The sequence below is a fragment of the Prinia subflava genome, unplaced genomic scaffold (assembly GCF_021018805.1).
Source record: "Prinia subflava isolate CZ2003 ecotype Zambia unplaced genomic scaffold, Cam_Psub_1.2 scaffold_47_NEW, whole genome shotgun sequence".
Classification (NCBI taxonomy): domain Eukaryota; kingdom Metazoa; phylum Chordata; class Aves; order Passeriformes; family Cisticolidae; genus Prinia; species Prinia subflava.
The window spans coordinates 42,681-103,628 of record NW_026961001.1 but is presented as its reverse complement, the minus strand read 5'-3'; the positions used below and the strand labels follow the sequence as shown (position 1 = coordinate 103,628).

Here is a 60,948-nt window from a genome sequence, read left to right as displayed (position 1 = left end):
TGATTTGAGAGGTCCCAGCTGGCTTGAGGCTGACAAATGTTCTGATTTTCAAGAAGGGCAGTAAGGAGGATCCCAGACACTACAGGCCTGTCAATCTCACTCTGATACCAAATAAAATCACAAAAAAAGTTTATTCTGGGAAGTATTGGAAAACACCTGGAGGACGATACAGGCATCAGAGTCAGCACACCTTCATGAGGGGAAGGTCCTGCTTGTGAAAATAGGATAACCCACTTGGTTGATCCAGGAAAGCCAGTAGATGGAATCTTTCTGGATTTCAGCAGAGCTTTTGATACTGTGTCTCTCAGAATGCTTCTGGACAAAGTATCCAGCACACAGCTGGATAAACACATGGTGGGATGGGTGAGCAACTGGCTCACGGGTCAGGCACAAAGGGTGGCAGTGACTGGGGTGACACTACACTGGCAGTGGTTGCCAGTGGGTTCTGCAGGGCTCTACTGTCAGCCCCATGCTCTGCAACATCTTAATTAATGACTTGAACAGAAGACTTGAAGGGATAATCAGTAAATTTACTGATGACACTAAACTGTGACGAGCTCTCGCTTGCCTGGATGGCAGAGAGGCTGTGCAGGGAGACCTCACAAATAGAGATGGGCAATCACCAACTGTGTGGAGTTTAATGAGAGAAGTGTCAGATTCTGCCCCTGGGATGGGGCACCCCTGGCTTGGTGTAGGGATTGGGGAAGGGGAGGCTGGAGAGCAGCTGCATGGAGGGACCTGGGGGTCCTGGCCAAGGGCAAATTGAACATGAGTCAGCAGTGCCCTGGCAGTCCAAAGTGCCACTGTGTCCTGGAAGCAGCAGATCCAGCATCAGCAGCCAGGCCAGGGAGGGTATTGTCACACTCTGCTCTGCACAGGGGTGTTGCCATGAGGTTTTTCCTGGTTTGCCGAGCGTTCATGTTGAAGGAGAGACGTGCAGTCTCTCACGCTCATGAATGTAAACACTGGCCACGTTTTGCTAACTGTCTTTCATTGTTTACATATTTCTAGGTGGGAGGAGAAAGGTGATTGACATTTGGCTTGACCAATGTGGATTGAGAGGTGGAATTCCATCCTCCAATCCATGGGCTTCATAGGAAATGTATAAAACCGGGTTTTTGTAAATAAAGTTGGTCTTCCTGCCCTGCTCTGATGAACCCAGAACTGTGTCCCGAGTCTCATTCTCTGGTCAGGCCCCACGGTGATACAGGGGTGGCTTCACCTTAGGTGACATCACAATATAAAAAATACATAAAGCCATTGCAGAGTGTCCAAAGGAGGTCACAAGGATGGGGAAGGGTCTAGAGGGGCTCTGTGAGGAACAGCTGAGGACACTTAGTTTGTTCAGCTGGAGAAGAGGGGATTCAGGTCAGACCTCATTGTGCTCTTCAACGTCTTCCTGAAGGGCAGTGCAGGGGCCAGCACCAATCTCTTCACTCTCATGAGCAGGGACAGGACTCAAGGAAATGGCTGGAGCTGTCAGGAGAGGGTTAGGTTGGATATCAGGAAAAGTTTTTCACCTAGATGTTGGTTGAACACTGGAACAGGGTCCCCAGGGAAGTGGTCCCAGCCCCAAGTCTGTCTTAGGACAAGAAGCATTTGGACAACGCTCTCAGGCCCATGGTGGAATTGTTGTGGTATTCTGTCCTGGGCAGGAGTTGGACTCAATGATCTTGATGTGTCCCTTCCAACTCAGCACGTTCTGTGTTTCTATGAAATTACTTCAGCATCCAGCACTCAGCTTTCACTCCAGAATAAAGCTGTTCCAGCCTGGTGAACAAAGACATTTCACGCCTCCTAAGTGAAATAAGGTGCACTTCCACAGCACCTACAATATTCCGTAACTTCTCTGAATGAAAGAAAGAAGTAAACTTCATTTAAGTGCCCCTGTAATAATTCCATGATTTTTCTTACTGGCTGCTTGTAAGGGGGGGCATTTACAGGGGTCATTACATTGCTGAGCCAGGGCAGCTCAGCAAGGGCTGTGGCTTGCCCTGGCCATGGGAGGGCAAAGAACAAGATGTGGGTGTGCCCTGTGCCCCTGTCACCCATGGTGGGTGTGGCAGTGACAGGGGACATGTGGCCTGGCCACACCACCAGGGGTGCCAGGGTAAGAGACAAGTGACCATGGAGGTGCCACCATGGGTGTGGTGACACCAGGACACAGGTGGCCATTGAGGTGCCACAGTGGGTATGGTGATGCCAAAGGATGTGTGGCCTTGGAGGTGCCATTGCAGGTGCTGGGATGCTCACAGAGATACCATCACGGGACAAGTGGCCATGGGGTGGCAATGCCAGTAGGCATGGCAGTGTGACAGTGACAGGTCACATGTGAGGCCAGGCCAGGGTGGCTCAGTGCCCCTCCCGTGGGTGGCCTTGCCGGTGCCGAGCCTATTTGGCCAGGTCCTGGTGCCTGTGCCACAGGGCCTGGCCTGCTGCCACCATCAGTGCCAGCCCCGGCACGGGGTCATGTGGGGATGGAGACCCATGGGGAGGGAACAGCCCCTGGAGATAGGGGGAACTGGGCACCCCAGTGGGCTGTGCCAGGCCAGCACCTCCCACCTCACACCCCAAAAGTCATCACCCCCCAAATCATGACACCCAAACCATCCCCATCACCCCCTACCCATCATCATCATCCCAAAAGTCATCACCCCCACCCATCACCACCAAATTTCCCCCACTGCTGACCCCCACTCTCCCCCCCCGTACCTCCCTCACTTGCCCCATCCTGCACCCCCAGCTCTGCCCTGGTGCTGTTGTTGCCCTATCCTCTCCTCCTGCCCATGCAGTGCAGGTACTGCTGCAGGGGTGACCTTGTCCCCTTGTGTGCCTTCGTGTCCCTTTGTGTCCCATGTACCCTTGGGCGCCTTAGAGCGGGCTGAAAAAACCCCTCCGGAACAGCGACCGGCGCTCTGGCCTCAGGGCCACCCCTGTCGCCAGCCCTGTCGCCGTTGGTGTCTAGGTGGCTGTAGGAGCCTTTCCAGCACCAGTTCCCCAGGGACTCCTCGCCCCTTTCGCTCCCTGCCGGGGGTGGCGGCAGTAGCTGTGAGGTAGCTGTAGCTCTTCAGTAGGGCGGGGGGCTCGGGGGGTGCCTAGGAGGCTCCCACCTCCATGGGGGGAGGGGAGTAGAGTCTGGGGGGTTCAGGAGGTGGATTTGGGGGTGGTGGGATAGGGAGAGTAATTTGCGGGGGTCCTGGGCCTGGATTTGGCATTAGTGGGATGGGGGGAGGCATTTTGGGGGGTCAGTGGGGTAGATGGGGGGGCAGTGGGATGGGAGAAGTCACTTTGGAGAGCCCAGGCATTGAATTTGGGAGTGGTTGGATGAGGGAAGTAATTTTGTGAGCTGGAATTGAGGGTGACAGAATGGGGGAGTAATTTTTGGAGGTGCATGGGCTGGACTTGGTGTTGATGGCATGGGGGAGGCATTTTTGGGGCTGGATTTGGCGTTGCGGAGTGGGAGGAAGCATTTTGGGGGTCTCTGGGTGGGTGTGGAGTGGGGTTGGGATGAGGGGAGTCACTCTGGGGAGTCCAAGGGATGGACTTGGGCATGGTGGGGTGAGCATCCCCAACCTGGCATCCCTATCTTAAGGGGTCCCCAATTTTTGGGGCTCCAAATCCCCAGTGTGCCCTTGTCCGTCCAAGGCTCCCATTTTTTGGGGTGCCCACCCTAGGGGTCCCAATTTTTTGGATTCTCCTGCCCATCCAGGGGTTACCAACTTGTGGGGTCCCACCTCCCTGGGAAACCCCTGCCCATCCAGGGGTCCTAAGTTTTTGGGTTCTCCTGCACACCCAGGGGGTCTCCACCCAGTAAGTGCCCATGTCAGCCCCTCGCAGCCCCCACCTCTGCCGGTGCCAGGGGGACAGGTGCCCCGTCACCCCCGTGCCTCTGGCACAGGCGGGACCGGAGGTGTTTCCATAGCGCCCTGGCCGCGTTTCCCCTGCACCCCCCAGCGCACCTTGGGGACCCCCTGATCTCCTCTTTGTCACGCACTCAGTGCAGGGGGTGCAGTGGCACCGCAGGACCCCATTTCTGTGACATCCCCGAGGTGGCACTTGCCGTTTTTGTCACCACCACCCGCCAATTTTTCACCAGCGACCCAAAGCGGGGTGTGGCCCACATCCCACAAGGGGGAGTGACAGCATTTTTGGGGTCCTCCTCGCCACTTCCACGCTCCCGCATCACCCCGACGATGCTGCGAGATCTCACATCCCCCGCGCTTTCCCGGCCGCAGCATCCCCCGAGGGGACTTTTGGGACTGTCCCCGCGTCTCCGCCCGCCGCAGTGCCTCCGCTGCTGCGCCCGCGCTCGGCCCTGGTTCCTGTCACGGCTTCCCCATGTGACCGGGCAGGAGACTCAGTCACGCCCTCACCTCCTCCTTCTCCTCCGCCTCTGCCGCAGGAGGTGATTCTGCTGCTCCCGCTGGGGAAAAGCTGGGGGCACCGCGGGTCACCTCTTGAAGAGATTGTGGGGTTGCGGTGGCTCCTGGAGTCCCTCCGAAATGACAGCTGGAGCTGCCGGGATGCTGCAGGTACCAATTTGGGGAGTGGGCGCTCATTTGGGGGGGGAGGGGCGTTGGGTCTTTAGGGTGGCTTCCGAAGTCCCCTCCCATCACCCCAAAGTCACCCACAGACTGTGCCTCAGTTTCCCTCTTGCTCTGCAGGGACCACTGGGAGCTGATGTCCTGGAATTGGATTTATTTTAGGGTGTTTTGGGGTTGGGACTATGGGGATGGGCTGGTGGGCCAGTGGTGTGGGCCAGATTGTGGCTGGGCTGGTGGTCATCTGGGCTGGGGGCTATCCAGGCTGGGCGGCTGCAGACCAGTGTCCAGCTGGGACGCATTAGACCAACATCTGGTGGACTGGTGTCCAGCTAGACTGGGCTGGAGTCCATCTGGACCAGTGTCCATCCAGAGTGGGATCCATGGCCCTGGTGTCCATCTGAACCAGTGTCCAACCTCTCCTGCCCTCATCCATTCCAGGCTCCCTGGCCGGAACTGCTCCTCACTGCAGAGTGGACAAGACTCACAGTCAGTCCCAAGATGACCCCAAATCCCCTCCCCCCAACCCCGCCAGGCCACCCACCCCTAGCACTGGGGCCACCGGTGTCCCCTGGAAGCCGGGCCAGCTCTGGATCTCCTGGAAGAGGGCATTGCCAGGGCAGTCCGTGCGGCCGAGCTGGCGGTGGCCGCGCAGGGTGAAGTCTGGCCGGACATGGCCAGAGCGGATGGCGCAGGGCAGAAGCTCATCCCGCACCAGGGCTAGCACGTCGGGATCCGGCAGGGTGGCCGTGAAGTCCCCAACTATGCCAATACCGAAGCCTTGGGTGTTGTAGCCCTTGGTGTGGGCACCCACCCAGTGCCATCCCCGGCCCTCATACAGGTATCCGTCTGAGCCCACCACGAAGCTGTGAGAACATGATGGGGACCGTGAGGGGACAGTGGGGGACAGTGGTGGGGACAGTGAGGGGACAGTGATGGGGACAATGTGGGGACAATGTGAGGACAATGGTGGAGGCTATGCGGGCTTATGGGGACAGAAGGAGAAACAGGGATAGGGACTGTGGGAGGACAGGGACGGGGACTGAGAGGGACAGTGATGGGGACTGGAAAGGGACAGGGATGGGGACTGTGGGAGGTTATGAGGACAGCAGTGGAGACCATGAAGGGACAGCGGTGAGGACTGCAGGGGGACAATGATGGGGACTGTGAGGGGACAATGATGAGGACTGCAAGAGGACAGTGGTGAGGACCATGGAGGGGCAGTTATGGGGACCATGAAGGGACAGTGGTAGGGACTGTGGGGGGTAATGATAGGGCCCATGGGGGGACAGTGATGGGGACCGTGAGGGGACAGTGGTGGGGGTCTGTGACGGGATAACAACAGGGACGGCAATGGGACAGTGATGTAGATCATGGAGGGTGACAGGGACCATGGTGGGACAGTGATGGGAACCACAGGGGATTACAATGACCATGGGGGTTGACAGGGACTATAGAGAGACAATGATCATCCCCATTGGGTGTGACCGGAACTAGTGGAGGTGTCAGTGACCACAGGGGCACAATGGCAGGAACCAGGGGAGGTGACAGGGAATGTGGGGGTGACCATGCCCACAGGGGTACAATAACTGGCCCCACAGTGGGTGACAAGGGCTGTGGTGGGTGCCAGCTCCCCAGGGAGTGACAGGGAACATGGTGTGTGACAGGGACTGAAGGAGATGATGGAGACTACAGGGGATGACATGGTCCATAGGAGGTGATGGGAACCAATGGAGGTGACAGTCCTCACAGGGGTACAATGACTGTCCCCATGGGGGGTGCCAGGGGATGTGGCAGGTGCCATCACCCCGGGGAGGTGACAGTGACCTGTAGCCGATGTCATCCCAGCCGCGGGTGTCCTGATGGAAGCGCTGCATGTCCCTCATGGCACGGGCGCAGGCGCCAAAGGTCCAGCAGGGCTGCGCTGGCTCCAGGGTGTGGTGCAGGAACACCGAGCCCAGCGGGGGCTGCAGTGGGGCCGGGGTGCCCCGATAGGGACGGGCACCCCACAGGCAGCGGGGTACAATGGCTGGGCACTCTGTGAGGATGAGGAGGTGGAGGTGTCCCTGAGATCTTGGGGACATGGCAGAGGCCGTGGAGAGACCTGGGGCTTGATAGGGACATGGTAGAGTCTACAGGTGGACAAGGGGCTCTACTGGCCCCTGGTGACATAACAGAGGCCATATGGGGACAAGGAGCTCCTTGGGGCTATGGTAGAGTCCACTAGGGGACAAGGGACTTGACAGGTCCTTGGGTACATGGCAGAGGCCGTGTGGGGACATGAGGCTTGGTGGGGACACAGTAGAGTCCACCAGGGGACAAGGGGCTCCTTGGGGACGTGGTGGTATCCATGTGCAGACAAGGGGCTGGATATGTTCCCTGAGCCACTGGGGACATGGCAGAAGCCATGTGGGGACAAGGGGCTCCTTCAGGACATGGCAGAGGCTATGTGGAGAGAAGGGGCTGGAGTGTCCCTTGAGCCACTGGGGACACGGCAGAGGCCATTTGGGAGCAAGGGGCTTGATGGGTCCTTGGGGACATGGCAGAGGCCATGAGGAGACATGGAAAGTGATAATCCTTGTCTGGGAGGTGACAATGCCCATTTAGGGGATGACAATTCCTGTTTAGGGGTGACAACCCCCATTTGAGGGGTGACAACCTCATTTAGGGGGTGACAAGCCCTGTCTGGGAGGTGACAACCACTGTTTAGGGGGTGACAACTCCGTTTAGGGGTGACAGTAGCCATTTAAGCAGTGACAATCAATATTTGGGAGGTCACAACCCTATCTAGGGTTGTGACCCTAAATGACAACCCCCATTTGTGCAGTGGCAATCCCTGTTTAGGGGGTGACAATCCCTGTCTGGGAAGTGACAACCCCAGTTTGGGAGGTGCCACCCCCATTTCGGAGGTGCCACCCTGCCCGTACCCACATAGCTGTTGCTGAACTCCCGCGCCGCCCTGTGAGCCACGGCCGCCACCTCCTGCGTCCCCACGTCCCTCAGGAGCTCCGGGGTGGGCGACAGCGTCCTCAGCATCCCCAAAACGGCTGCCACCTCTTTCTCCAGCCGTCCCTGTCCAACCAGTGCCCCAAAATCCCGGCGCCGGTAACTGCTGGGGGGTCTCCCTGCTTCCGAGCCATTCCTGGTGCCATAGTAGCCTCGGAGCAGCTCGACCACCGGGAGAGGTCCCTGGGCCAACCGCGTCCCCAGGACCACCCCATCCATAGCCCCGATAGCCACAGGGTCAGGGACAGGGGACGGGGGACCCCTCAAGGTGTAATTTTGGGGGTTTTCCACGTCATCCCAGCAGCCCCCGGGTCCCAGCGCGGTGGCGTTGTTGTCACCTCCTTGCGCCAGGAGGAAGGATGTCCCCAAAGCCTCAGCGATGGTGACAGCCAAGAGAGGATCGGCGGGAGGGTCGAGGGTCGGGAGGGGTCGCCCAAAGCCGCTGGATCTCAGCCCCACCTCGATGCCGGCCAGAAGGGGACCGAGGGCCACCGTGGAACCGTCGGGAGCCAGCACCACCCCCAGCTCCGGTGTCGCCGGGTTGTGGCGGAGGAGCTTGGTCAGGAGCTGCCATTGGCCCGGGGTTAGAGCCGGGGGACGTTCGGGGGTCTCGGGGGGCTCGCCCAGCACCGTCCGGCACCCTGGAGTGCTGCAGACTCCCAGCCCCCTCCCCAAGGCCGCGGCGGTGCCGGGGGAGCCGCCCCGGGCCGGGGACTCGAGGGCATCCAGGATGTCGAGCACCGAGTCCATGTGACGTGGGGGGACAGTTGAGGACACAGCTGGGGACAGGCCTGGGGGAACAGGGGGTGGGGGGTGAGGGGGGTTAAGGGGTGGGAAGGGGGTTGGAGGAGGGGGAGGCACCCAAAAATGTGCCAAAAACAAGGGGAGGGTACCCAAAAGAGGGGGAAAGGACTCAAAATAGGGAGAAGGGACCCAAACCAGGGGAAAATACCCAAACAAGGAGGCAAGGACCAAAAGCAGGGGGAAAGGACCCAAAAGAGGGGAAAAGGACTCAAAAGAGGAGGAAAGGACCTAAAATAAGGGGGTAAGGAACAAAAAAGGGAGAAAAGACACAAGATAAGGAGGAAAGGAACCAAAATAGGGACAAAGAATCCAAACCAGGAGGGGAAAGGAACCAAAATTAGGAAATGGACCCAAAAGAGAGGAGAAGGACCCAAAATCAGAGGACAAAGGGTGTCCTAGGGTGTCGTGGGATGTCCTGGGGTGTCACGGGGTGTCGTGGGATGTCGTGGCATGTCCCTACCTGTCCCGAGGCGGGCGCAGAAGTTCAGAGCCAGGAGCAGCCACGGGAACATCCTGCGGGACACGGCGACACCTTGAGGGACACGGGGACACCCTGTGGGACAGGGGGACACCCTGCAGAACACGGGGACACCCTGCAGGACACGAGGATCTCCTGCAGGACACGGCCCCGGGACCTTGGGGACTTTGGCCCCTCTGGGGGCGGGGGACAGGGACACGCGGGGGAGGGACAGGGACACACGGGGAGGAGGGAACACAGGGAAGGGGACAGAGACACACGGGGAGGAGGGAACACAGGCAAGGGGACAGAGACACATGGGTGAGGGACAGGGACACACAGAAAGGGACAGGGACACACGGGGAGGGACGGGGACACACGGAAAGGGACAGGGACACACGGGGGGAGGGAACACAGGGAAGGAGACAGGAACACACAGGGGAGGGACAGGGACACACGGGGGTGGGACGGGGACACAGGAAAGGGGACAGGGACACATGGAAAGGGACAGGAACACACGGGGGGGATGGGAACACACGAGAAGGAGGGGACACGATGCCATCAGGACACAGATCAATGCTCCACACCTGTGGGGATATTGCCACCATGACACGTCAGCACCTGAAGCCACCAGGAAACGTCAGGGGATGCTGCCACCAGGCTATGTGACTCCCTGGGTGACATTGCCCTTTGTCCTGCCTCCAGCCTGTCCCCAGGGGCAGTTGGGGTCCCTTGTGTGTGGTGGCTCTGGGATACCCTGGTGGCTGTCACCTGCTTCTGGGCCACTTGTCACCAGCTGAACAAGTTCCCTATCCTGCCTGGTGGGTGGTGACGTTCAGCTGGGACACCACAGTGGTGACAATGGGGACATGGTGGCAGGAACTGCATCATGCAGCACTTCGCCATGGCTGAGATGAAGGTGCTGGTGGCACTGACACTGTCCCCACCCATGTCCATGTCCCCGCATGTCTGTGTCCCCATTCATGTCCGTGTCCCTTCATGTCCCCATCCATGACTGTGTTCCCATCCATGTCCATGTCCCACCATGTCCCCACCCATGCCATTGTCCTCTCATCCATGTTCCGCATGTCCCCACCCATCTCCAAGTCTCCCCATGTCCCCTGTCATGGCCAGGTCTGCATCCATTTCCAGGTCCCCCATGTCCCCCCATGTCCCCATCCATGTCATTGTCCCCCACATGTCCTCATCCATGTCTCAGTTCAACATCTTTATTTTTACCCCAGTTTCAGGGGTTTCAAAGAGATGTAGAGAAATGAAAAGAAAATCAAGGCCAAAACAAAAGGATGTACATGTCTGTGCTGGCTGAGCATCCATGCACTTTAGGTGAATGGGAAGAACCTTTTTTGGAAGAGTTTCCACCCCACTGTCTCCAAAATCGTGTGTTTTGCCCCAGTCCTTCCCCATTTGGCTGTGGAGGATGGCTGTGGGCCAGAGAGAATTAAAACGATGGATTTATGTTGGAGAAGACCTCCAAGGCCATGCAGTGTTGCTTGATGCCATCAGAAGGTGCAAAAGGTGAGATTTTTCTGGGGTCAGAAGTCAACAAATCAGCTCTCCACAATAGATTTCTGATGTTGGTCTGTGGATGTGTCCAGGCGCCCACAGTGAGCCGGGAGAATGTGGAGCTCCCCAGCCAGGTGTCTTCCCAACACAGATCACCAGCACCATGGATCACTAGGGCTCTGCCCAATGGGAGTCACTGAGGGTCATCCAAGACCAATCCTCCCATGGGGGATGAAGCTGGAGCAGCACATGAAGCTTTTCTGCACTCAGGGCACTCACAGGGCTTCTGACTCCACTGGTGTTGGATCAAGGCTGAGCTTGCCTGAAGCTCTTGCCACACTCAGGACACTCGTAGGGCCTGTGACATCACAGGGAGCAGGGCTGTGATGTTCTCAAGTGCTGGTGACATCACAAGGAGCAGGGCTGTGATTTGTTTGGTGCCTATGAAATCCCAAGGGCAGTGTCACAGAGGGGGCACCTCTCCATGTCCCCAGCAGGTCATGCTGTCCAGTGCAGCCCGTGCCAGCAGTCACTGTGCACACGGGAGAGGCTGGGCTGGACAGGGGTCAGGGCAGAAACTCTGCCCCCGGGACTGGGCTCTCCCCCTGCCTCTGGAGCCCAGGCCCTGGTGGGAGCACCTTGGGCAGGGCACGGGGTTGCTGCTGGGCCAGGGGGACAGGCCTTGCCCCCTGCCAGCTGCCTGGGCCCCTCTGATGCCTGTCCCACATCCCTGTGCCTCCTGTGCCTGCTGCTCCCCACCACCTTCACTCCCTCCATCAAAGCCCCACTCAACCTCTTCACTGTGACCTCTGGAAAGAAAGAAAGAATGAACAAAAAGAAGTATAGTTGGTTGACCCTGGCTGGATGCTGGGCACCCACCAAAGCTGCTCTCTCACTCCCCTCCAGAGATGGACAGAAGAGAGAAAATAAAATAGAAGGCTTCCTGGGTTGAGATAAGGACTGGGAGAGATCACTCAGCAAATACCATCATGGGCAAAACACATTCAAAATTAGAGACATTAATTGAATTTACTGCTATCAAAATCAGAGCAGGATAGTGAGAAGTAAAATAAAGCTTTAAAAACACCTTCTGCCCATCCCTCCCTCCTTGCCAGCTCAACCTCCTCCCCCAGTGGGTGCAGGGAGACAGGGAATGGGAGTTCTGGTTTGTTCATCACATTTTGTTTCTCTTGCTGCTCAGGGAGAGGAGTCGTTCCCCTGCTGTGCCAGGGGTCCCTCTCAGAGACGCTTCTCCATGAACTTCTCCAGCATAAGTTCATCTCAGGGACAGTTCTTCACAAACTGCTGCAACGTGGGTCACTCCTCCATGGGCTCACAAGTCCTACCAGGACCCTGCTGCAGCATGGGTTCCTCTCCATGGGTTTGCAGGTCCCTGCCAGTTCCCTCCTCCAGCACAGGTTTCTCATGGGGTCACAGCCTGCACTCAGGCAGGCATCCCCCTGCTCTGGCACGGGCTCCTGCAGGCGCTGCAGGTGCATCTCTGCACTCCATGCCCTCCATGGGCTGCAGGGGCCCAGCTGCCTCAGCACGGACTGCACCACACAATCTCAGGAAAATCACCTCCAGCACCTGGAGCATCTTCTGCCCCTCCTCCTGCCCTGCCCTGGGTATGTGCAGAGTTGTTCCTCTCACTTGTTCTCACACTGCTCTTCCCTGGTCACAGTTACAACTACATGATAACCAATTTTCTTAAATCTGTTATCCCAAAGGCATTAGCACCATTTCTAACTGGCCCAGCCTTGGCCAGCAGCCAGTCTATCCTGGAGCTGGCTGGCATTGCTGTTGGTTGGTGGGACATGGACGAGCAGCGGCTTCCAGCAGCCTCTCACAGAAGGCGCTCCTAGAGCCCCTCCCTTACCATGCAAACTTAGTATAAGTATGGTTTTTATTACAATTATTAATTTTATTATTGCTATTGTTGCTATTAATGTTACAGTTATTATTATTACTATTTTTGGGTTTTTTTGACTCTATATTAATAGTGGCTATAGTAGAACTTGAACTAAGTTCTTAATTGCAAATAGAAGTTATAATTTTGGCAGCTGTTTGCCCTGCCCTGCCCTGTGTCACCACTCTGTGTGAAGCTGCCAGGGCTCCCTATTTCCCTGGTTTGGGAAATTCAATGGCATTGCTCACATCAGAAAGAGAGGGCTCATTCCAGTCAAATGTATTGCCTGAGCTCTTCTAGTCCCAGTGTTTGAAGCTTGTTTTCTAATGTTACTGACTTTCTCAGCTTCTGTTAATATTTGTGATTTTGTAACAAAATGTTCTCAGATGTGATTTTGCAAGATTGTGAAATCCGCTTTCTGTTTTACTGTTGGATTTCATAATGGTGTGTCAGGACTGAATACAGCATTTTGGGTGGGAACCCTTCAGTCTGAGACAGATTTGTCTCAGCAGCAGCTGGTTTTGCACATCTAAGCAGAGATAACAAAGATTCCATGGACTGAATATTCTGTCTTGTTGCGGAACCCCCAGTGCTGGGCTCGAGGGAGGTGGGGGTTGTGCCGGGGGTCGGGAATGGCCCGAGCTTCCGGCAAGGGGCCGGCAATGGACATTGCCCCTTTGCTGAGCAGGGGCTTGGGGCCTGGCGGCCGGTGCCCGGTCAGCCCGGGACTCTGCGGGAGCCGGGAACAGCGAGAGAGCCAAACATCAGCACCCCGCCCTTGTTCAGTACCAAGCTGGGCTTGGGGCTGCAGGAGAAAGAGGCGATGGGAAATAGATCCTGAAGGTGAGACAGGGCTTGGGGTCAGGGCAAGGTCCTACCCTGCACACCTGGCTCAGCTGTGACTCTGCCCCGGGAAAGGAGGGGCACATTCCCATCCCCACGGATCCTATCACGAAAATCCCACTCTTGGGATCCCTCATCCGTCTTTGCAGTCCCTCCAACATCTCCAGGCCTCTGGGAAGAGCCCAAAGGGATGGAATTTCTTACCCAAGGGGACCACCAAGCCTCAGTTTGGATCTGCAGTCCCAAATTTTCTCAGTTTCCCTCCCCTTTTCCGCGGGCCGGGTTCCCCCCGCCCCCAGCGGCTAGGAGTAGCCGAGAGCCCCCGCGGTGCCCATCCGGACGTGTCCCGGTTCCATCCTCGCTCCTCCCGCGGGCTGCCAGGGCTTCAGGGAGCGGAGGAGGAAGAGTGGGGATGGTAGAGCAGTGATGAAGTTGCATCGGGAGAAGGGCTGAGGGGATTAAGAGAAGGAGGAGGGGTGGAGGATGAACAGGAAAAGGAGCAGGTGGGAGTGGGAGGAAGACACTCCCGGAACAGAGGAGGAGGAGGAGCAGGAACTGGAAGCGGAGAGGCCACTGTCCAACCCTCATTGTGTCCACAGCCCTCCTGCCCCGTGGGGCATTGTTCCACCTCCATCTCGCAGGTGACTGCGGGGGAGGAGCTCGCCCAGATATCCTGGGGGAGTCCGTGGGAGGCTGTTTTTGGGGAGGGGGGGGTGTAGGGGGAAGAGAGAGGGGGGCTTTTTGGAGCTTGAAGGACTCCAAAACTTAAGCCGCAGATACCCTTGGGGGAGATTTTGGGGGGTTATTGGGAGGCTGTTTTTCGGGGAGGCGGGGGGTAGGAGAGGAGAGAACACTGGGACACAAAAGTATGCAGCCCAGAGAGAGCAGAACCCCAGGGCTCAGCCTGCGGAGGGGGAGCCCCTGGAGCTCCCCACAGCCTGAAGCAGAGTCAGGGGAAATGGGAGCGCTGGGACCCCAAGAGCCCCGACATTGCTAAGTGGGAGTCCAGAGAGGGGAAGCCAGGGAACCCCCAGGGGCTGCAGGGAGCCCCCAGCAGAACAGAGAAGGGGTAGCCCCAGAAGCCCAAGGTTGGAAGAGCAGAGAGGAGGGACCCTAGGGAATCCTGGGATCCCTGACAGCATGAAGAGGGTGGGGACCCCAGAGAGAAGAACCCTCAATTCATGCAGGACTCCCAGAAGTCCAGAGTGGAGAGATCAGAGAGGGCAAACTCCTAGGGAGCTTGTTTTGGGATGATCATGATCCATCCAAGTCTTGTGGAGGCTCAATCTTGGTATTTCTGAGAGTTTTCTCAGCTAAGTCTTGGTGGTCTGGAGGTTTTTGGGCTGAATCTTGGTGGTCTGGAGTTTTTTATGGACATAAGATGTCCAATGACTTCTAAAGATGGGCTTGGGTGGGAGGAATCCCCAACCAAACACTCTCAAACCTTGTTCTTCTCTGGGAAATAGGATTTCCTTTTCTCAAACCTTGGCCAGAGCAAGGAGGAGGAGGCTTCAAGGAAGAGGAAGATGCCCTGGGACACCCAGGCAGGTGAGGAGGAAGTCACTGCCCCTTTCCCCCTCTCCTCTGCTCCATCTCCCAGCCCAGCATTGCCCTAGCTGCAGGACAGTGCTGCTGCCAACGCCATCCTGCTGGACAATAGCATCAATCAGCACTGGATGATCTTGGATGCTCCCATGGCACAGCATGGCTGCTTTTGGGGTGTCAGCACCTGCCCAGAGCTGCGGATGGGGCCTGTGGGGGCAGCTGGGGCCATACTGGTGGTGCTGGGAGCCCCTACAGATGGGAGCCAAGGGAACTTTATTGAGCAGGGAGCATGGGAAGGAGGAGGCAATGGGAAATGTCCAGGAGAGGGAGGAAAAGCGGGGTGGGATTCCCAAAATGAGCTGGAGGGGAGTGGGACCCCCCAGCCAAGATCAAGGGTGGGAGTTGGGGATTCAGGGCACAATGGGAAAGGTGGGGTAGAGGAGGGAAAAGAGAGGACTTTGAACAGATAGCTTTTTGGGACTGCCTAAAAACAGCGGCCAGACAAAATTAAGGGAATAACAAGTGGTTGTATTTATTGAAAGGCCTTTAGGTACAATTCAGGCAGATGAAACCCACCCAGGCCCGTTAGTGGTGGTATGAAAGCTAAAATAAGAACCGTGAATTTTTTCATGGTACAGCAGTCTGTTGCATTTGTGACATGGATCATCTGAATTCCCAAGAGGGAAAAGACTAATGAGGAGTAATAGGAGTCCAGTTTACCCCCATCTTCAAAACCTTATGGGACTGCTGCCCACAGCATGTAAGTATGATCTTTTTGGTGGCAAGTATAGTGGTTAATCTGGTCCTTGCCTTCTTATCTTCTGTGCTGGTTTGAAAGCAAAACCAGTGAGACTCTAAGTCAAAAATACAATTTAATAGGAGAGAGAGAAAAAAAAAAGTAAAATAAAAGCAATAGCACAAAAGACCACTGACATAGTCAGAACACAACCTGACACCCTGTTAGTTAGAGTGGTGGTGGCAGTCCAGATGAAGCGGTCTTGTTGAAGCAGTGATCCTGTAGAAAGGTCTGGTAGCTCTTGTCGTCTGGGAATCCAGTGGGTAAGGCCTCCTGTGCTGTTCCAAATCCCAGATTATATCCAGGTGGGAATGCTTGGCTCCTCCCCCTGGGTGGAGCATCTCACAATGGGCTGAGGTCATTCCATGAGTCGTGCAGTGGGTCCTTGATTGCCCATTAAACAGAGAGAGCTCCTGGAGGGAGTTACCTGTGAGTCAAGGTAACTCATTGTCAAGGCCTTGATGCCCATGAACAGAAGATAGTCCGGGGGTGAGGCAAATGCTGCCTCTCAACAGCTCGTGAAGGTGGTGATAGAATACATACTTCAGGCACATCTTACATTGTAACCTAGGACATAATCCACCCCTTATTCTATTACTATCTACATCCTACCTGAATCAATACATTCTTACAGATACATATATATATATATCCAGAATGAAACCTTACACACAGTTCTCACTCAAAATTAGGTCTCTTTGTGGTACATAATGGGTTTCCCCATCTTTCTGCATTACCCACCAAGTATAACTGGGTCCTCGAGCAAAAACAATCCCACGGATGGGTCTGCCTTTTCCTGAGGTGGAATTAATCCAAACAGTCTTTCCTAAAATACCTTTCATGTGTACCACAGGGACTTTATCTCCATCCACTGTGTGCAAGGGTTCAGACTGGGCAGGACCAGCTCAGTTGATGGAGCCTCAGGTGCTCACCATCGAGGTGGCTTTCGCTAAGTTCATATCCCAGTTCTTGAAGGTCCTCCTGCCAAGTGCCTTCAGGGTAGTCTTCAGTAGTCCATTGCACTGTTCTACTTTCCTGGCAGCTGGTGCATGATAAGGGATGTGATATATCCATTCAATGCCATGTTCTCTGGCCCAAGTGTTTATAAGGCTGTTCTTGAAATGGGTTCCATTGTCTGACTCGATTCTCTCAGGGGTTCCATGTCTCCACAGGACTTGCTTTTCCAGGCTGTCGTAGTTGCGGGGGGAGGTCAATTTTTCTAGGGGAATGTGGGCAGGCCAATCTGTGATCAGCTTTTCTGCTGGCACTTAGATTGGTCACTCAGAGGTTTAGACACGCCTCTGAGGACACAAAGAGTTAAAAGCAAGACTCAGGGAGGTTCGGCTTCTTTTTAGATCCCGGCTTCAGCAGAACAACACCTCCCCTGCTTGGCTTTCAAGGCTGGGTGGGGGAGGGAAACCACGTGGCCGAGCTAGAAGAGAACTATGCAGCCAAGCTGAGGTGAGCTAGATCCCCAGGGAGAAGAGAGTGAACAAGCTTTGAGCTGAGCTGGCTCTTTCTAGGATAGAGGAGTAGAAAACTATGGAAGTGCTTTCTGTGTATGCTCACTTTTTTCCCTCCCCTCCACTCCCCTCTGAGAGAAGATGCCCAGCCACGTGGGAGTTGCTGAGCCTGGGAGTGCCTGAGCTCGCAGCCCTGCCGAGAGCCAGAAACTGTTAACCCTTTCTTGGCAGAAAGAAACTTTTCTTAGACATTGATTCTCATGACTAGTAGTTTCAGAAGAGAGAGAGAAACAGCCTGAGACCGAGATGATAAAGCACGATTAGAAAAAACCCAATAGGCAGGGAATTGAAGAAGAGTAGCTTCTAAGCTAGACTTTTCTTGCATACTGTTAGCCATAGACTGAACTCAAGCCTCTTTTGAACATAAACTGCATTTGGGTTGATTACAGCTGCCTTTGCTTTTGCTACAGTGACTGGCACTTTAAGAGTAGAGCGAGCAGAGAAGAGAGGGAGAGGGTGTGATAGCGCCCTCTGCCCTCAGGGGAGACCTGCTCTTGGAACCTCGGCCCCTGGAGAAAAAGGGGGAGAGCTCGGCATGCAAGGATCTTTAAAAGAGCCCTGTATGCAGCTTCAGCCTATAGACAGCGGTGAGAGCGCTAGATATAAGAAAAAGAGAGTGTCACCCTGGCAGACTTCTCCAGGCGGTGCCACGGGTGACATAGAAACCCATAAAGAGTGAACCTGTGTTTTCTGAAGAGCAGTCTGTGGTGCGAGAGAGACTCCTCTCTCCCTTGATGAATTGAAGATTAGTTTTTTAAAGTAGTGATTGTTTGATTTAAAACCCAAAGGTTTGGTCTATAGAGAGTAATGTGTGGGGGGTAGAAACTGGGAGAAGAAAAGAAATGTTCTGAGAAGTTTTTATTTCTGTCTCTGTGTGTGTTTAAGAGTTTTCTGTCTCTGTTCTTATGTAATGTAATAAAGTTTTAAGTTTTTTTTGTTTTCAAGATTTAAGCCTGCTCTGCTCTGTTCCTGATCACATCCCACAGTAGTTGTTAGAGAAAAAACATATATTCATGGGTGCATTAACATCTGGCCAGTGCTAACCCATGACACAGGCCCAGGATGGTGTTCTGGGCAGCAGCGTGAGGCACGGGGTAGGTTTCCAACCATCCAGTGGTGGCTTCCACCATGGTCAGCACGTAGCGCTTGCCTTGGCAGGTTTGGGAAAGGGTGATGTAGTCAGTTTGCCAGGCTTCCCCATACCTGTGTTTGGACTACCGCCCGCCATACCATAGGGGCTTCACTCGCTTGGCTGTTTGATTGCAATGCAAGTCTCACAGTTGTGGATGACCTGTGAAATGTTGTCTCTTTTGTTTACTTCTCTCAGATCTTGGACAAACTTGTATGTCCTATTTTATTTTTTTTACTGGTAACATGGGAGTATTATGGGGAGACCTGCACAGTTCTAAAGTTCCATCTTTAATTCTTGAATTATTGTCTGCAACCCTTTTCTTGCCTCCAAAGAGAGTGGGTATTGCCATACTCGAATTGGGTAATCTTGGTTAGTTGTTTTAATTACCATAGGGGTTGTGTTTAACTTGCTCCTATTTCCAGGCTTGGCCCAGACTACTTCTTTAATTTGCTTTCCATCTTCTTTTAACTGGAGAAGTTTGGCTACCATTTTGGCCCTTTCTGGCAGCACCCTGATGCCTAACTGTACTTGTAGATTCCTCGCCAGCAAATGACAACTTGCCCCTGGTACAAATTAAATATCTCCCATTCCTATTTTGTTTGTTCTTTCAAATATCACATTTTATAACTAGTGCTTTAAATCCTTCTCCTTTTGCCCCTATTACCTGAATTCTATTTTGGCTTTTCTAGCATCCGTTTGGAATTCTTTCTTCCCTGTATCCACTAAAAATTCAAATTCCTCTTCCTGGGGACCTACTTTTAAGGTTATCAAGGGCTGCTGCTGATATTTCAGCCCTAGGAGACAGAGCCCCTGGCTCCCCTATTTGTCTGTTTCTTGAACTTCTTTGAAAACTTCCAGATCTTTTCTCTCAGTGGGCAGTTTCACCTTAAGTGTCCAATTTCTTTGCAGATAATATGACAGATAATATTATGACAGATTTAGCCTCAGTTATTAAATTCCCCTTTTTCCTTTTTTTGGGCCTCTTTCTCAGTGAGCTCTGTTCACCTTAACCTCTTCTCTGTCCCCCTTGTTCTGGCTTGAATGGGGCCTCACTTCCTTATAGGAGCGGGTCTTTGCACAGTGGTTTTCTTGGGCAATAGCCTGCTGCCATTACTTTAGCTTTTGCCTTTGCTTTCTTCTAATTCCTCTGTACATATACTTTTTAGGCTTCTTTTAACAGGTCATTTAATCTTCTATTTTGCCAATCTTTTAATCTTTCTATTTTTCTTCTTATATCTGGCCAAGCATGAGTGACAAGATTTGCTTTTAACAAAAGTTGTGCAACTTTTGTATCAGTGTTCACTTCTGAGTACTGTCTTATATTTCTCTTTAAACTCTCTAGCCATTTGATTGGAGTCTCTTTCTTTTGTTGTTCAGCAAATGTCTTATGGGCATTCTGACTTTGGGGAGCAGCCTCCCTAATTCCCCTGATGATTAGTGTTCTATACTCTTCCATGTTTTGCCTTCCCCTGGGGTTATTGTGGTCCCACATCAGGTGCTGGTGGCATCTTCTCCTCCCCAGGGAGTCCATTTGCATGTTCCCTCTCCTATATCTGCATCCCTGCTGCTTTGATCATTTGTCTTCCTTCGTATGTAAACAAAAGGTTTAGTATGGATTACATTTTATCTTAAGTATAAATATTGGGCCCCAAATACTGGTCTACTTGTTCTGCTAATCCAATAGGATCTTCTAGTCGACCTTTTAATTATACTTTTTAAATTCCCTCAGGCCGGAGGAATTAAGTGGAACAGTTACAAACTCAATTCCCCCATATGCCCCTCCCAGTGGGACTTCCCGGAGGGGATATAATGATGTTGCTTGATTCTTATTCTTCAGTCTTCCTGCTGGGCTTTTCTTCCCCTGGTATTCTGGTTGGGTCAGTTGGGCTGTAGAGGGGGTGCATTGAGGGCGGGCAGGTACAGAGGAGGGAGACAATCTAAGGGGTCCCAGTGTTTGGTTTGTTATTTTAAAAGTGTTCACTTCCCCTAGAGAGGTTCCCTCCCCTCAGCAAGCAGCATAATCTTTCTCTTCCTGCCTGACTGCTTCTTTAGCATTCACATAAATATTCAAGGCTTGGCACATCCCCTTCTCAAAGAAACCATGCATAGGCCAGAATAAATGATCTGATCTTATCTTCTCTTTAGTCCATGTTATTGTTATAAATGCCAGGACAATTTATTTCCAAATTCAATAATTTGGTTTATTAAAAATTCAAATCACAAAATTTGGAATCAAATCACAGAATTTTAAGCAATAAAAAAACCACACAAACAGCGATATCTACTTGACAGAATTTCTCCCAGGAAAAAGAGAGCCAAGGGTGACCCTGAGACACGGACCCTGGCCGTCTGTGTCTCTAGCTGGGTACACAAATTCACCCGTCCAGAGGCTCAACTTAAATACGCTTTATTTTCCCCCTCGGCAGCACTCTTCCCATTGTTTCTGCTAAGTACCGGCAATTAAGAGTGTTTACACTAAGCCCTGAAAAACTCCCTTGGTCCATTCAAATGCTAATGTCCAGAGTAAGTCCTTGCTTTGAGTAATCTAACCGCCGTAGAAGTGTGTGATGACTTCTCCGCACGTATGCGACCGATCAGAGTAAATCCTGGCTTTTGAGGCAATCTTCGATGCACGTAGGCAGGGGTAGGTTGGTCAGTGTTCATTGTCTCATCAGTGCCTGGTGTTCTCACCTTCTATTTTAAGACCAGGAAGATCAGGAGAGGTGCTTTACAGAAGTCCGTGAAACATGCGGGTTGAGCATATACACATACCTTTATACAATATATTACAGTTTCCAGCTTATAATTATTTATAGAACATGAATTAAATAACCCTATTTTTCACATTATCATGCAATAATGTATCATTTTCATCTAATTTGTAGTCTTTGTGTCAAGGTTATGTTCCCCCTGTGCTAATTTTATTCACAGGGGGCTATTGAGGGGTATATCCATTGATGCTTTCGGACTTCCCCTTCCTCTGAGGGCTTTTTCGTTGCTTGCTTTATGTCACATTTTTATCGGTTTATCCCAGCACCTCCTGCACAACCTTTTTGTTTTTCTTCTTGCTTAGCTTCTACATGAATCTAACTCTACACTCTTCACAGGTATTTTCCCAGTTCTGCTTGGATATAATCCAAATCCAGGGAACCAAATACTGTCTTCCACATACTACTTTGATTATTTCTGCCTCCTGTGACTCAGCCTCTGCTTTCCTCCTTCCCTTTTGTAGCCTTGGGCAATTTACCTCCTAGTGTCCTACAGAGATGAAGAAATCTAATGCCTGATATCTGTCTCTTAATTCTGCCCTACTACACTCCTGGCACCAGACACTTTTACAAGTACCGCTGCCATATCACCTCTTCTGACAGGTTCTTACACTGTCACTATACCCAAGGCCCACAACTCAAACACAAAATTACATTCATACAAACAACACAAAATCTTTATTATAAAATGACAAACACTTCACATTTCTCCTGCTGCTCTGGTCACCTGGAGAACGGAACCATGGATCAGGGCTCCCCACTCACTTTGTACTAATAGTATGTCTCATTCACTCAGCAGTTATACTTGTCAGTTAACACTACACAAGGGACATACACATACACCTTACACGTTTGCACAATAATAAAGTGCCCTTGTTGTTGAATCAGGTACTAATATTCCTTTACAGATGCTTATTCATTACACAATGACCTACCTACCCAAAAATAGTCTTAAATCCCTTTAAAATTTCCCCAGCTCAAATCTTTCTGTTGCCACCTCCACACTAATGAAACAATCCTGGTCATATAACAGCACTTGAGACAAACCTCAAAGCCTTACTACAGAGATTCCATTTTTCCCTCTTATCAAGCAGGCTTAATCCATCTCTTCAGATCTCTCAGGCAGTGTTTCCTACTCAGCAGCATAACACCCCAGATCAGCCCAACCATTCATGCCTCAAAGATATGTTAGCATTTCAGGTTTTCAGCATCTTGCTTTGTTGCAAACCCTGCACCAACTTCTAACTAGATTAATGCTCAGTATAGCCAAGATTCCTGTAGGCAGACATGGGTCAAACTGCAGTACTACCTGGAACAAGGATTTCTGCAGTTGAAAATACAGGCAATTCCTCTCTTTGTTTTTTAATTCCCTGTTTTAACCCCAAAGTAACTAAATCTCCCATATTTCCCCTATTCCGGGCTTCCACTCAGTATACTAAGTATACTCAGCCACTATAATATTGGCTTTTGCATTTATGTATTAGCTTTTACATGTTGTTATTGATTATAAGTATTCAAATATAGCGCAATTTATAACCCATTTTAGATGTTTGCTAGTATAATTTATCATTCTAAGTATGCACTGTATAACCCATAGAAATAGTAGTATGATGAATATATTATATCTATGTATACACCTTATAGTTTATAGAAATAATGGTGTGATGGTGTGATGGATGTATCGCACTGTAGGCCTTAGCAAAACATAAAATGTTAAAATGCCTCTATGAAACTGAGAGAACTGTATAAAGCAATTATGTTGTTTCCCACACCTGCTGACTGACTCTCCAAGTGGTAAGATAACCATGACACAAACCAGAGCATCAGAGGAAAATAAGAGAAGAACTTGTTAACTCCTCGTTATCAGGGAAGTGTGAAACAACAAAATAAAGCCAAAAGAAGGAATAAAATATATTAACCTGATCTGCAGGATGTCATGTAGGTAAATCCGAGTGAAAAACCAAAACAAAAGGAAGTTCCTACAACATCAAAAGCTCCCAAGAATGTTTGAATAATGCACGAAACTTACGAATATGTATGTACCTCAATAAAGTAGCAGTATATCCATAACACTGCCTTAATGTATCTTGGCTGGTAGCCAGGAACACCCCAGTGCTGGACATTGTCCTTTTTTATTCCCTTATTAAACTTTTGAAAATAGTCTAAGAGTGAACTTAACTTTTTCACACCATAGCAGTCTACAGCTTCTTCCAGAGTGCCAGTGGAGGCGCAGGCACCAATCTCTGAGCTCTGTTAACCAAAGGCAAAACCCGATGGAATGAAGCTGTGCCATGGCAGTGTCAAGCTGGAGATCAGGAAAAGATTCTTCCCCCAGAAGGTGATCAGGCACTGAGTGGCTCCCAAGGGAATGGTCATGGTACCAAGGCTGTCAGAGCTCCAGGAGCATTTGGACAACACTTTCAGGCACAAGGTGGGATTATTGGGGTGTCCTGTGCAGGGCCAGTAGTTGGACTTGATGACCCTTGTGCATCCCTTCTAGTTCAGGATATTCCATTATTCATTGAAAATCACTGGAGGAAGTGCCATGTGCTAAACCACCAAGGGTATTTTCTGGTTCCTGGGTGAGACGTAGAGGCCAGCTGCCCGCTTTGCAGTTAGAGGTCCCGATGAGAACATTTTGGGTTTCTATGTTCTGAAAGGTGACATCACCTGGATAGCAGTATGTGGGCCTTCAGTTTACCACTCTTTGTCTGGTAGCATTTATGATCATGTGGGGTCCTACACGGGAGCAATTCCTGAATGACTGACCCTGTGGATGGGACTCACATTGGAGGAGGGAAAGATCTGACTCCTCTTTCTGAGGTGGACCCTGACACCCATTCCTGTCTCCCTGTGCTGCTGGGAGAGAGGAGGGAGAGAATTGGGACTTGGGAAGGAGTAAGGAGTTGGGAAAAGGTGCTTTAGATTTATTTTCCTTCTCATTTTTCCTGCTCTGTTTTTGACTGGGGATAAATCCAACTAGCATTCACCAGTTGAGTCCCTTTTGCCCAGAATCCATGAGGGATCTCTGCCTGCCTTTATCCCAAGTCAGAAGCTTTTCCTTGTATTTTATCCCCATTCAGGGATGGAGACCAGAAGGATGCAACAGATTTGGGGGTCACCAGGAATCCAACCAGGATCACCACATCACACACAGTCATGGGAATGAGCAGAAGTGCCCATTTACTAGGGAATAGAATCCAGAATATGAAGGTTTGGGGTCAGGGAGAAAATCTGATCCATTGGGACATGCACAGTCTCCAGAACACCCAGAGATGGAACAGCCATGATGGAATATTTGGCTCCATGGGATGTCTGGCGTCTTCCGGGATGATCCTGTTCTGTGCCTCTCTTGATGATCTGGACGAGGGGATTGAGGGCCCCCTCAGTAAATTCATAGATAAGACCAAACTGGGTGGAATGGGGATGTGCTGGAGGGCAGGAAGCTGTGCAAAGGGGATGGGACAGGCTGGACCATGGACCATGATTACTGTGCACTGGCATTGAGTTGCCAGTCCTCTTTCCTTCCAGATGACTTCATCAACAACATTACATGCATATTCAGAATTAGTCAATATTTTTACCTTCTTTCCTTTGATCAGTCCTTGACCTTTCTTATTCACAGGGATGCAGGAGAAGTTATTTTTAAAATTTAATTTAGTAAACCATCCTAAACTGTCTCCTCACGTTGCAAAATTCCAATAGATCCTTCTTAGAAGAGTTTGGCAAATAGGAGACTGATGAATCACCCAGTATTGCATTAAGGGCCATTAGCTGCAGACAGAAATTACACGAACTCACTGAGCATGCTCAACAAACAGCACTGAGTTTATTATGGCCGCCTCTTTTATAGGGGGTTTAAATTTCCTGTGTTTAGATAGCTGATTGGTCTGGGTCTTAGTGCTGCCCAGCTCCTTGACCAGTGGTATGTGTGCACTTTAGATTGAACATAATTGGGGGAGGTTCCTGTTTTGAGTTCAAATCTATCCTATCGTTGTTCACCCAGGGGACTTGTTCTACTTCTTTTCTAGAACAAACAAGACTAGCTGAATTAGGTTTATGCTATGGCCAGATTTATCTCGTCCAGCTACAGACCGGCTGTGCTGTGACAACCCAGTGTTTACCTAATTCATATGTTAAAGCTTAGAAGAAAGGTCTCAGCTTTCAGCTACAAAAGTGACATCAGCTTTTCCACGGGGCTGGACTCTGCCTCTGCCTTCGCCCACTGTGGCTGTAGAGGGGCTGGAAAACGTGACAAAAGGAAAAAAACCAAAAAACCTTAAGAAACCACTCAAAAGCAAATTCCCTCTTTACACCATGCTGGGACAGAATAAGCGACCTAACGAACCTTACAAAACAAGTGGGATCCTGTAAAATGTCACAATTTGGTTCCTAAGAACTCAGATTTTCCTGAAAATACATGAACACATAATACACAATTTCACACTACCCAACATAAAGAGCTGCCTTTATGTTACCTCCTGTGGGGTCCCAGGACCATGGTTCCTCATCCCTCAGGCCACTGCAGGGAAATTCTTAAAAGTCTTTGGCAGGAAAGAATTCCTTGCAAGATGTTTCTTGTCCAGAGGGAGGCTGCTGGGTCCAGTCCCATCTGAGGTGCCAGAAAAACTGGTGCCATAAGGCCTTAGAAATGAAACAACATCCTTTGGAGATAATATAAAGGTTGATCTTTATTGGAAGTCTCCAAGGGGCAGATATGGAAAATGTCCACAAAATGCCCACCCCGCCATGGGGTGAATACAGTTTTATAATTTTAGCAAATTAGCATATTTGACAAAAATTACCAATTAGGAGCACAGGCACAACAGAGTTTGCTAGCAAGAGTCACTCCACTCCTGACTGGAAAGTTCAGGCACACCAAGGAAACAAAGCAACAACAAAACCAAACAAAATCCAGGCAATCAAACCAGAAACAAACTGAGAACTGTCCGTATGTGTTTAGGTGTGTGTGACAAAAGGAGAGTGAGGGCAAGTGTCAAGTATTGCAGGGGGTCTTCATAGAGATCGTAGAAGCTGGGTAGTTGTAAAAGTCCTGTATTGCATAGCTAAAATCAGTCTCATGAAGGCAGAGTGGTTACAGTTCATGCCATTATGCAGAAAGCCTTCTAGCATAAAGTCTCCAAGTCCCATGCAGAAGCAGCAGCCTCTCAGCAGCAACAGCATTCGTGATCTGTGTTCCATTCATGGTGGTGGTTTGCACTGTCAAAGCAGTGTATTTTATTCTGTTTTTAACCAATCAGTTACAAACATAATTCTACTACCGCCTTGTTGGGCCTATCCGAATCTAAGATTGATGTGCGAAAGTGGTCGTAATTTCTTACACAAATTCTACTTACATACTCTATCTATTCTAGCTAGGAATGCTAGCAAGGCTACATTATGTTTTTGTTATGCCTAGAACTTAGTTAACTCTGTAAAAGGTGTTGCCACTGAACTTCAAACTAGGCTTTAGGGCTTTTTCTTACTAATACAGTTTCTTATTTGCTTAAGGCACTTAAAATATTCTCTACTTATTTAAAACTAAACTTGCATTTTTACCTCCTGTCTGTGTGGATTGAAGTATTTCAGTTACTGAAGGTTTTAATTCAGCCCTCACATTTCTGAACAGCCCTAGGCCTGTGTGGATGGGGCCCAGAGGGATTTGTATCCCGACAGGCAGGTATAAAAGGAATATGGCCATAAAGCTTAACAGCACTCAAACTTAACAGAACTTCTGTCTTAATCTTAACTTACACCTTAAACTTAACAATTTAGCAAAGGCACAGCACTTAACAGTATTTAACCTAACTTACAACCTATGACTTAAAAATATACAGAGGAATAGTATTTAACTTAAATTATAACTTATATTAAACCTGGAATTATGGTAAGGCGCTTCACAAAGCACTGACTCAGCAAACTCTAACCCATCCAACTTCAAGTTATCCAGGTTTCAAGAAAGGAAGTCAGGAGAAGACAGTCAGGGAGAGATGACAGACAGAGGTAGAGATAGAGATGGAGATGGAGATGGAGATGGAGATGGAGACAGAGAAGGAGAGAAATATCCACAGCCTTGGATCAAGTGCCATCTCAGCTACTGTGAGCTCCAGAGCTGTGGGACATGTCAGTGTCACACCCATGTCACAGCCTTTACCTGCTCTGGTCCCTCTCACAGATGGGGTTTTTGGGGTGCCAGGGGCTTGGGAGCCACTCTGGGACTGGACCAGAGGCTGCAGTGGCTGGGGCTGGGGCAGTGACTGTCCCACCCATGCAGAACTTGCTCAGCCCTCCCCCCTCAAATCACACGAGAGATGTCTGGGACCATTCACCATTTCTCTGCTCTCCAACACCAAGGCAATAAACTCTGGCTACAGCTCTGAGCTCATGCACATGGCAACCACCCTGGAAACTGGGCTCCATGGAGCTGCTCTCAGGAACCCCACAAGAATTGGGGAGTACCCCAAAACCACTTCCAAAATGTGGGATGCCCCAAAATCCCTTCAGGAACATAGAATGCCTCAGGGTTCCTCCTCCCTTCATCATCCCCAACCTTCAGCTGTCTCATTCCAGACCCTGCCTCACTCTTCCAATCCCCACACAAACCCATCCCAGCCCTCCCGGACATCAAGAGCCCCTTCCCAAGCCCTACTTCCCCTATTCCATCCCTCCCAATCCCCATCGTACCCATCCTGCCCCAGCAAATGCCCATCTCACCCGTCCTGATTTGCATCACACTTGACCCAATCCCCTTCCAACCCCGCCCACCCTGAGGGACTGTGGAATTCAGTAATTTTGGGCTGGGATTGAGCCATTTTGGGATAGGATTGAATAGTTTTAAGTGGGATTGAGTGGTTTTGAGGTGATGGATCTATCCCTCTTGGCTTTTCAAACACAAAATTATGGAGAAAATTCTTCCAAATACCCCAGAACCATCAAATCCTCCAGAACAAACAATCTCCAAAAAACAAAACCAAATTCCCCTCCTAAATGGCAATGAAATGGTGAGGCTTTAAGTGATGAAGTTGGAGCATCAGACAACATCTTCCCGCTGTCAGGGAGCTTGTGGGGCTTCCCCTTCTAGTGGCTCTGTTGGTGCTGGGTCAAGTGAGACTTCCTGGAGAAGCTCTTCTCACATTTCTCACACTCGTAGGGCCTCACACCAGTGTGGATCCTCTGGTGGTGGTTGAGGTTAGAGCGATCACTGAAGCGCTTCCCACATGTCTTACACTCGTAGGGCTGTTGCCCAGTGTGGATGCGCCAGTGGACTTTCAGGTGGCAACTCTGCGTGAAGGTCTTCTTACATACCAAGCACTTGGGTGGTTCCCTGGTTTCCCCAAATGGGTGGCTGGAGAGGTGTTGAATCTTCCTTAGGCTCTTCCCATGTTCCTCATGCTTGTTGGGCTGTTCTCTGGTGTCAACGCACTTGTGGGCATTCAGGTGGGAGCGCTGGCTGAAGCTCTCCCCACACTTGGAACATTTGTGGAGCCTCTCCCCAGTGTGGATCTTCTTGTGGCGGATCAGGTTGGATCTCCGGCTGAAGCTCTTCCCACATTCTCCACAGATGTTGGGCTGTTCCCTGGTGTGGATCCTCTGGTGCTGGATCAGGTTGGATCTCTGGCTGAAGTTCCTCCCACATTCCCCACAATTATAGGGCCGTTCCTTACTGCAGTTTTTCTTGTGCTGGATACATTTGCGTATCTCTTTGAAGCTCTTCCCACATTCAGTGCACTCATGGTGCTGTTTGTTATAGTGGATCATCTCGTGGCGGGCCAGGTTGTTGCTCCGGCTGAAGCTCTTCCCACATTCCCTACAGTTGTAGGGCCTCTCCCCAGTGTGGATCCTCCGGTGGCGGATCAGGTTGGAGCTGTGGTTGAAGCTCTTCCCACACTCCAAACACTTGTAGGACTTCTCCCTGCTTTGATGCTGCTCAGGGAGCGCCAGGTCCGAGCTCTGGCTGAAGCTCCTGCTGCCTTCCTGGTGCAGGGTGGGTCTTTCCTCCTCACAGCTCCCTGGGCTGGGTTTGGAGTCCCTCCTTGTGTGGGATCTCTGGAGATTTTCCTCCCTGTTGGATTCCTGCACTATGGAGCCACTCAAAATGGCCTCTTTCACAAGGTTCTGATGCAGGGATTTGTCCTTCCTGGTCTCCATCCTCAGCTCCTTGTCTGGGGGAGGAAGGACAAGGAGAGAATGGGATTTGCCTCTCTGCCAGGGTGAAGGGGAAGGAGATCACCGCAGTCCATCCCTGGCAGGACCGTGTCGGCTGTGGGGTTGTCCTGCTGTCAAGGGTGATGCTGGGCTGGGAGATGGAGCAGAGGAGAGGGGGGAAGGGACAGTGACTTCCTCCTCACCTGTCTGGGTATCCTGGGATATATTCCTCTTCCTCACAGCCTCCTTTTCCATCTGGCCAAGGTTTGGGAATGGGTAATCCTGAGTTTGGGGATAAAAAAGGTGTGAGTGCCTTGGGTTGGGGGTTCCTCCTGCCCAAGTCCATCTCTAGAAATCACCAGGTGCCTGGTGTCCATAAAACCTCCAATAATCAAGAGTGAGTCCCAAAAAAGCCTCTCTCTAATCTCCTCATTTTGAGGTTGTGGGATCCCCCTTCTCAGGGTTGCTGGGGGTCCCGTGCATCCTGGGGATCCCTCTACTCTGGGATCCTGCTTTGGGATGCCTAGTGGGTTTCAGGGGTCCCACAAGGCCCTTCTCCCTTAATTTTGCTTCGGCTCCCATGGGTCCCAGGCTCCCCCACTCCAGGCACTCGGGGCTCACCTCTCTCCTGGCACCCCTTTCATTTCCTGGACCCTGCTCATCTCCAGGCTCCTCCACTCCTCCAGGCTGCTGGAGGATGCCAAACAATGGATACCAAAAGCTCTGGCCTTACAAATATTAAAACAACTCTATGGAGTCCTTGGAGTTTTTGAGGATTGGCAAGAAGCCTTCCTCGAGATGTTCTGTATTTCTGGTATGGCAAAATGAGCTGTTGAAGGTTGCTTGATTTGTGCTAACATCAAGGTTTGAAAGACAGGTGTCAGCTAAGGAAGGCGGGAACCTCCCTTGGAATGGAGAATATGACCCCCTTCTCTCGGAATAATTACAATTGTGAACTCAAGGGATGGAAAAGGGGTTTCCTTTGCAAACCCCCGGGGCAGCCAGTCCAGGTGCCCTCTCTGGATAGCGAAAGGAACCTCAGGAACAGCAAGCTGGAAAGGCAGGGCGGGCTCACCCGGGACAGCAAGCAAGAGGCAGCAGAAACTCCGAAGCCATGCCCGAAGCTGTGGGGTGTCCGGGTGTCGGGTTACAGTCTGTCAAGAAGCTCTGAAGCAGCGGCAGAGAACAGCGTGGCTGCGCAGGGAGTCGCTCGTTGCAGTTTCCTGCTGGCGCTGGCTGGTGCCGGGGTCCAGTGCATGGGGTCCGGGCTGTGCACTGGAGGCAGCCCCGGCGGAGAACAGGGTGTTCCCGCTCCTGGGCGCGGCACCACGGCGCTCTGGGCTACCAAGCAGCAGAGAACCAGAGAAGTAAGCCAGCGTGCCCCGTCACGGTGCCGATGGGAAATAAACAGAAAGAAACAGGCAGAACCCACAGAAGCAGCAGGATCCCTGGTCAGAGACGCCAGCGGTGTGGCCGCTCCAGCAGCCAGCCTGGAGGGAAAGCGGCTGTGGCACCCTGCCCCCAGTGCTCTCCGAAAACTCCAGCCTGGCTCCCACTCATTGTGATATGCCTGGAGCACCGACCACCCCAGACGCAAAACAAAACAAAAAACTCCAAAAATTATACGATATAACAAAAATCCCCAAGACACCAAGTTACAAAGAAACTTGCCAGAGGAGGGAGGCCATGGGCTGTGTGTCCCTTCCAAAGATGTCAAGTGGATTTTACCAGAATGTCCCGAGTGGGAAGGTTTAAATATCTTCTGGTAATAGCATGTCAGCTAACAGGTGGCCAGAATTATTTCCAGCTGCTTCAGGAATCACTGGATCAGTTATTGAAGAATTTTTCGAAGAAATAATGCCAAGAGATGGGATTGTGAAAGCAATAGATTCAGATAAGGGAACTAATTTTACAGGAAGTAACAGAAGAAGCTGTTAGCTCTAGAGAATGTTACTGATCAACATAGACTGTTGCTCAGCCAAGGCAGTTTTAAATTCCTGAACCCAGAGCAACGGAACAAAGACTTAGTCAAATAATGAACAGGTTTTCCTTTCTTTTATATAACGAAAGAGGGGGTGCATATTTGGGAGGGGGGGCATAGAGCAGGCGATTCTGGAAGTCTGTACCTTCCAATCACCTCAGCCATGGGGAAAAGGAAGAGGGTGATGAAGCAGGGACCTTCAGATAAAAGGGAGGCTGCGTGCTCCAACCATTTGAGAGACTCCATGCAAAATGCTCCATGGCCTCTCCCTTTATTCGAAAAAAAGTTGCAGGACTCCTCTGTCTCCTTTTTTGGACATAAAGCTCTGGCATCGTGGATTAATTTTCCTGACAAACACACACACACAGCGCGTTTTCCCCCTCACCACCTCATCGCCCCGCGCTGCTCCCCGCGAGCACTGAGGCCTGCTCTGGGCGATTGAACGGGCCGGCTCCCGGCGTGTCCCAGCGCGCCCCGCGGCGCCGCCATTCCCGGCAGCCCCCGCGCCGCTCCGCTGGCTGCCGGTGCCGGTGCGGATCTCACCGGGATCGGGGGCCCTGGGGTCCGCCGGGTGTCGCCGGGCATCTCATCGGGATCGGGGTCCTTGGGGTCCGCCGGGTGTCGCCGGGCATCTCATCGGGATCGGCGTCCCTGGGGTCCGCCGGGTGTCGCCAGCAGGTCCCGGGCGCCCCGCGCCGAGCAGAGGAAATGGTAAGGCAACAGCTCCTCCCCGCGGGAATGGAACCGGCCGGGTCCGGAGGGTCCCCCCTATCCCCCAGTGCCCTCCCAGTTCATCCCAGTAACCGCCCACTGTTCCCAGTGCCTTCCAGTGCCCTCTCAGTTCCTTCCCAGTACCCCCCAGTGCCCACCACTAATCGCCCAGTAACTTCCCAGTCCCCTCCCAGTCCATCGCAGTCCCCATGAATCCCCTCCCAGTTCTCTCCCAGTGCTTCCCAGTCCCTCCCAGTTACTCCCAGTGTCCTCCCAGTGCCACCAGTTACCGCCCGTAACTTCCCAGTATGCCCCAGTATGTTCCAGTCCCTTCCAGTCCACACAAACCAATTCCCAGTTGCTCCCAGTCACATCCCAGCGTTCCCAGATCCCCCCAGTCCCTCCCAGTTTCTCTCATTGATCCTCGTCTCCTTCCAGTAGCTCCAAGTATATTCCAGTCTCTCCCAGTCCCCTCCCGTGCTCACAAACCCCTTCCCAGACCATCCCAGTTGCCACCAGTGCCTCCCAGTGCACCCAGTATCATCCCAGTTTACCACAGTTCCCTTCCTAGTCACCTCCAGTCCGTTCCCAGTTCATCCCAGTTCATCCTAGTCCCCTCCAGTCCCTTCCCAGTTCTTCCCTAGTGCTTTCCAGTCCCTCTCAGTTCCCTCCCAGTACCCTCTAGTATCTTCCAGTACCTTCCAGTCCTCCCCAGTCTCTTCCCAGTCTTTTCAGGTCTCAATGAGTCCCCCCCAGTTTATCCCAGTGCTCCCAGTTTCCCCTCCCAGTACCTCCCAGTTCCCTTCCAGTTACTCCCAGTCTCCTTCCAGTGGCTCCCAGTACCCCCCAGTGTCCACCAGTAACTTCCCAGTTCCTCCCAGTACATCCCAGTCCCATCCACTGCCCACAAACCCTTTCCCAGTATGTTCCAGTTGCCACCAGTCCCTCACAGTCACATCCCAGTCCCTCCCATTTAGTCCCAATGGGACTAAATGACCCCCTTCCTTCCAATGACCCCCAGTGCCCACCAGTAACTACCCGTAACTTCCCAGTCACTTCCACTCCCCTCCCAGTGCCTCTTAGTATGGCCCACTAGCCCCACAGGGACTTCCCCGTTTATCCCATGAACTCCCACAAACCACCCAATGCTTCCCAGTATGGCCCAGTAATCATCCCAGTCCCTCCCAGTTTATCCCAGTCCCCTCCCAGTCCATCCCAGTTCCCTGTCCCAGCACAGGCAGCTCAAGCTCCACCCCCCGGACTCTGCCCGACACCAGCAGCGGGAGGAGAAACTGAGGCAGTACCAGCTGGTTTGTACTGGTTTATACTGGGAGGGGATTGGGAAGGACTGGGAGAAGACTAAAGGATTAAAAGAAGGGATAAATAGTGGTTGAAGGGTATTTTATATTGGTTTATACTGTATTTTATACGGGTCTTGTACTGGTTTGGGGCTGATTTATACTGGTTTGGGACTGGGATGGACTGGGAGGTCGCTGGGATGTTACTGGCCCATATTGGGAGGTCAGTGGACTATACTGGTTTATCCTGGGGGTCACCGGTTTGAACTGGGAGGGTCACTGGGCCATGCTGGGAGGTCAGTGGGAGTTACTGGGATGAACTGGGAAGTCTCTGGGGGGTTACTGGGCTGGGAGGGAATTGGGACGGGACTGGGATTTACTTGGGCTATAGTGGTTTATACTGGTTTGGACTGGGCATGGTCCTCACCTGGCCAGCAGGGGCCACCCCGTGCCCAGATGTAGCCCCTAATGGTACTGGGAGTTACTGAGATGAAACTGGGATTTACTGAGGCTATACTGGTGTATACTGGTTTGAACTGGTATTTACCTGCCTCACAGGGGATGCCACCCACCCAAGTGCTGTCCTTGACCAGAGCCATCCTGGGTGGCCAATCTGTCAGGATTGAACCTGGTGAGCACTGGGAGCACTGGGAGAGGACTGGTGTGTATTGGTTTGTTCTGGTTTATACTGGGAGGGACTGGAAAGGCACTGGTTTGGACTGGGAAGGGTTTGAAGGACATAAAAAAGAGTTAAAGGGGAGTTTGGGGTTACTGGTTTATACTGGGAGGGCACTGGGAAGGGTTAAAAGTGGACTGGGAGATACTGGGAGACCCCTTACTGGTCTGTACTGGTTCATATTGGTCTATACTGGCTCATACCAGTCTATACTGGTCTGTGTTGGTCCATACTGGTTGATGCTGGTTCATACAGGTCCATACTGGTTTTAGAGTTCTGGGTGTGTTGTTATGATTTTCTGACGGCACAGAAATAACAATATGTCTCTCGATATGATGGTGAAAATGAGACCAAACTTTATTCGTCTAAGTTCTCCTTTTATAGAGTAGTTCGGTACAAAGACATGATTGGTTATTAGAGTCTACACCCTTTGTCAACAATCTTGCCAGTAAACATTGGAAAAACACCACCTGCCGATAGTTTCTCACTTCCCAAGGTTTGTTCGAATTCCTCCTTAAGATTTTCTCAGGCCAGAATGAGAAAGTTGCTCGTCTGCCCTTCACACAGACACTGGCAGAGCCTGAAGCCTAAATTCAGACCAATTGTCAGTACCACATGGGTGAGTCGGTGTTTTTCAGGGGGTGAACCCCAAATCTAAACTGTAGCCATGGGGAACAAAGACACATGGAGCTCCTTTCTTGCTCTGAAGAAGATTGTTTATTGTAATAAATCGAGCCTTTTTGTACTCGAAACTTCACCCAAACTTAACCAAAACTTAACCCAAACAATCATGCATTGGCTGCCTGCCACTGTGGTGTTGCTGTTGATGCGTCCCTTGACCCAGTCAGCTCTCTGATCATGTGGTGTCCATGTGTCTCCCCAGCTGATCACTGCCTCATGCATGAAGTGACCACTCTCTGGCCATCCGACCTGCAGCTGAACCCTTCCCAGAGTGCTTTCTGGTGAACAGAAGTGAACAGGATTTTACAAAGGTGAAAGAGGTCCTTATTCTGTAAGGCTTTTCTTATTTCCCACAGTTATGGAACTCAATGGAACCAAGACTCTAATGTGACTCAGAGAAGCCTCATTGAATCAAAGATACCATAAGTGAAGGTATGGAACCTCATGGCACCAGTGCTCCAATATGACACAGTGGGGCCTCATGGAGCTCAGGAGACTCTAGTAAGGTAACGGAACCTCATGGAAACAAGGCTCTGATGTGATCTAGCTGGGCCTCATGGAACGCAGATGGCGATTGTCAGTTGATAGAACTCGTGAAAAAGGTGTGCATCATGGAACCAGTTAGGTACATGTTCATGTCTTATTTTGGAGCTCTTCAAACTGCTTGAAAGCCTTGGACCTTGAAGGTTCAGACAAAGAAAAATCTAAAATGTGGACAGCATCTCCTTTCAGCTGGAAGCCTTGAAGTCCACCGCTGCAGTCTACAGCCTGCACAGATCATCTGAGTATTGCCAAAGTTCTCCAAAGAAGAACAAGGCTAATGGATGCACACAAGTGCTGATCAAAAGCACTTGATACTCTTGACAAAAAATAGGTAACCTTTACTTTCTTAAAGACAAGGTGACTATGTTTGTCTCTACTAATAGTAGGAAAAAAAATCCGATGTTTTGCAAAACCTATTTTCAGGGGTTTGTTGACTTAATTTTTGTTAAGAATTGAGGAACATACGAAGACCCACCACTTTTTTCAGAATGCCATATGTTATAAATACATATTATAAAATTGGCTTTTCACAAATATTAAGATAAATGCTATATGTATAATATTAAAATAACTTTGCTTTTATTTCTGCTATTAACAAAACTTAGACACAGTAGTAGTGGTTGCTAATATAGTTATGCATGAACTGTCTGTTTAGTCAAGATAACATCCAGTAAACATATGATAAAGACCCTGCTACTAATATGCTAACTATCAGCATCTGCCATCTGAAAAAAGGCCCAAACTAAAAGTGATGAAAAGAACAGACTAAAACTACAGCCAAGAAACATGCATGCTGTAAAAAGGCAGACTCAAAAAATGGCCATACTAAATAGTTCCTGAAATATCTAGTAATCTAGTTTATAGAAAAGTATAAATATGCATAATAGTCTATAAATATTCAACAAAACTAATGTAATTTAAAAGATATATTAAGGAATATTTCCAAAAATAGTAAGTGTGCTCTTAGCTCAGTGCCAAGCACCCTGCCGTTAATCCTTTGCTATACTATCTCCGTCTTCTATTGTCTTTTTATTAAAATTTTTAAATTTTACCAAAAAAGTGCACCTTGTTTTTCACACATATAAACTGCTACACTTAATTCACCAACAGGCCACGTAACTACCTCAAGAAATAAAGAAGACAATTAAATTCTTCACATCATCCTATCTGGATAGAGATAACAGCAGCAGGTACTAAAATCCCAAAAGAGAGAATTTATTGCCTCCATTATCAGGGAATTTGAGACTTTGTGGAGTGACGGGAAGAAGTGATTTACAGGGGGATGGGGGAGAAAAGCTGAGACTAAGCAGAAAATATCCAGAGTCAAAAAGCATATTTGAATCATGTATAAGATTTATGAATATGCAATAGCTTATGGTTTTAAAGGGAAGATCCTTTGGTTGCAAGGGGTGCCTTGAGATGGAAATGCCAGGCACCCAGACGTCTGTAACTTTTGCTCTTTTTTGTCTCTTATTGTCTGATTTTTATTATTAAACTTTCAGAATTTTAACAAAGGTGAACCATGTTTTTCACACTCACACACACCACTGAAAGCTCCTTGCCTTGAGCTCTTGCACCACCTCTGCCAGCGTCTGTGCCAAACCACCCCTGTTCAGCACCACTGCATGTACCACAAGGTAGCTGAATTGCGGGAGAAAAAATGGAGGGAAGTTGCTCCCATTGACAGCCAACCTGCAAATTCAGTGTCCTTTACGTCTCCTGAGGACAGGTGGGAAAACGCTGCGGGGGAGTGTAGCGCTCAGCTGGAGTAGCTGGCAAGGCACCAAGCGCGCTCTCCACGCCTGACGGTCTACGCTGCTGCGGGGCCACGGGTTCACCAGAATCGGCCAGGCGTGGCAGGGAGGGCTCTGCAAAGGCAGCCACCCCTCACTGCCCTAGCTCCACTCTCACCACGCGCACTGGCAGTGTCAGAAGCCCCTCGCTGCGGCTGCCACACACTGCACGCCTGGCTGTGCACTGCCCAGCTGGCCTTGCTGCTCCGCTGGGTCACATGACACCTGCTGGGCCGCCGATGAGCAACAGTGTTATGAATGAAGTCCCATAAACAACAAAATTAGATTTTAGCAGCAGTTTTAATTGAGATGAATACAAGCATATACAAAGTAAACTTGGCAGTGGTTAATTAAGTCTGATTAAGGTTCTGATAAGGCATAAGCAAAACCAATTGGGGTACCAAGAGGGACCATCTCCCTCCTCATGTACGAAACAGAGTAATCCAAACTACGCTTATATACTGTTATGCTAATACATATTCATTAATACTTTCCGTAAATCTCCTATTTTCCATTCTTGAAATCTACATCACTACACTTCATAGCGCATGCTCCACTCATTGTTGGGGGGGAGCCTCTTGGCCGTTTTTGGTGGTCTTTCCGACAAAGGCTGTCATCTTCTTTGCTGTCCTCTAGATAGGCTTACAGGTTGCACATGTGCTTTAAGCTTTGTGTTGTATAAGGAAGCATTATATTCCAAAAATAAGCCTCATTATATCATAAATAAAAGCACAACTTAGATTCCATACCTGGAATCATGCCAACTTCACTCTTTCCAAGGTCAATTCTCTAATTATCCCAAAGCCTATTCGGTTTTGGGATTTTACTTACCTCAGCTACATCCTGTTATCTTATTTTCTCATGAAACTTCTGCAAAAGGGGGCCCATCTGCTTTGTAACACTAACCACATATACTTTTCCTTTACTAACCACTATTTTCTAAAATATTGATCTAGTTACAATTTAATTAGCACGAATCATATTCATTTATCACAACAGGAAGCAGAAATGCACAGTGCATTGCCACTCACAGCCCTGCCTCGGGGTTCCTCTCCTGGTGCTACCACAGCCACACCAGCCCAGCCCGCCTGCCCCGCAGCCCACGGCGCAATGCTTGGTGCACCGACGGCCAGGCCTGCTGAGAGCTGGGCAGAGCCGGGGTGCACCCGTGAGTGCACAGCCGTGGGACCAGCAAAAGGGGCGATGGAAAGACGGAGGAGGCAGCACCGCGTAGCGTAAAATGGTTGATGGTTCCGCAGCTGCCTGCTCTGCAACCTCTCGACTGCTGTCAAGAGGGGACCCTGGCCCTGCTGGTGCCAGTAGTGAGAAGGCTCTGTAGCCCACAGGCAGCTCTGGGGAGGGAACGGAGTGCTGCGGGCAGTCCCGGGCAGGGGAGCTGCCAGGGGACTGGAGGGCTGTGGGGGCGCACGAAGACCCCGTGGCAGATAGCTGCTGTTAGAAAAATTAATGCACAATGGCAGAAGTTTATGTCCAAGAGTCCTGTTAGAAGAGTCCTGTAACCTTATTTGAATAAAGGGAGAGGCCATGGGGGCATTTCCCATCAGGTCTCCCAAATGGTTGGTGGATAAAGCCCCCTTTTTATACTGAGTTCTCCACTGCATCACCCTCTTCCTTTTCCTCACTGGTTGAAGTAATCAGAAGGTAGAGACTTCCTGAATTGCCTACTCTATGCCCCACTCTAATATGCACTCTCACTTCTGTTATATAAAAGAAAGAAAAAGAAACTCTTCCTAATTCTATGAAGTTTCTCTTCTCTTGCTCTGGGTTCAGGAATTTAACATGGCCTTGGCTGAGCAACAATCTGTGTTGCTTAGTAACAGTTTCTAGACCTAAGAGTTTCTTCCGTTACTTCACTGTCTAGAAGTTCCTGGCCTTGTCTAAAAGTAGATTCACACCGTCTGTTTGTAAAGACACATTAATCTTATTCCTTCCAATCCCTCCTCCTTTTATTTTCTTTGTATTTGTCTTTACAGACCATAATTACCTTTTTTTTAAACCATATTGGTAAAAGATTTTCTTCCTGGGTCTCCTTTGCTTTTTCATGTGTTTCCAGTGACATAATTTTCCATCCTTTTGTATTCATTTCTGTATCCATAGGCGTGTCTACTACCTGCATCCCCTTGATCACCTGCTGAAAGAGTTGAACTCAGCAAGGTGTCATGCATGGTAAAAGGGTTAGAGTTGCTTTAGTACATAAGAAGAGGAATTGTATTCATTTAACCCACAGATTGCGAGGTAACCATGAAAATATGTCTCATTCCCATCTTTTCCACACTTGGACAGGTACATGAGGTAACTTTATTTCCACTGTTATTTTTTTTTGATCAATTTTCTGTTGCCATCTCTTTGCCAGCAGCAGTCTGAATCATTTAATTTGCCACAAACTCCTCCATTTTCTGTTAATAAATAATCTAATACCGTCCAATGTTGAAATATTGCATTCTTCATTTGAGTGGATTGGTCAGCAAGAAGGTCAAGAGCTGTAGCTGTCTGGTTGGTTATTGTTTCAAAGACAGCTTGTAACCTAATTATCCCATTCAAATTATAAATGGGTTCTCTGGCATCTGATATTAATTCATAAGGATTCCAAGTGGCTAGTCCATAGTGCAGTATAATTCTTTCTGGTGGCCATTGACATTTTCCCCATTCTGGGGTGCTCCCTCCAGCCAGTACTGCATCAATTGATTGGTTTTCTCTACTTAAACATCGTAGGTTTTGATTCCTAAATGATTTCCCTGAACTTGTGTGAGTAAAAAGGACAACGGTCTAATATGCCCCCTATAACATATCCTTGAGCAATTTGAAAGTAACCTGCAATAAGCGTTGGCCCCAAATCCAATAATGTCCTTTCAAAGCCCATGTTCCATTAGCAAAGGGGCCTTCCTACCCTTTGTCATCAATTGGTGGCTCAAAATACAGCTTGTTTTCTGGTCCTAATGGTCCTCCAACAACAGTTGCCTCACCATAAGGGACACATTATTTGCATTTCCAAACTCCCACATGGGGTTCCCATCTACATTTACATCTGCAAGCTGTTTGTTCGGATTTGGACCAGAACTCATTAAACAGGATTCAAGTTTCATTCTGGTGTTGCCATTTCCACTGATAATCACAAACAACATGTGCTCTACTTGTGAAATTTTCTTGGGGACAGCTTAAGAATAGGTGGTCCAAAAAACCCCTTGTCCCTCCCCACTGCTTTACAGTCTTCAAAATCTTTTCATTAATTATGGTAGGAACACCTTACCCAGCTACCATTAGCTTAACAGGCATTTGATTGCATTTACTTTGATATTTGGAACAATTGTAAGGAGGATAATTGGGAGTCCAAACACAATTGTTTCAACCCAAAGATAAAGTCAATTCACAAACACTTCTCCTATAGAGATCCCCTCATCCTATTTCGGCAATAAGTGCCTGTTTCAGAATAACGAAGTGGCCATGGACTTCTTTCTTTGTCCCTAAATTCTGTCCCATTATGGACCTCAGTTAGGGTGTTGAGCCACCATTTAGGTTCAACTGAGCTAGCCATTCATGGCCACTCTTCAGATCCTCCTGGCTCTCCCTGGATCCAGCAATTGCTAAGGTTAAAAACTCTTGCTACTTCTTCTCCTAAGGCTGCAAATTGATTCTTTCACTCCTGGCCTAAACTTAGCTGACAATATAAAAGTAGAATTAATAAAGAAAATATTCTAATAATGTATTTTAACGACCTAGACAAATTTTCACCTTGTTTTACATACCACTTGTGGTGAGTGAAGGCACAGAAGCCACTTAAGTTAAAGAAAACAACAGCAAGTAGTAGCCCCATGGGGTGGGGAGATTCTAAAGGAGGGATGCTCATACAGACTATTTCAGCAAACAGTCTGTAGGCACATGGTGCCACTCTAAATGTCGACGCACTGGCTGCTGCTCCAGACCACTCCTGCAGTGTCAGTCATGGCCTCCTGTCCTTCTCTTCCAGATAAGATGTTCAAGTCTCCAGGGCCTTGGAGACCATGACGAGAGTGTGATAGGTCCACCTGTGTTCAACTGTCTTGACAGCTGTTTCTGTGGTCACTGACACTTGGAAAGGTCCATGCCACTTTGCCACCAGTGGTGCTTCTTTTTACTCCTTAACCAGCCCTAAATCCCCAGGTTGGATGTTACGAACAGCAAAGTCCAAAGGCAGTGGGCTGTGCCAGCTGAGCTTCCTGTTGAAAGAGATTTCATAAGAGACAGTATCCTGGCCATATATTGTTTTAAATATACATCACTTATCAACATCCCTCAGTAGGCTGAAAATTACCTAGGTAAAGAATAACAAACAATTATTCAAAGGAAAATACGGAATCTCTCTTCTGGGTCTGGCCCTCATTCATGCCAAAGTCAATGGCAAAAGCCTGCCCTGTGGCATCTTAGTTTTTATTACCATCTTCAAAAGGTGTTTCTTTATTTCTCCATTCATTTTTTTCCTACCCAACACAAGCTCTGGTGATGTCAGGGGTATGGAGGATCCATTGTTTTCCTGAAGTAATGTCCTAGGGTGCCTTTATGATGCTTGTATCCCCCGTCGTCCGTGCTGTCTGTGCTGTATATCGAGTTCTGTGCCTTTAAGACTGGCTCTGAGAGCAAAGCAAATAATAATAAACGTCTTTCCTCAGACAGTTTTCTAAATGCACGTACTACTCCACATGCATACTTGGAATCAGTAAGAATGTCGATTCCCAGGCTGTTGCAAGCACACACAGCTCCCCTGTCTGAGCTGGCCATGTGGACAGCAACATCCTCCCTTCTTCTAATTCCCTTCCCTTAATAATAGAATCTCCTGTAACTCACTTCCCTTCTATTAGCCCTGAAGACTTGGTAATAAACACATTTTCTCCCTTAGTCCAGGGAATGTTTCGTAAATATTTCCTAGCCTGGATCTGGAGATCTATCACTTGAATGCAGTAATGGGTTCCTTCCCAGCCCCTTCTCCAGGACTGTTTAAACAGGAGGCTGGGTTAAACCCTTCCCCACTAGTTAATCCTATATCTTTCTGATCTGTTAAATGAGTTTGAGACTGTAATAACTGATACTGGACATCCATTTAGTGGCTTTTTCAGTTCGCAAAACTTTAATTTGATGTGAGACTTTAATAATAAAACATTCTCCTGTCATCAGTTTACAGGCTTCAGTTACCGTTAAAGCCATGGTTGTGCAATGCTGCAGACAATAAGGCCAGCCTCCAGACCATTTGGTCTAACATCTTAGAAAAGTAAGCAACAGGCTACAGTGTTCAAATGTGTTCCCATACTAAAATCTTTTTAGTATGGTCCTGTTTAATGTCCACATATAATTCAATTTTTTCCCCTGTCTGGAAGGGCTAAGGTGGAAACTTCAGTTAATCTGTGGGTTTTTTTTTTCTTTTTTCCCCTACACTTTGATATTCTGCATTTCTTCTGGTGTCCATTCATACAGTTTTTTAACTAGACAGAAGCATTATAGGGAGGCATGCATGGGTCCAAAAAACCTGCCTTTAACAGGGACTCACTAACAGGCTGTAAGCCCCTCTTTCCCTTCCTTGAAAAGAGGGTATTGCTTTTTAGGCATCACTTGTCCTTGTTGCTTAAAGTAGTTTGGAGAGACTCCATAGTTCATTTTACAGATTTCCTTAGGACTGCCCACACTTCTGGGTTTACTGTAGCATACACCTTCTCAGACATTTGTCTCGAATTTCCAATAGTGTTAGCTTCTCTATCACTTTTTACAATGTCATTTTGCATTCCTAAGCCAGCAAATGCCTTCCCAGTAACTTATAATTACAAGTAGGAACAAACAGAAATTCATACATTTCAAACCTAACCCTCACATGTACTAATCGTGGTTGAATAAACACATTGACGCCTCTTTTCCACTTACCATCTGAATAATTAAAGATCTTGACAATTTTTCCCTTTAAGGATAAAATTTGAAGTGAATCGAGAGGCCCCTGTGTCTATCAGGAAACACCTCCTCCCGGTGCAGACCCACCCTAAATATTATCAAGGGCTCCAGAGTGGTGGGTCTGTGGTATTATGGGAAGCCCTGACACCCCTAAGAATCCATCTCCTTTAATCACTGGACTTCCTCCTCCTGAGGATCCAGTTGTTTCTGCGGACAGTCTCGCTTTCAGTGCTCCTGCAGATAGGGCACTGGTTCCTTCGAAAGAGGCTGTTTGGGTCCGCTCTCCCCTGCTGAGGAGGGAATGCCTTTGCCATGTCCTTGTGGCTAATTCCATGCCTTCTGTCCTGAGGGTTCCTTTGGTCCCTGTGGTTTATACCTCTGCTGCAGTAAGAACTCTGCCATGACCTTTGCCTTCACCTTTTCTTCATAGCTTCTTACATACACTTGCTGTATGTTTCTAACCAGTACATCTACGGCCTTAGTCTGCCATTCCGCTAGCACCCACCCCTGCTACTGCCTGTAGGTGCTCATTCTTGCATTTTGATCTCAAAATCATTTGTTTCTCCAGTGCCCCAAACAAATTCCTTAAAAGAAAATCCTAATCATTCCACATATAATCCTCATTTCCCCAGTATGCCTTGCTCCTCCTCTTTGTACTCACCCTTTTTGCCATACACTGTATACTAGAGCCAGTCTCCATCCTGCCAGTGTCCAGACTCAGCCCCCTGCAGCTGGCCCTGGATCAGCTGACAAATTTTGAGGATACATCTTTTCTGCTGCTACTTGCCTTAACCTCCACATTCCACTTCAACCAGTCCTTTCCCAACATACCAACATCATCTGTCCCCTGTTGCTGAGAACCCTTCTCAATTCCCCTTATTGCCTCTCTGGGCACGGATTGTGCTTAATTACCTCTGGGAGAATGATTCTCATGATTTTCACACGTGATTCTTTGGAGATATTTCAAAACATCACCCCTTTTGCCAGGACCTGGCTTCACCTGTGCTACTCTCCATGGGTGTCCTCTCAGGTTTACTCGCCAGAAATCACATTGACTGGTGAGATTTTCAGTGTTCCTTCCCTGTGGACTCTTCACAGACCCCCTGGTTCGCCACTCATCTGTCTTGAGTGGACACTATAAGGTAGGTACCTAATCAATCCCTCAGTACCAACCTCCACCAAAAGGAACTGACCACTGAAACTAGGTGAGGGACGCACTACCCCCCTCCCCTGCACACACACCCACATGTACCCCAGACACCCCAGTACAAAACCCTGCACACACACATAAGCTTTTTTTCCTCTGCCTTGGATTGACTTGCTCACCCATGGCCCCCACCTGATTTCCTTACCCTTTTTTTCAGGTCTGGCCTTGCCTTTCTCCTTTGAGCACTTGCATTGGCTTGCCTTGCAAAACTACTATTTGTCTTGCAAAACTACTACTTGCCTTGCCCTTGAATCCCTCCCTTACCTTGCTCATCCCTCCCACACCTGGATTTCAAGACCTCTTTTTAGTGACTTTTCCCAGCCTTTACATGTTCTGTCTGCTCCTCCTACAATTATCAAAGCTTTCATGTATCTCTAGTGTTTCAGGATCACATGAGGGGAAGTCCAGGGGAGGATGCATGCTGCCAGGCTCATCTGTCTGGGCAGCTTTTGTCTGGCACCAACCAGTACATATCTTGAATTTTGGACAGGCAAGTCACATTTTGCCCTTGGGCTCTGGCACCAGAATGACAGTTCTTTTGCATACAAAGGAAAGCAGGTAGCCCAAGTGTTTTAGGTGCAGATTAGAGACGGCCCAAGTGAGATCAAGGCTGGATAGAGTATTCTGTCCTGGATGCTTTCCAATACCAGCAATCCTTAAATGTACCTCTCACCTGCCGAGCCTTGGCAACCCAATAGTTTCCTTGCCTTGCCCTTCTAACACCCTCTAGCCTTGCATTCTCATGCATGCCCATGCCCCACCTGTTGACCGGAACACAAAAACAACAACATGGAGGCAGAGGTCTGCAGTGAAAAGCTACTCCCCAGAAAAAGGGACCCAGCCTGTTTATTTCTTTTCATTTTATAATTTTGTGGGTCTGGTAGTGGATTCGCTTGTGGGGTTACTATCCCTTCACCCCACTGGCCAGACCAGCTGCCAACCAACATTATTTTCAGGCTAGAAATATGTAAGCAAAGGACAGTGAACAAAAACAAGAAAGGTTGTTTATGTTTCAAAGTGTGAGAAAGTGAAAAACTGACCCTTAATATTGTACAGTAACTAAAGAACTGACTCCATCTTATAAGCAAGTAGAAGGCTTTAAAAAATCTCAGAAAAAACAGGGCAACACCCACCCTTGACCTGCCTACTGTCTTCTTCCAGGGACTTGCCTAGTACTTTGTTTCTGCTTGGCTTACTCATGATTGGGCATAGCATCCTATCCTCAGCCTTGCCTACAACTTCTGGGCCTTCTCTTGCCTACCACTCCATTTGCTTTCACCTCACTTCTCCGGCCTTGCCTACCTCTCCCTTGACTTGCCTAAAACTGCCTATACATGGTTTGCATTGCCTTGCTTGCATGGAGGCAAGGCAAAGAAAAGCAAGGAAATTTCAGGTAGGGCCACGTAAGGCAGACATAGGCAAGGCAAACAAAGCAAGGGCAGGATTGGAAAGACTAGGAATGGTACTTAAAGGCAAGGCAAGGCCAAGTGACTTTGTGTGCCTTTCCTTGGGAAACAAAAGATATACTGCTAATGTTGTTTGAGCAGATGTTAATCACCCCAAAATTGCCTCAAAATCACCCCAAAATTGCCCCAAAAATCACACCAAAATTTGCCTTAAAAACATTCTATATCACACAAAATCTCCACAAAATCAGCTTTAGCATCCCCTAAAATCCCCAGAATTGCAACAAAACCTCCCAAAACAACCCCAAAAAACCACCAAACTGCACCAAAAAAACCCTGAAAATTACCCCAAATCACCCTCAAACCCACCCAAAGTTTCCCAAACAATCAACCAAAAATCACCCCCAGAATAGCCCCAAAAACCAACCCCAAACTCCTCAAAATCACCCTAAAACCCACTCCAAAGTCACCCCAAAATCACCCAAAAATGAGCTTCAGCAACTGTGGAGGGGCTTGGCAGCTGGCCTGCAAGCAAAACTGAGTTAGTAGAAGAAACAGCAATTGATGAAATCCGAGTGTATCCAGAGCAAGGAAGAATACAAGGCTGTCAGCATGGAAATTGATTGTCCTGGTTTAGGGAAAAATTTGGGAGAAAAACCTCCAAAGGGTCCCTCTCACCCCCACCCCAGAAAGCAAACCCACGTGGCCCCTCCCCCAGCCGATTCGGGAAAGACTTCCTCTGAGAGAAGTGGAAAGAAACCTGTTTATTGATAGGTAGAGTACTCCCCAGCACAATAAATTGAACAATACCAGATGACAAATTCAGAGAAAGTCTCTGCTGTAGGTGGTTGCTCTGTTCTCAGTCCCTCCGGTGCTGGGAAAAGCTGCTGTGAAGGGTCTGCCCCGGTGGGTCCCAGGCACAAGCCCCCGGTGCTCCCCCGGGTCTCCAGTCCAGAGCAGGTTCAAACAGTTCCAGGAAAAGCAGAGAAAAACAGTCCATCAAAGCTTTTGTGCCTCAGCTAGCTAAACTAACTAATGAAAAAGAAAAGGGGAAAAAAAAAAATCTCTGTGCCCACCACCGCTTGTCCGTGTAGCAGACAACACTCCAGACCGGAATGTGGAATACGTAGTGCAGTCTCTGAAAACAAACTGGGTGCTTCTCCCCCTCCTCCTCTGCTGCCAGACCCAGTCTTAAAGGCACAGAATGCAATATCCAGCACAAACCAAACAGACGATTGAGGATACAAACATCATTACATCACCCTAAGACACTGATTTTAAAAGATACATGAGGGATTTTTGTAGTTAGACTACATGCATAAGTAAACATGTATACGTACCTGCCTTATTAACTTGTTGCAAAACTTTTGCCAAGTATATTGACGCTAATTACTTTGTACCAATGAATTTAATAAGTTATTGTGATGTAGTCAATGACTTAAGATCACACTTTGTTAAGAGTATATAAACTGGAAAACATGCAGAATAAAGAAGGAGATGTCATTGTTATCCTGATTGTGTATGTATGTCACATCTGACCCAATGGTGACATTCAACCTAAAAAACCCACAAAATTGCCCTAAAGTTGAAAAAAATCGCCCCAAAAATCACCCCAAGAACCCTCAAAATTGCCCCCAAAACCAGCCCAAAGTCGCCCCAAAAATCACCCCGTAATTTTCTTTGGCACACTCTGAAACACCAAAATTGCCTCAAAAAACACCCCAAAATTGCCCCAAAAATCAGCCAAAAATTGCCATAAAAGAGCCCAAGCACACAAACCGAGAACAGAATGCAGTGTTCTCTCAGTAAAACCAAGCTTTTAGTTCTTTACAGCTTTGACAGGGAAAAGAAGCAAATAATCAGCAACACCTTTGCTCTTGCTGCAGCAGCCATATAAATCTCCAATGGCAGCAGAATCTCATCCAGTGCTGGAAAATGCAGCAGTTTCTGCAGTAGCTTCTATGCTTGCTACAAAAACAGAAACCGAAACAGAGCTCAAACACACAAACCAAGCGCTGGATGCAGAGTTCTCTTCGGAAAAGCAGCTTTTAAATCCTAACAGCTCTGTCATGGAAAAGTAGCAAATAGCCAGCCACGCCTTTGCTCTTATTGCTACAGACGTGGAAAATTCCAACTGAAGTAGAATCTCATCCAGTGCTGGAAAAGGTGTTGCAGTAGCTTCTTTGCTTGCTGGGAAAACAGAAATCGAACAGAACTTGTGCACCGGGCAAGGCAACAGATCTAAGCACACAAACTGAAAGCTGAGTGCAGTGTTGTCTCTGTAAAACAGAGGTTTCAGTTCTTTAGAGTTCTGTCAGTGAAAGGTAGCAAATACCCTGCCATGCTTTTACTCCTGCAGTAACACCTTTGCTCTTGCTGCTGAAGACATGGAAAACACCATCTGTATCTGAAACTCACCCAGGGCTGGAAAAGGCAGGAGAGCTGCTGCAGCAGCTTGTTTGCTGGGAAAACACAAAATCAACAGGGCTTGTTCATTCTGGCAGACCGTGAAAGCAGGAGCACACCAACAAAAAGCTGACTGCCGTGTTCCCTCTCCAAAATGAAGTTCTGTGTTCTATGCACCTCTGAAATAGAAAAATAGCAAAATACCAAGACACACCTTTGCTCTTGCTATTGCAAACATGGAAAACACCACCTGTAGGAGAATCTCACCCAGTACTGGAAAAGGCCGGAAAGATCCTTCAGCAGCTTCTTTGATTGCTGGGAACACAGAAATACAGATGGTTTTATTCATTCCTGAAAACAGAGAATGCAGGAGCACACCAACTGAAAAACCACTGCAATGTTCTCTCTGAAAACAAACCTTGGAGTTCAACAAAGAAATTACATGGAAATCAATCAAAAAAAGCTGTAACACCTTTCCTCTGATGCTGCAGACATGTAAAATACCACTTTAATGAGAATCTCACCCAGTGAAGGAAAAGGAAAGAAAGTTGCTGCAGCAGCTTCTTTGCTTGCTGGGAAAACACAAAACCAACATGGAAAAGGGCCACCGTTCGTGTCCACCACCATGTGCCTGGCACAGGCCTTGATCCTGGGCTTCTGCCTGCTCCAAGTCCATACAATTGAAGATTTCTCCCAGATGCAAGCTGCCACTGGTTGGAAGCCTGGCTGCGCTTGGAGTGCCAAAGGTCTCCTACAAACTGACATCAGGAACATGGCAAGGTGAGTTAATTTTCCCACGGAAAAGGGACACCATTCGTGTCCACTGCCATGTGCCTGACACAGGCCTTGATCCTGGGCTTCTGCCTGTTCAAATGCCTCCCTCCCTTCCTTCCACCTTTCCTTCCACCATTCCTTCCTCCCTTCCTTCCTCCCTTCCTTCCTCCCTTCCTCCCTCCCTTCCTCCCTCCCTTCCTTCCTTCCTTGGTACGGTTGGATGGGGATTGCTGCCCAGCAGGGATGTGGTGGGATGGGATGGGATGGGATTGGGTATAGTGTGGTATGGTGTGGTGTGGTGGGATATGGTGGGGCAGTGTAGGGTGGGCATGGAACATTCAGGGTGGGCTGAATTTTGTGAGTAGTGGGGGTTTTAAGGTGGGGCTGGGGTGAATTGTGCTTTTGGAGTATGGCACTAGATCAAGGGAGAGCATGGGGCACTTTTGGGGATGCTGCTGGTGGTTTCAGTAGTTTTGAGGCATTGACGAGATTTCGTGGTGGTTGCAGTTCAATTGGGAAGGCGAAGTGAAGGTGTGAAGGTGTGGAGGAGTGAGGAGAAGTGTCAGAAATGTTGGGAGAGTAACAGCAGGTGGTTCCAGGAAGGAGAGAAGAAGGGAGGGAGGGAGAGAGGGAGGGAGGAAGAGAGAGAGAGAGAGAGAGAGAGGAAGTTGATATGCCCTTCTGAGCAGCACCTTCAGCCTGAAATGTGTTTAGTGGCACAGGCGCTGCCCAGATCTGATCATTCACCAGTGCCAGCAGTCATGATCCAGCAAATTGCCAGTGCCTGCAGTGGCCAGGTGCGCTATTTGCCGCCACTCGTCCCACCCAGATCCGACAATTTGCTGCTCCTGCGACACTGGGGAGTGTGGCCAAGCTGGAAAGGTGTCCCTGAGGCAGGAGATTTCCATGTGGCTGTAGCGAAGCCTGGGCATGCAAACAGCTTGCCAGGCCTGTGGCCTGGGTGTGGAGGGATTGTGTCACAGGAGCTGAAGCTAAATTTCTTCTGGAAGGCAGCCTTAGGAGATGGAAGAAGGAGAGGGCAGAGCTGACTCAACTTTGTGCACACCTCCAGAGGAATCCAGTGTATGAAGCAGGCTGGGAGCATGGTTTATGTGCCAGGGGTGGCCAATTCCAAGTCCTTTTCTCCCCCGTGGGCTGAGGCCCTGGACCTTGCCCTTTGCAAGGGCCCTGCAGCTGCCTGCCAAGGAACCTTTTTCACTGGGCTGAGAAAAGTGCTCTTTTCTCTCTGAGAAAAGACTGTCCTCAAGCTCCTTTTGCTGCACATGTGCCTGAGGAACGCTGATTGTTTGCATTCTCAGGTGCTGTGTGTGCAGGTGAACATACTGAGGGTGGGAGCAGCTCTGATGGGGACAGAGTGGTTTGTTTCTTGGTGGGCTTTGGTGTTTCTTTTCATGAACTCTCTCTGTCAGCTCTGTTACTGGATGTGACCCTTGGGTGTGGCAGAGTGGATCTGGCCAAGGGGTCCTTCTGCGAGCAGAGTGCAGAGGAATCCAGATGAGCCCAGGGTGAAGCCAGTCAGTGTGGCAGTGTGTTAATTTAATCGGTTAGGCTTTCTATACTTTTGTACTTGTTGGGTTCCCTGTATCCCACCCCTCGATGGTTCCTTTGTTTAACTCACATGACTCCAGCACCTGCCATGCGACACACACGGTTAGCTGTCTGTCAATTCTCCCGCCTTTGTAAATCCCTCCTATTTTTCCCCTGATTAGTCCAAGCGATGTTCTATTACACCTGTATCCCCTGGCAACCTGCCCCGGTTGGCTAGCAGTGGTTGGCCACCCCCTTTGTCCCCCCTCCAAATCCTTTGGACAAAAACTCCCCGCACCCCTCGCCCCCCGGAGCAGTTTCGGGCTGAGGAGGTGTTTGCAATAAACCCTCTCTTCGTCTGAAATTGTTTCCTCCTTTCTTCCCACCGCCGTCGAATCTCCATCGCTCGCATAAGCCCCTGCCAGGCAAAGAACCCACGGGAGTCAGAACTGCTTGTGAGCCTGCAGACTGACCCCATACCACTCTGTCGCTGTGTCTGGGCCAGCGGTGACAGAGCCGTTGGCTCTCTGTGAGCACACCGACGCACGTGTGGCGCCCACCGTTCGGCACTGGAAAGGGGCTTTCAGCACCTTTACGGAGCCCACGGGCAGGATTGGTGTGTCTCAGCAAGGAGCTGAGCTCACCTGAAATAATCCCTGGACGTCACATCGGCCCGGGTTTGAGCGCCCTCCGCGAGGGACCGCTCCCCGGGGAAGAGGAGGGCAGCCGTCTCCGCCGCGTCCCCGAAGACGGTCCTTCTCCGGCGGTGGATCTTCTGGAGCGGCTTTGAAGCACCACGCCAGGGGTTCGTAAGTAAGCAGACCCCCCTAGTCCGCGGGGCGGGTCAGTGGGAACGGCGTTTCCCTTTCTGGCAGCCTGTGGGGGACAGCACCCCCCTGGCTGAGGTCGCGCGGCCCCCGGGATTTGGGTTTTTTGGCCCCTGTCCTGGGCTCACCCCACCCGGTGTTTTTTCGTTCCCTCGGTTTGATTTAAAGCTTTTATTTTTGTGCGCAAGCGCGAGCTTGCACGGCGCGGCTGCCAGCAGGCGCGGGTTTTCGCCGGCCAGCCAGTTTCGGTTTCGCCGCATGCGCTGGCTTTTTGCAGAGCGGACGGGCGCGTGAAACAGCGGTTTTAAAAAGCGCGGCGGCGGGTTTTTTTTTCGTTGCGTCTTTCGTTTGCTAGCTCCAGAAATCACGCAGGCAGAATGGGTGCTTCACTGTCTGCTTCCCAGAAAGGAGTGTTTTACAGTTGCGTTGCGTTGTTAGAAGTTAATAAAGTTAAGTTCTCTAAGGATTGTTTAAAAAAGCTGGTCCGATGGCTTTTCCTGCACTACCCGACGGCGTCCCCGCCGATGGTACACAGCCCCCGGTTTTGGGAGCTGGCGGAAAAGAAACTATTACAATTAGGTAACGCCGGGGAAAAGAACACACAGAAATTAGCCTTTTTAATTTTGCAATTAAAGACGGCAGCGACGAAAAAGGGAGTGCAGAAAAGCTCTCAGGAAACCCAGCTAGCCCCGGTTTCCCTTCAACCCAATCCCAGCCCCTCTGCCCTGAGAAAGGGAATTTTGAGGAATGCAGCGACTCAGAGAGTTGCTAGCCCAGGCTCTCCGAAAAATTCCCGGCCCCCGAGCCCCAGTAGCCTGGGACAGACTGCTGGGGACCCCTCGGAAGGCTCTGGCCAAGCTGACCGAGGACCTTTCCTTCCCCCTTCTTCCCCGAATTGCAAACCCAAGGTTCAGTTTAATTTAAACGCGTCACACTGGCCACAAAATGGCGGCAGTGACCCACCTAATGGCGCCCACTCCTCCACGTGGCCGCCACCCTTCCCCCATCCCCTGAACCCCTTTCTTCCCTCCAACCCCTTCCTTCCCTCAGCTCCTCCCTCCGCCCCTCCCATAGCCCCTTCCCAGACCCCTCCCGCCTCCCCAAAGGTCCCGCCCACTCACCCTGCCCCCTCGACACGCCCCTGAGGCGGGGCCGAGTCCCTCTCCCCGCCCCGGAAGGACGCCATCTTGCCGGCAATTTTCCCACGCCCTCTCTTCTGGTTCCCACGGTTGGGAACCTGAAGAAATGAGCGAGGGTGAGCCGGGGGTCACTCTCTCTGCTGCGCCTGTCACCTACCGCAGAACACGTGGTGGTGACACACCGAAACCCAATTGGCATGCTTTTTCCCAAAGCATCATTCGGGATTTATGCAAGGCGCACAAGGAATATGGCAGGGAGAGTCCCTACTTCCGTGGCCTCCTCACTGCTGATCTCGCAGGTGTCCATGTTGTTCCAGCAGACCTCCGGCAGCTTTTCTCTTGCCTGATGAATGGCACAGAGTTTAAGCTCTGGGATGCAGCATTTAAACAGGCCCTGCGAGAAGCAATGCCTCAGTTGCCCTTTCCAGCCATCGATGAAGAGGGCAATCCCCTCTCTCTTGAGTTGCTTGCTGGTGAAGGTTCCTATGTTTCCCCTGAGTCCCAGGCAGCCCTAATACCCTCAGCAGTCCTTTCAATTATAAAAAATATAGCCTGCAAGGCTTTCTTTTGTTTGCAGCCAGACACACCATTACCACCCTATACCACCATTAGGCAAGGGCCTTCTGAATCATTTGTTGCCTTTGTAGAGTGGCTCACCAGAGCAGTAGAAATTCAAGTTAAAACAGAAAGTGCACAGGAAGGTATTATAGGGGAGCTTGTTTTCGTTAATGCTAACGACCTGTGTAAACAGGCAATTTTGAGTCTTCCCCCAGATCTGCCCCGCACTCTCCAGTCCATGCTCCAGGTGTGCCAGATGAAGGTGCCCTTCCTTGCCCGGAGGAACCCACCACCACCCTCCCAGGCAACCTTTCCGCCCAAGGCTGTGCGTGCTGCAGAATCATCCCAACAGCCTCGACATCATCCGCCTCGGCGGCGACCCTCCTTCGGCAATCGCCCTGGTCGCTGCTTCTTCTGCAAGGAGGAAGGACACTGGACTGCCAACTGCCCTAAGAAACCTTTACTACAGCGGACTCAAAATACATCTCCAGGAACACCGGTGCCTTCCCAGGCACAGCAAAAAAACTGAAAGGGGAGCGCGGGTCCACCCAGCGCGACGACTCCAATCGGGTGGACCGGGCAGGGAACTCCAAAGGGGGTCAATTGGATGGACATTCTACACCAGACTCGAGAACACCTGAACATGATATAGCAAAACCTATTCTCACCACCTCTTCCTTTTTTGAACCCTACAGGTTGCATCTCACCAAACCATTGTACCTGACAGATAGGGACTTCCATTTTGTGACCATAGACCCAAAGAAGTTACATCAGTGGCCAATGACCGGCGAAGGTAAGTTCATCGTCGTCGGTGATTGCAAATACACTCCGCAGGAGATTGAGGTAGTCCCGGGGACACTTCACAACAACCCCAGGGCCCTCATTCTCTGGCTGCGCTGCACTCATCCGCCCACATTTTTACCCGAGGGCCAGGTCATCGCACAAGCAATTCCTTATGGTGACCCAGAACATCTTACCTTTACTGTAAATGCTGTACATCACATTTCCACCCATAAGCCCTTGGTGCGATGTACACTCACTGTGGGAGATGAATCGGTAGATAAAGATCTTGTTTTTCACACAGAGGCAGATGTGACGATTATTCCGACCGCGGAATGGCCGTCGCACTGGCCCCTGGAGGACGTGGACGGACAGATCCAAGGTGTAGGAGGCTTCCAATCCGCAAAACAGTCGAAAAATGTGGTAAAAATTACGGGGCCAAAAGGACAATTGGCTGCCATCCGTCCTTTTGTTTTAGATTACAAGGAACCCCTGCTTGGAAGAGACCTCATGGCTCAGTGGGGGGTCACAATTGAAATTCCCGACCCCTCGCAAAATTTTCAGGCAGCGGCTGCTGAGAAGCGCCCGACCCTCAAACTGAATTGGACGACAGATAAACCAGTCTGGGTTGAGCAGTGGCCGCTAACAAAAGAAAAATTACAGGCGCTTGAGGAGCTCGTGGAGGAGCAATTAGCTAAAGGTCACATCGTGGAGACCAATTCTCCATGGAACTCGCCCGTTTTTGTCATTCAAAAGAGTGACAAAAAACGATGGCGCCTCCTCCACGACCTCCGCCAAATTAACGAAGTAATTGAAGATATGGGGTCTCTCCAGCCTGGGATGCCTTCCCCAACCATGCTGCCACGAAATTGGAATCTGGCTGTAATTGACATAAAAGATTGCTTTTTCCAAATTCCTCTACACCCAGATGATGCCCCGCGTTTCGCCTTCTTGGTTCCTTCCATCAACCGGGCGGCCCCGAGGAAGAGGTACCACTGGAGAGTGCTACCGCAAGGGTTGAAAGCCTCCCCGGTGATGTGTCAGCAGTATGTCTCTTCCTTGCTGTCCCCTGTGCGCGCAGCCACGGAGGGGGTTGTCATCCACCACTATATGGATGACATCCTCGTTTGCGCGCCGACCGAAGATGAACTTACGCGAGCGCTTGACCTTGTAACCAATTCGTTAGTTGCTGCAGGGTTCGAGCTGCAAAAAGATAAGATCCAAAGGATGCCACCCTGGAAGTACCTGGGCCTGGAGATTGGTAAGAGGACCATTGTGCCTCAAAAATTGGAAATTCGGACAAATGTCCGTACCCTTGCGGATGCCCATCAGCTTTGCGGTGCCTTGAATTGGGTAAGGCCCTGGCTAGGTCTAACCACCGAGGATCTAGCCCCTCTTTTCAATTTATTGAAAGGGGGAGGGGAGCTCAGTTCTCCTAGGGTGCTTACCGCGGAGGCAAAAGCAGCGTTGGAGAAGGTCCAGCAGGCAATGACATCACGACAGGCACACAGATGCGATCCCGAGCTTCCCTTTCGGTTCATCATTCTGGGTAAGCTGCCACATCTACATGGGATCATTTTTCAATGGGACACGGGTGCAAAAACATCAGCACACAACACCAAGGGCCAAGGCAGAAAGGACCCTCTTCTTATTATAGAGTGGGTCTTTCTCAGCCACCATCGGCCCAAAAGAATGACACAGCCACAAGAGCTTATGGCTGAGCTCGTCCGCAAAGCAAGAACGCGGATGAAAGATTTGGCAGGGTGCGACTTTGAATGTATTCACATGCCAATTGGATTGTCAACAGGCCAAATGACCAAACCCATGTTGGAACACCTGCTTCAGGAAAATGAAGCACTTCAATTCGCTCTAGATTCCTTTACGGGCCAAATTTCAATTCATCGGCCGGCCCACAAACTATTTAATTCGGACGTAACATTTAAATTGGCTTTAAAGAGTGTCCAGAGCAGGAGACCTCTCGATGCGATGACAGTTTTTACAGACGCGTCCGGGAGTTCTCATAAGTCAGTAATGACTTGGGAGGACCCTGAAACTCGGCAGTGGGAGGCAGATATTAAAGTAGTTGAGGGTTCACCTCAAATAGCTGAGTTGGCCGCTGTCGTCAGAGCACTTGAGAGATGGACCTCTCAATATTGTAACCGACTCCGCATACGTAGCGGGGGTGGTATCTAGAGCAGATCAGGCAATTTTACAAGAGGTGTCCAACACAGCTCTGTATGAGCAGCTCTCGAAATTGGTCAAAATTGTCTCCCACCGAGAGCAACCGTTTTATGTGATGCATACCAGGTCGCACACTGAATTGCCTGGGTTTATTGCTGAGGGTAACAGGAGGGCTGACGCTCTTGCTGCCCCTGTAGCGATAGCCCCATTGCCTGACGTTTTTGAACAGGCTAAGCTCAGCCATCAGCTGTTCCATCAGAACGCGCCTAGCTTAGCTAGACGTTTTAACCTCACACGTCAACAAGCTAAGGCGATTGTTGGCTCGTGTCCTTCCTGCCAGTCCCACGCCGTGCCCACCCTGCATGCCGGGGTCAACCCTCGCGGGTTGGAGAGCTGTGAACTCTGGCAGACGGATGTCACCCACATTCCATCATTTGGGAGACTGAAGTACGTTCACGTCTCCGTCGATACCTTCTCTGGCGCGGTCTATGCCTCTGTGCACGCAGGTGAGAGGGCCCAACATGCTATCCAACACTTTGTTCAGGCCTTCTCATTCATGGGCATCCCCAAGGGGATCAAAACAGACAACGGCCCTGCGTACAAATCCAAGGAATTTGCTAGCTTCCTGCAGCAATGGGGAGTGGAGCACAAGACAGGCATCCCCCACTCCCCCACAGGCCAAGCAATCGTAGAGAGGACACACCAAGAGATCAAGAGGGTCCTTAAACAACAGCAACAGGTATTAAAGGTGGAACCGCCGGCAATCAGATTGGCCCGAGCCCTTTATGTCATCAATTTTCTAAATTGTTCCTTTGAAAATCCCAATCCGCCCATTACCATACACTTTGGGTGCAACAAGGAGTGGCAGTTCGATCCCAAGCCCCCGGTGCTGGTGAGATCGCCTGAGTCAGGAAAGGTGGAGGGTCCGTTTGACCTGGTGACGTGGGGGCGTGGGTACGCCTGTGTCCTCACGCCTACCGGAATCAAATGGATACCTGCCAAATGGGTAAAACCATTCATTAAAAGGAAGAGGGAGCGTGACGACAGCGTCCCGCAGGTGGCTTCGGCGGCATTCCGCCGTCGAAGATGAGTCTCCTCCAGACCCTCTCTTCCTATCCTGTGGGAATGGGACCATGACCTGTCCTTTACCTATTTCTGTGACCCAAATTAATAATTTTTGGCCCCCCAGTTTTGTTTTTCAGACCCGGACCCAAGATGCCAAGCCTCCCGACCGTGCTCTTTACATTCTTAAAGGTTGGGGTTTATCTGGATGGGCCGGGTCCATTTTAAAAACATGTCTGTTGATTTTGTTTATTATTTTAATTGTTTGTCTTGCTTTCGGACTAATCAGGAGATCGTTAATTAAGTTAGTTTTAAGTTCCACATCTACCCCCTCTCCGGCTGCTGCTCGGGTCGCCAAGGCCACGGCTCCTAAAGACGAGCTGAAGGAGCTTGAAAAGGAGCTTGAAGAAGAAAGTGACGGTGAAAGCCTCGCAGACGATTAGTGGCCAGCTCAACCACCTCGATTCGCCAAATGTTACCTGGACTCCAAGCATCTGCTGGACCCCCCTCACTTCTGTTCTTTTAGTAAAAAGAAAACGGGGAGATGTGGCAGTGTGTTAATTTAATCGGTTAGGCTTTCTATACTTTTGTACTTGTTGGGTTCCCTGTATCCCACCCCTCGATGGTTCCTTTGTTTAACTCACATGACTCCAGCACCTGCCATGCGACACACACGGTTAGCTGTCTGTCAATTCTCCCGCCTTTGTAAATCCCTCCTATTTTTCCCCTGATTAGTCCAAGCGATGTTCTATTACACCTGTATCCCCTGGCAACCTGCCCCGGTTGGCTAGCAGTGGTTGGCCACCCCCTTTGTCCCCCCTCCAAATCCTTTGGACAAAAACTCCCCGCACCCCTCGCCCCCCGGAGCAGTTTCGGGCTGAGGAGGTGTTTGCAATAAACCCTCTCTTCGTCTGAAATTGTTTCCTCCTTTCTTCCCACCGCCGTCGAATCTCCATCGCTCGCATAAGCCCCTGCCAGGCAAAGAACCCACGGGAGTCAGAACTGCTTGTGAGCCTGCAGACTGACCCCATACCACTCTGTCGCTGTGTCTGGGCCAGCGGTGACAGAGCCGTTGGCTCTCTGTGAGCACACCGACGCAAGTCAGGAAAGGTATCACCATGAGCCTAGGTAGATAAGGACCACTTGGAGACAGAGGTCTGGGTTCATGAGAGCAGCAGGGCAGGAGAGCGAGAGCCGGAGAGCCCGAGTTTATTTACAAGACTCAGTTTTATACATTTCCTATGGGGCCGGTGGATTGGAGGATGGAATTCCACCTCTCAATCCACATTGGTCAAGCCAACTGTCAATCACCTTTCTCCGCCCACCTAGAAAAACGTAAACAATTAAAGACAGCAAAACATGGCCACTGTTTATAGTAAGGAGCGTGAGAAGCTGCATACTTCTGCTTTAGTATGAACGTTCAGGAAACTGGAAAGAATCATGGCAACAGAAAGGTTCAGTAGTTCTGACTGGACGCAGCTCTGGAAGCTTCCCTTGAGGCATCTCCTGGGATGGAATGTTGGTGCTGCCACCTCTGTGGTATCACAAAAGGAACAAAACTGGGGCTGCCACCTCTGTTGTGTCACAAAGGGAGCAAAGCTGGGGCTGCCAGCACTGTGTTGTCACAAAGGAAGCAAAGCTGGAGCTGCCACCTCTGTGGTGTCACAAAGGGAGCAAAGCTGGGGCTGCCACCTCTGCGGTGTCCCAAAGGGAGTACAGCTGGGGCTGCCACTATTGTGGTGTCACAAAGGGAGCAAAGCTGGGGCTGTAAACTCTGTGGTGTTCCAGAGGGAGCAAAGCAGACTCTGCCACCACTGTGGTGTCAGAAAAGGAGCAAAATTGGATCTTCCACCACTGTGGTGTCTAAAAGGGAGCAAAGCAGGGGCTGCCACCCCTGTGGTGTCAGAAAGGGAGATAAGCCAGGGGTGCCACCACTGTGATATCACAAAGGGAGCAAAGCTTGGTTTTCATCCAGTGTGAGGTCACAAAGGGAGCAAAGCTAGGGCTCCCACCACGGTGAGGTCACAAAGGGATAAAAACAGGGGCTGCAACCTCTGTGATGTCACAAAGGGAGCAAAGCTGGGGATGCCACCACTGTGGTGTCACAAAGGGTGAAAAGAAGGATCTGCCACCACTGCATGGTCAGAAAGGGAGGAAAGCTAGGGTTGCATCCAATGTGGTGTCACAAAGGGAGCTACGCTGGGGCTGCATCAGCTCTGAGATCCCAAAAGGAGAAAAGCTGAGGCTGCAACCACTGTGATGTCACAAAGGTAGCAAAGCTTGGGCTGTCACCACTGTGGTTTCAAAAAGGGAGCAAAGCTGGGGCTGTGACCTCTGTCGTGTCACAAAATAAGCAAAGCTTGGGATGCACGACTTTGTGGTAACAAAGGCGAGAAAGCTGGGGCTGCCACCACTGTGGTGTCACAAAAAGAGCAAAGCTGGGGCTGCCACAAATGTGAGGTAAAAAAGGGAGCAAAGCTCAGGTTGTATAAACTGTGGTGTCACAATGGAACCAAAGCTTGGGCTGCCACCACTGGGATGCCACAAAGAGAGCAAAGCTAAAGCTGCCACCCAAGTGGTGCCCCAAAGGAAGCAAAGTAGGGCTGCAACCAGTGTGGCGTCAGAAAAAGAACAAAGCTGGTGCTGCCAAATCTGTGAGGTCACAAAAGGGAGAAAAATTTGGGTTGCACAACTGTGATGTCAGAAGGGCAGGAAAGCTGGTGGTCCTACCCTTGTGGTGTCACAAAGGGAGCAAAACTAGGTCTGCAGCCACAGAGGTGTTACAAAAGGAGCAAAGCTGGGGCTGCCAACTCTGTGAGGTCAAAAAGGGAGAAAAGCTAGGGCTGCCATCACTGAAGTGCCCTAAAGAGAGCAAAACTCCAGTTGCCATCACTGTGAGGTTGCTCAGGCAGGAAAGTTGGGGCTTCATCTACTGTCAGGTAAGAAAGGGAGGAAAGCTGGGGCTGCCACCACTGTGGTTTCGCAAAGGGAGCAAGGCTGTTGCTGCCACCAGTGTGAACTCATAAAGGGAGCAAAGCTGGGGCTGCAATTACTCTGTTGTCACAAAGGGAGGAAATCTGTAACTTCTACATCTGTGGTGTCACAAAGTGATCAAGACTGGGGCTGCCAAATTTTGGTGTCACAAACAGAGCAAAACTGGGGCTGCCACCCCTCTGGTGTCACAAATGCAGCATAGCTGGGGCTGGCACCTCTGTTGTGTCACAAAGGAAGCAAACCTGGGGCTACTAGATCTGTGAGGTGACAAAGGGAACAAAGCAGAGGCTGCCATCACTGTGGTGTCACAAAGGGAGCAAACTTGGAGCTACGACCTCTGTGGTGTTACAAAGGGATCAAAGCTGGGGCTGCCACCTCTATGGTATCAAAAAGGGATCAAGCCTGGGGCTGCCACCTCTGTGGTGTCACAAAGGGAGGAAGCCAGGGGTGCCACCCCTGTTATGTCACAAAGCGAGCAAAGCTGGGGCTGCCACCACTATGGTGTCACAATAGGAGGAATGGTAGTAAGACTTCTCTTACTGGATGTGATACTTGGATGTGGCAGAGTGGACGTGGCCAACAGATCCTCTCCGAGCAAAGTGCAGAGGAATCCCCATGAGCCCAGGGTGAAGCCACTCAGGAAAGGTTCCGTTGTGTTGACTGCACACAGCTCTGGATGCTTCTCTTGGGGCACATCCTGGGAGGAAATATTGGGGCGGGTACCTCTGTGGTGTCACAAATAGAGCAAAGCTGGGACTGCCCTCTCTGTGGTGTCACTAAGGGATCAAATCTGGGGCTGCCACCTCTGTGGTGTCACAAAGTGACCAAAGATGGGGCTGCCACCTCTGTGGTGTCACAAGGGGATGACATCTGGGACTGCAAAATCTGTGAGGTCATAAAGGGAGCAAAGCTGGGGCTGCAAGCCCTATGGTGTCAAAAAGGGAGCAAAGCTGGTACTTCCAACCCTGTGGTGTCACAAATAGAGCAAAGATGGGGCTGCGACCTCTGTGGATTCACCAATGGAGAAAAGTTTGTGCTACCACCTCTGAGGTGTCACAAATACAGCAAAGCTGAGGCTGCCACTTCTGTGGTGTCACAGAGGGAGCAAAGCTGGGGCTTTGACTTCTGTGGTGTCACAAACAAAGCAAAGATGGTGCTGCCACATCTGTGCTGTAACAAAGGGAGCAATGCTGGTGCTGCCACCTCTGTAGTGTCCCGAACACAGCAAAGGTGGGGCAGCAAACTCTGTGGTGTCACAAAGGGATAGAAGGAGGGGCTGCCATAACTGTGCTGTCAAAACGGGAGCAAATCTGGGGCTTCCATCAATGTGTTGTCACAAAGAGAGCAAAGCTGGAGTTGCCAGTGCTGTAGTTTCACAGGGCCTAGCCCTTTGCAAGGGCTCTCCAGCTGCCTGCCAAGGGGCCTTTTTCACTGAACTGAGAAAAGTGGTCTTTTCTCCCTG

General features: G+C 50.1%; 3 protein-coding genes and 2 long non-coding RNA genes across 8 annotated transcripts; 1 reads left to right on the top strand and 4 right to left on the bottom strand.

Annotated features, from left to right (window-relative positions):
- Positions 1-3,312: 3,312 nt before the first annotated feature.
- Positions 3,313-18,372, top strand: LOC134565415 (uncharacterized). 4 transcript variants are annotated; one of them, XR_010083905.1, is made up of 6 exons: positions 3,313-4,532; positions 10,053-11,960; positions 12,063-13,725; positions 14,551-14,632; positions 15,268-15,389; positions 17,359-18,372. It is a non-coding gene; the product is annotated as an uncharacterized LOC134565415 (long non-coding RNA). The 4 variants fall into 4 exon arrangements; XR_010083903.1 differs by having other exon boundaries at positions 3,314-4,532; positions 10,053-10,344; positions 10,425-13,725; positions 17,359-18,371; XR_010083902.1 differs by having other exon boundaries at positions 3,314-4,532; positions 10,053-13,725; positions 17,359-18,371.
- Positions 4,419-9,032, bottom strand: LOC134565361 (N-acetylmuramoyl-L-alanine amidase-like). Its single transcript, XM_063424886.1, has 5 exons — positions 8,812-9,032; positions 7,469-8,338; positions 6,369-6,579; positions 5,086-5,407; positions 4,419-5,007 (listed from the first exon to the last, which is right to left on the bottom strand). The coding sequence occupies exons 1-5, from the start codon at positions 8,861-8,863 to the stop codon at positions 5,005-5,007; spliced, it is 1,458 nt and encodes a 485-aa protein (XP_063280956.1). The 5' UTR covers positions 8,864-9,032; the 3' UTR covers positions 4,419-5,004.
- A 7,124-nt stretch (positions 18,373-25,496) lies between the features above and the next one.
- Positions 25,497-31,560, bottom strand: LOC134565403 (zinc finger protein OZF-like). Its single transcript, XM_063424978.1, has 3 exons — positions 31,360-31,560; positions 29,197-29,275; positions 25,497-29,010 (listed from the first exon to the last, which is right to left on the bottom strand). Exons 2-3 carry the CDS (start codon positions 29,246-29,248, stop codon positions 27,926-27,928), a joined length of 1,137 nt encoding a protein of 378 aa, XP_063281048.1. The 5' UTR covers positions 29,249-29,275; positions 31,360-31,560; the 3' UTR covers positions 25,497-27,925.
- On the bottom strand, positions 30,069-31,559 carry LOC134565408 (collagen alpha-1(III) chain-like). Its single transcript, XM_063424982.1, has 2 exons — positions 31,363-31,559; positions 30,069-30,334 (listed from the first exon to the last, which is right to left on the bottom strand). The coding sequence occupies exons 1-2, from the start codon at positions 31,557-31,559 to the stop codon at positions 30,151-30,153; spliced, it is 381 nt and encodes a 126-aa protein (XP_063281052.1). The 3' UTR covers positions 30,069-30,150.
- Positions 31,561-35,232: 3,672 nt separating the features above from the next.
- LOC134565417 (uncharacterized) lies at positions 35,233-46,548 on the bottom strand. The gene is made up of 2 exons (XR_010083907.1): positions 46,028-46,548; positions 35,233-40,890 (listed from the first exon to the last, which is right to left on the bottom strand). It is a non-coding gene; the product is annotated as an uncharacterized LOC134565417 (long non-coding RNA).
- Positions 46,549-60,948: the final 14,400 nt, after the last annotated feature.

Bases quoted from the DNA above. Each gene is read 5' to 3' on its own strand.
- LOC134565361 (XM_063424886.1), bottom strand. From the start codon at position 8,863: ATGTTCCCGTGGCTGCTCCTGGCTCTGAACTTCTGCGCCCGCCTCGGG. The intron at 8,339-8,811 runs GTAGGGACATGC...CTGTTCCCCCAG, and splicing joins CTGCGCCCGCCTCGGGACAG to GCCTGTCCCCAGCTGTGTCC. The intron at 6,580-7,468 runs GTACGGGCAGGG...TCATCCTCACAG, and splicing joins GTTCAGCAACAGCTATGTGG to AGTGCCCAGCCATTGTACCC.
- LOC134565403 (XM_063424978.1), bottom strand. From the start codon at position 29,248: ATGGAAAAGGAGGCTGTGAGGAAGAGGAATATATCCCAGGATACCCAG. The intron at 29,011-29,196 runs GTGAGGAGGAAG...TTCCTCCCCCAG, and splicing joins ATCCCAGGATACCCAGACAG to ACAAGGAGCTGAGGATGGAG.
- LOC134565408 (XM_063424982.1), bottom strand. From the start codon at position 31,559: ATGCCCGGCGACACCCGGCGGACCCCAGGGCCCCCGATCCCGGTGAGA. The intron at 30,335-31,362 runs GTGGTGAGGGGG...GCTGCTTGGTAG, and splicing joins GAGCAGCGCGGGGCGATGAG to CCCAGAGCGCCGTGGTGCCG.